This window comes from Hoplias malabaricus, chromosome 4, assembly GCF_029633855.1.
Source record: "Hoplias malabaricus isolate fHopMal1 chromosome 4, fHopMal1.hap1, whole genome shotgun sequence".
Classification (NCBI taxonomy): domain Eukaryota; kingdom Metazoa; phylum Chordata; class Actinopteri; order Characiformes; family Erythrinidae; genus Hoplias; species Hoplias malabaricus.
The window spans coordinates 7,693,062-7,764,959 of NC_089803.1; the positions used below are offsets into that span (position 1 = coordinate 7,693,062).

The 71,898-nt window shown below is 41.9% G+C and overlaps 2 protein-coding genes and 1 long non-coding RNA gene across 7 annotated transcripts; 1 reads left to right on the top strand and 2 right to left on the bottom strand.

The window, feature by feature from the left end:
- The first annotated feature begins 1,492 nt into the window (after positions 1-1,492).
- On the top strand, positions 1,493-13,857 carry LOC136695428 (H-2 class I histocompatibility antigen, alpha chain-like). Its single transcript, XM_066669496.1, has 9 exons — positions 1,493-1,713; positions 7,622-7,888; positions 9,548-9,826; positions 10,002-10,286; positions 10,920-11,036; positions 11,245-11,283; positions 11,574-11,651; positions 11,918-12,015; positions 13,253-13,857. The coding sequence occupies exons 1-8, from the start codon at positions 1,653-1,655 to the stop codon at positions 11,989-11,991; spliced, it is 1,200 nt and encodes a 399-aa protein (XP_066525593.1). The 5' UTR covers positions 1,493-1,652; the 3' UTR covers positions 11,992-12,015; positions 13,253-13,857.
- A 5,148-nt stretch (positions 13,858-19,005) lies between these two features.
- On the bottom strand, positions 19,006-22,310 carry LOC136693954 (uncharacterized). The gene is made up of 3 exons (XR_010802135.1): positions 22,177-22,310; positions 21,766-21,844; positions 19,006-21,123 (listed from the first exon to the last, which is right to left on the bottom strand). It is a non-coding gene; the product is annotated as an uncharacterized lncRNA (long non-coding RNA).
- Positions 22,311-23,596: 1,286 nt separating this feature from the next.
- Positions 23,597-50,461, bottom strand: LOC136694844 (zinc-alpha-2-glycoprotein-like). Of its 5 annotated transcripts, XM_066668697.1 has the most exons (13): positions 50,184-50,461; positions 39,871-40,137; positions 38,093-38,389; positions 34,668-34,952; positions 33,733-33,840; positions 33,535-33,578; positions 33,423-33,455; positions 33,052-33,149; positions 32,571-32,615; positions 30,449-30,591; positions 30,187-30,337; positions 27,449-27,634; positions 23,597-24,129 (listed from the first exon to the last, which is right to left on the bottom strand). In XM_066668697.1, exons 1-6 carry the CDS (start codon positions 50,239-50,241, stop codon positions 33,535-33,537), a joined length of 1,059 nt encoding a protein of 352 aa, XP_066524794.1. In that variant the 5' UTR covers positions 50,242-50,461; the 3' UTR covers positions 23,597-24,129; positions 27,449-27,634; positions 30,187-30,337; positions 30,449-30,591; positions 32,571-32,615; positions 33,052-33,149; positions 33,423-33,455. The 5 variants fall into 5 exon arrangements, with proteins under 5 accessions (XP_066524794.1, XP_066524797.1, XP_066524795.1 ...); XM_066668700.1 differs by having other exon boundaries at positions 30,187-30,591; positions 38,093-38,377; XM_066668698.1 differs by lacking the exon at positions 30,449-30,591.
- Between the last annotated feature and the right edge of the window lie 21,437 nt (positions 50,462-71,898).

The following is a 71,898-nucleotide window of genomic DNA, read 5'->3' on the forward strand; positions in this document are numbered from 1 at the left end:
GTCCAGGAGGCATCCGAACCAGATGCCCGAACCACCTCAACTGGCTCCTCTCAACGTGGGGGAGCAGCGGCTCCACTCCGAGTCTCTCCCGGATGTCCGAGCTCCTAACCCTGTCTCTAAGGGAGAGTCCAGACATCCTGCGGAGAAAACTCATTTCAGCCACTTGTATCCGCGATCTCGTTCTTTCGGTCACTACCCAAAGCTCGTGACCATAGGTGAGGGTTGGGACGTAGATTGAACGGTAAATCGAGAGCTTTGATTTTCTGCTCAGCTCTCTCTTCACAACAACGGACCGGTACAGAGCCCGCATTACTGCTGACGCTGCACTGATCCGCCTGTCAATCTCACGCTCCATCTTTCCCTCACTCGTGAACAAGACCCCGAGGTATTTAAACTCCTCCACTTGAGGCAGGATCTCACTTCCAACCTGGAGAGAGCACTCCACCCTTTTCCGGCTGAGTACCATGGACTCAGACTTGGAGGTGCTGATCCTCATCCCTACCGCTTCACACTCGGCTGCAAACTGGTCCAGCAAGAGCTGGAGGTCCCGGCTCGATGAAGCCAACAAGACCACATCATCTGCAAAAAGCAGACATGGAATCCTGAGACCACCAAACCGGACACCCTCCGCCACTTGGCTACGCCGAGAAATTCTGTCCATAAAAATTGTGAACAGAACCAGTGACAAGGGGCAGCCCTGACGGAGTCCAACTCTGATTGGAAACCAGTCGGACTTACTGCCAGCCATACGAATCAGACTCCTGCTCTGTTTGTACAGGGACTGGATAGCTCGTAACAAAGAGCCCAGTACCCCATACTTCCTGAGCACCCTCCACAGAATACCCCGAGGGACACGGTCGAATGCCTTCTCCAGATCCACAAAACACATGTAGACTGGTTGAGCAAACTCCCATGCACCCTCCAGGATCCTAGCGAGGGTAAAGAGCTGGTCCTGTGTTACACGACCGGGGCGGAATCCGCATTGTTCCTCCTGGATCCGAGGTTCAACTATCAGTCGAGTTTATTTAGTAAACCACCTGATTTATGGAACCTACAGGTTCAGAACCTACCTATTAATCAATCCTGTTGTTCACAAAAATTGTTTGAATGACACTGTAGAAGAGTCTCTTTTGATTCCGTATATAATCACGTTTGTAAAGGACATCATTCAGAGAACCCTCTGTAACATCTTTATTTTTAAGAGTGTGTATTGGACAGGAGATGTGTTTCTCCTCCTATGTCTATAAAGGAATACAGTATAAAGTACCCCCACGTCCAACACACTGTCCCCACGGGGCAACAGTGTTTCACTAGTGCTGGTTTACCTCTGCTGAAACACTGCACTGTTCCTCTAGTACATGTTTACCTCTGCTGAAATACCGCACTGTATCCTGTTTCCTGTTAGACCCTGCGCAGGGTGCGGGGCTCTGCTCAATGTTTCTAAAGTCCTTTGTTGTTTACAAGGTGGTGTCACGTGCGTTTATGAGCTCTTTAAACAGAGAACAGTGAAGAGAAGGACTAGACTTCTGAGCGTTTTTAATGCATTAGTCTAATACTGACATTGTTAAGGAGTGAGAGTTGTGCATTTCTAAGATTTTTGTGACAAACAGACCTTAAATGTGAAGAAACTCTGGACCAGTGACCAGTTCACGATGGGAGCAGCTGGACTTTGGGTTTTTGTGCTGTTTGGAGTTCTGCACCTTTCTCTCGGAGGTGAGTTATTCTCCAAAGTTAAAGTTAACGTGAGAAGTAGGTTAAATTAATACATTAACACAGAGAGAGAGAGAAAAAGAGAGAGAGAGAGAGAGAGAGGTTCATTTAAACCTTGATGTATTTAAACCCAAATCCCTGAAGAGCTGTGAAAAAGTTTGTGGCTAAATATTCAGATTATATAGAGGTTATGTTCACATTAATTTAAATAAAATGAATTGGCAACAGAAAGCAACATCTGAGACCAAGCTTTTCTTGTTCAGCTTCAACTCACTCTCTGTATCTGAGATTGTTACTACATCTGGAAAACCGATTCAGTGTCTCTTGTTTTACTGCAATAAACACGAGCTGATCAGCACATAAACACATAAAGAGCTTTGTCTTAAGTTTCTTCTTGTCATTGTTGCGGTCAGAGATTCAGGTTTCCATTGTCTGAGGTAACAGCTTCCTGCTGTAGTTAAAGTGACTGTATATTTCTGAACTGACAGCATCTTCAAACCTAATGGACCAGTACCGTTCAGAGTTTATTTTCTTACACATCCACAAGGTGACCTCTCAGACTGACACCTGGATCAGACTGACACCTGGATCAGACTGACTGCTGGCTCATTCTGAAACATGAACTCCTGTCTTGATTTAATCTCTGACCGCGTCAGAGAAAGTGAAAGTAACAAAAATGATGCATTTACAATGTTAAAGGCTGAATTTAAAGTGCTGCGCCAGTAAAAATATTAAACATTGTAAGAACATAAAATACAGCAACACTTTAAATTACAGCCTGTTTTTTACTGGGTAAGTCCAGAGTAAGGACCTGTTGAGTAAGCCGTAAGATACAATAAGTCCTGAGTAAGTAAAGGGTATGACACTAGAAATATGTGGTTATTGCTGGTATCTTACAAACATTTTACAAATAAGACACTTAACTACATTCTGAATCCATTGTAATCCCAAGCATAATCATAGATTATTAAATGAAATTAAAAGTATTACAGTTTATACAAATGACTGTTACTGTCACTTTTTATAAATAAGGAATGCAGCTACTATTTTGAATTCACTGTGTTTCTGAACGTAATTATAAATCCTTTAACAATATTTACAGAGCACCTACAGAGAAGGACATGGTCAGCTACTTTCATTACAGGCAGCAGCAGAGTTTCATGGTGCTGTCACGCCTTCGTCCTGTCAGTCTATTGTCCCCGCCATGTGCTTTATTTGCACATGGCTATGTTTTGTTTATATCCTTGTCTCCGCCCTCGTCCCGCCTCCTCGTCCGTGTCATGTGTCAGCCCGTCCTCGTTATCTGTCCAGGTGTGTCTCGTTTGTGTCTGTATTTAAGCCCTCTTGTGTCATGTCCTGTTTGTTGTACATTTCTCATTTCTCATTTATCCTATGTCTAGTCGGTCGTGTTTCCTGGTCTGTCCGTCTGTCTCCAGTTTCTCCGTGTTTGTTTCCCTAGTCGTTGTTTCGTGTCTCTCTCGTTACTTCGTTTACTCTTTAGTCTGTCAGTCCCGTTTGCCCTGTTTAGCTCCCCTTGTTTAGTGTAGCCTGCTTGGCTCCCTGTTTGTTTTCGTTTTGTTAAAGTCTCTTTGTTTTGTTTTGTTGTTTTCCTTTATTAAAGGTACCGTGTTTTAGCGAGTGCGTCCGCCTCCCTCAATCCGCACCCCGTCCCTGACAGAATGTACGACCACCAGGACGCAGCTAGCACGGACTATTACCTTAAGGGGTGTGCCGTTCGCCGGACTCCATTCCGCACAGGCCCCAAAGATCCTGTGGGGGAGGCTTTGAAAGCGGCTTCGGAATGGAGTCGCCGGCTCCAGCTCCTGCCTGGCGCTGTTCCGGATCCTTTAGCGGAGGAGTCGACTCGGGAATCGAGTAGTTGCGCCAGCAGGAGTCGAAAGAGTCGGCGGAAGAACCGTGCTGGAGTTCCCCCCTCGCTGGAGGATTACCCCCTCAGGTCCGGGGAAATTTTTGGGGGGGCGTTAAGGGTAGGGGCTGTTAGCCTCACCTCCGGAGCTATGAGGTCTGAGGCTAACATGGGCGCACCTCGAGGTGATCTAATGGGTGCGCCTGTGAAACCCCCTAAACCCTTTACAGCTCCAGCGCGAGCCCGGCGAGCAGCACAGACTCCTGTCTTAGTTAACGCGGCGCCTTCAGCCGCGCCTGTCCTCGAGAGCGCGGCGCGCGCCTCTCCAGTCTTCGTGGACGACGTCGCAGATTCATCTGCCTCCGTGGACGACGTCGCACGTTCTCCTGTCTTCGTGAGCGCGACGCGCGCCTCTCCAGTCTCCGTGGACGTCGTCGCAGGCCCCCCTGCCTCCTTGGACGTCGTCGCAGGCCCCCCTGCCTCCTTGGACGTCGTCGCAGGCCCCCCTGCCTCCTTGGATGTCGTCGCAGGCCCCCCTGCCTCCTTGGACGACGTCGCAGGTTCCCCTGCCTCCGTGGACGACGTCGCAGGGCTTCCTGTCTCGGTGATGGCGGCACCCGCCGCTCCTGTCTCGGTGATGGCGGCACCCGCCGCTCCAGTCCCCGCGATGGCGGCACCCGCCGCTCCAGTCCCCGCGATGGCGGCACCCGCCGCTCCAGTCCCCGCGATGGCGGCACCCGCCGCTCCAGTCCCCGCGATGGCGGCACCCGCCGCTCCAGTCCCCGCGATGGCGGCACCCGCCGCTCCAGTCCCCGCGATGGCGGCACCCGCCGCTCCAGTCCCCGTGACTGCGGCGGCACCCGCCGCTCCAGTCCCCGTGACTGCGGCGGCACCCGCCGCTCCAGTCCCCGTGACTGCGGCGGCACCCGCCGCTCCAGTCCCCGTGACTGCGGCGGCACCCGCCGCTCCAGTCCCCGTGACTGCGGCGGCACCCGCCGCTCCAGTCCCCGTGACTGCGGCGGCACCCGCCGCTCCTGTCCCCGTGACTGCGGCGGCACCCGCCGCTCCTGTCCCCGTGACTGCGGCGGCACCCGCCGCTCCTGTCCCCGTGACTGCGGCGGCACCCGCCGCTCCTGTCCCCGTGACTGTGGCTACGGCCTCTCCTGTCCCCGTGACTGTGGCTACGGCCTCTCCTGTCCCCGTGACTGTGGCTACGGCCTCTCCTGTCCATGTCCGTAGGTCGGCCCGAAGGACTTCAGGGCCGATCCCCAGAACTGTGCCCAGGCTGGTTCCTCAGACTGCCACACAGACATTAGCCAGTCCTGGGCACCGCCCTGTTGTTTTGGTTCCCTTGTCTGTCCCTGTCATGGTTCCCGTTTCTGTCCTTGTCCCAGTACCCGTGTCAGCCTTTGTCTCTGTCCCTGTACCTGTTACTGTATTCATGTCTGTCCCCGTAAACGTCTTGGTCCCTGTTCCCCTACCAAGTCCAGTCCAGTCTCCTGTCCTCTCATGTCCAGTCCCCTGTTAGTCCTGTCCAGTCCCCGTTTCAACCCTCTGTCTTGTCTCATGTCCAGTCCCCTGTCAGCCCTGTCCAGTCTATGTTTCAACCCCCGGTTCAGTCCCCTGTTAGTCATGTCCAGTCTTCGTATCCGTCCAATGTCCAGTCACCCGTCTTGTCTCCGGTCCAGTCTGTTTCAAATCCCTGTCCAGTCTCAAGTCCCGTCTCCGGTCCAGTCTCTGTTTCAACCCTCTGTCTTGTCTCCTGTCCAGTCCCCTGTTAGTCCTGTCCAGTCCCCGTTTCAACCCTCTGTCTTGTCTCCTGTCCAGTCCCCTGTTAGTCCTGTCCAGTCCCCGTTTCAACCCTCTGTCTTGTCTCACGTCCAGTTCCCGTATCCGTCCAATGTCCAGTCACCTGTCTTGTCTCCGGTCCAGTTTCCCTTCCAATCCCCTGTCCAGTCTTCAGTCCCGTCTCCGTTCCAGTCTAGTGTCATGTCACCTGTCCTGTCTTCTGTCCAGTCACGTACCCCTGTCCAGTCTAACATTCCTATCCTGTCCAGTGTCTTGTCACCAGTCTCTGCTCCCGTCCAGTCCCAGCACCAAGTCATGTCACCTGTCCTGTCTTCTGTCCAGTCACGTACCCCTATCCAGTCTAACGTTCCTATCCTGTCCAGTGTCTTGTCACCAGTCTCTGCTCCCGTCCAGTCCCAGCACCAAGTTCTGTCACCTGTCCCGTCTTCTGTCCAGTCCCTGTTTCCATCCAGTGTCATGTCCAATGTCAAAAACCCTGTCAAGTCCCATGTGTCCACTCCTGTCCTGTCCAGTCCGTTCTCGTCTCTTGCTGCCCCCCTTTGTCAGTCTCCTGTCATGTCCCATGTCCCGTCTCGTATATTCGGTCCTGTCGTGTCCCCAGCTCCTGTGTTTGTTCCCGTCCTGTCCTGAGTCCTGTCACCCGTTGGTTTGTTGTCCTGTCTTGTTTTCCGTGCCCTCTCCAGTGCCAGCTCCTGGGGGGTTTAGGAGTACGCGCCCGGGAGTTGCGCGTTCTTGGGGGGGGCATCTGTCACGCCTTCGTCCTGTCAGTCTATTGTCCCCGCCATGTGCTTTATTTGCACATGGCTATGTTTTGTTTATATCCTTGTCTCCGCCCTCGTCCCGCCTCCTCGTCCGTGTCATGTGTCAGCCCGTCCTCGTTATCTGTCCAGGTGTGTCTCGTTTGTGTCTGTATTTAAGCCCTCTTGTGTCACGTCCTGTTTGTCGTACATTTCTCATTTCTCATTTATCCTATGTCTAGTCGGTCGTGTTTCCTGGTCTGTCCGTCTGTCTCCAGTTTCTCCGTGTTTGTTTCCCTAGTCGTTGTTTCGTGTCTCTCTCGTTACTTCGTTTACTCTTTAGTCTGTCAGTCCCGTTTGCCCTGTTTAGCTCCCCTTGTTTAGTGTAGCCTGCTTGGCTCCCTGTTTGTTTTCGTTTTGTTAAAGTCTCTTTGTTTTGTTTTGTTGTTTTCCTTTATTAAAGGTACCGTGTTTTAGCGAGTGCGTCCGCCTCCCTCAATCCGCACCCCGTCCCTGACAGGTGCTTTGTACTCATTAGATTCAGGACGTGATTTACCACAGTAATCATCATCACATACTTAGAGATATTTACACCTTTTGTCTATATGTACTGAGGCATTATATGATCATAGAGGACTAAAGAACTGGGCGTTTCACTTTTGCTCTTCTTTGTTTATTTGTAAATGTTTGTAAGATACTCAGTAATAACCAGATATTTCTAGTGTCATACCCTTTACTTACTCAGTACTTATTGTATCTTACAGTTTGCAGGTCCTTACACTGTACTTACCCAGTAATTAGTGGGCTGTAATTTAAAGTGTTTCCCAAAAAAATTATCTGGATGTTAAGCTTGCAATGGAGCATGGTAAAACCCCACTCCAGTCTCTCTGCTTGGGTGTCCCCACTGAAAGAGTGCCTGTGGAAACTGCTATGTTCTAGTGATGATGGATTAGTTCACTAAATGTCCCAAGGCAAATGCAGTCCCTGCCCAGATTGTAGCCACCATAGCCGAGCGTTTTTCTGCAGATGCAGTGTGCTGGAGGAGCTCCAGAGTGATCAGGGATTCTGCTTTGAGCCACCTGCCCCTAGTCCTTCTAGTGTGTCTAGACCTGGTCTTCTGGCCACTTCAGGCTGTGTTGTGGCTACTGGCATGAGGTCCTCACCGATTTGGCCACCGCCTCCTTTGTTAGTTCTTGACACAAGCTTCTTAGGTCATTATTAAAGAGTCCTTAAAAGGCAGTATGGCTGAGCTCACCTGCTCTTACACTGGACACACTCTACTCCTGCCTTTCTGACCAGTTCCAACTTTTGCAGAAATGTGCTTTGAATGTGTGTATATATTGAAATTCATGTTCAGAGCTCTTATCACAGTGAAATTGTTAGAGTATAGGACTGATGACTGTCTTTAGAGATTTTATGTCAGTGAATCTAATTAACACCTCTCTGTTTTGTAATAAAATCAATGCTTAATATCATTGTATTTCTTTGGTTCCCACAGATAAACACACTCTATTTTACCTCTTCACGGCCCAGTCAAACCACTCTGTGAACAACATCTACCAGTTCAGTGCAGAGACTCTGCTGGACGACACACAGGTAGACTCCTACAGCAGTCAGGACGGTATCAGGACTCCTAAACAGAGCTGGGTGAAGGAGATAGAGGAGAGTGTGTGGAAAGATGGGACTGAGAAGCTGACGTACGATGGGAAACTCTTAAACAAGTTCCTTGTCACTCAGATGAAGTTCTCTGGCCATGATCCGTCAGGTGAGGAACTGCTGCTGTTCTCCTTTTTAAAGATGTATGTCCGCCTCTCAGAGGAAGAAGAGTCTGTAGATTTACACACACTGCTCTGATTAGAGCTCTTCATTTCTTCATCTTCATCTCAGTCACAGAATGAACACAACACACTCCATCAGCCCACAGTCGACTAACAGTGGTCTCTCCTCCTGGAGACTGTCATCATCTTCACTGGGGATTTACTCAGAACAGACCCCTCCTCAGATTCAGTCTCAAAACAGTTAGTGTAAGATTAGTGTTAGTGTTCCGTGGTAGTTCCAAAATGATCAGCATCTTCCTCCCAATCCATTTCAGGGTCAGAGGGGTAACAGGCCAATTAAAGAATCCCAGGCATCCCCCCTCAAACTTCCTGGGGGATTCCCAGGTATTCATAGGCCAGCCAAGAGATATAAACCTTCCAGCTTTCTGTGGGACTACCCTGGTGCCTTCTTCCAGTTGACCATGCCTGGTACACATCCAGAAGCAGGCATACAGCAGGCATCTTTATCAGATACCTGAAAAACTTCAGCTGGCTCCTCTCACTGTGAAAGAACAGGGGTTATACTCAGACCAAATCAATGCTTAATTAAACAGGGGTTATACTCAGACCACCTCCCGTATCACTGAGCTCCTCACCCAGTCACACAGCCTGTGCCCAGATACCCACCTGAGGAAACTGATTTTGGGCACTTGTATCCACCATCTCATTCTTATGATCATTGCCCAAAAAGCTCATGATTGAGACTCATAAGTGCGAGTGGGTGTGTAGATCAACAGGTAAATTAAGAGCTTTAGGTTATGGCTCAGCTCCCTCTTCACCACAATGGTCAAGTACAGTGACTGCATCACTGCAGATGCTGCACCAAACTTACAGGATGATTGGGCTTTAAATAACTGTGGGATGTACGACAGGATTCATAGATTGAGAAGAAGTGGTAAAGTGCAGTGAATGTCTTATGTGATGTGTGGAAAATGGGTCACAAATCAGTTGTTCATGATTGATACAAAGAATTTATTTCATTTTGGTGCCAAAGTCAGTGTGAAGAAAGGTAGCTGAATTTGCAGGTGTAAGGAAGTGCATGGTCACACGAGTTGATCAGGAGCAGCAAACTCCCCAGTCTACAGGAAATTCTCCTCAGAATTGAGGCTGGACTACAGGGACCCCTGAGGGCCTCTTGCATGCCACTCTGGTCTGTAAGTTCATGGTATGCTGTTCCCTGCTGTATGTTTTTTCAGAAATTAGGACCTACATTGACTTCAAGAAGCTGTTTTTACCTGGATGTGAAATACACTGGTGGTCCCTAACTATCAGTCTCTTCTTCAGTTCTGGGAAGGATGTCCTGTAGACTGGGATTTTTAAAATGATTCAGTCAACTTCAGAAGCAAATTCAGATTACCAAAAAATATCTTTCATTTTCAAAGAGAATATTCAGTTTATTATTGAATCTGTGTTTTTGTTCATGCAACTTCATGTTCAAGAAAAGTGGGGAAGATAAGTATTTATGTATTTTACCCAGAGTCTGTGAGACTGTTTGTGCTGCATCCAATTTTGGAAGGGTGAGAAATTTCGGTGTGCGCGCGCACAAGTAAATGTCTGATGTTGAGTGTCTGATGAATCCTGATGAACTCTGTGTCTGTTCTTCACAGATAATCATGTTCTACAGTGGAGATTCGGCTGTGAGGGGGAAAAGCTTTCTGACGGATCAGTTTCAACTTTAAACTGCATTAATCAATTTGCCTACGATGGAGAAGATTTAATCTCTTATGACTGGACCTTGAAGAAGTGGACAGTCTCAGCTGGTCAAGACACTGAACTGGAGAAAAGGTGGAATTCTGAAAATGGAAATCCTCTTCTAATGATATGTGTTGACTCTTTGAACTGGCTGAAGATTTATTTACTCCACAGCCCTACTGAAACCAAGCCAAGTGAGTATTTGTTTTTAGTTTTTTTTTTACTTGTCTACATCTAAAAGTGTGAATCTCAGAACAGGTAACTTCTTCATGATCAGAGGGATGTGTGGTAAAAGGGGAAGTGATGGAAAATCTGAATTCTGAATTCTGAGTGAAACACATTGTGTGTTTACACTGTTCCCCTCTGCAGCTGCTCCAGATGTGTATGTGTTTGTGAAGAGATCTCAGACTGAGTCCAGCAGACTGACCCTGACCTGCCTGGCCACGGGCTTCTACCCCAAAGACCTGAAGATGAGACTGAGGAGATCCAACACTTCACTCCCTGACCATCTACTAACATCCTCAGGAGTCAGACCCAATGGTGATGGAACCTACCAGCTGAGGAAGAGTGTGGACGTCCAGGAGGAAGATGCAGCAGGATACGACTGTTATGTGGAACACAGCTCCTTCCAGGAACCAGTAATTAAACCCTGGGGTAAATATATCTGTGTTTGATTATCAACAAACACTGAAGAGTAGAGAATCCTCCATTAGACTCAGAATATCCCACTTGTCTTACAGTAGTTACAGTTCTTACAGGGGTTTATTTTAATCCAGAAACACTGAAGTGTAGAGAGTCCTCCATTAGACTCAGAATATCCCACTGTTCTTACAGTAGTTACAGTTCTTACAGGGGTTTATTTTAATCCAGAAACACTGAAGAGTAGAGACTCCTCCATTAGACTCAGAATATCCCACTGTTCTTACAGTAGTTACAGTTCTTACAGGGGTTTATTTTAATCCAGAAACACTGAAGAGTAGAGAGAGTCCTCCACTAGACTCAGAATATCCCACTGTTCTTACAGTAGTTACAGTTCTTACAGGGGTTTATTTTAATCCAGAAACACTGAAGAGTAGAGTCCTCCATTTGACTCAGAATATCCCACTGTTCTTACAGTAATTACAGTTGTTACAGGGGTTTATTTTAATCCAGAAACACTGAAGAGTAGAGAGTCCTCCATTAGACTCAGAATATCCCACTGTTCTTACAGTAGTTACAGTTCTTACAGGGGTTTATTTTAACCCAGAAACATAGTCTGATCCTTCTTCCTCATTTGTCTGTTTACAGATGGGGAACACTCTTCAGGTGATGTCGGTGTGATTACTGGAGCCCTGGTTGTGGTGTGGTTGGTGGTGATGGCTGTGTTTTGGCTCATCATGTTCCTTAAAAAGAAGAGGATAAACAGTGAGTGTAGAGTGTTTAAAAGCTTTCAAGCAAGAAAAATTGACTACCACATGTTTAGTATTATAATCATTCAATATGTATATAATATCTCCTGTGTATTATGATAATTGTTATTTTTTTATTTGTTATACATATATATATATATATATATATATTATTAAACATTTTACAAATTATTATTTTTTCTTTTTTAAACCTGTAATTAAAGGAAGTGCAAGAACTCCTCCCCCGTCTCCTCAGTCCATAGGTGAGTGTCATTGTCTGTTCATTCTCCTGATCCTCATCTGAACACAGAGATTTCTCCACTTCTCCAAGTTGTTGTTTGTGATCTATTTCTTCATCTCCCTCAAAGTGCTGGAGATCCACTCCAGCCTGAGCTTCCTCAGCAATCAGAGTCCTTCACATTCACACTGAGACTGTGCTGAACATGTTTAGAGTCAGTGAAGGGTTAATGAGTGAATGTGGAACCAGTCAATCAGGACACAGCAGATGTTACTGCACATCTGTACTCAACTCTTTATCAATCATTCTTTACAGATGTGAAGATTCCTCTGAGGTTTGTGGAAAACAGTGACAGATTTCTCCAGATTCCTGATTCACTGATGAAACTAAACGGTGAGTTGAGTTATAGTTTGTTTCTCCTCTGAGCTCTGAGTGAACTCTACAAAGTGTAAAGTCCTTGTTTCAGCTCCAGCTTCATTTTTGAGTGTAATACAACAGTGTTAACGTAACAGTTTATTAGTGAAGCTGTTTTTCTCTGTTCTCTGTGAAATGAAATAAAACTGAACCCAGTTTAAACATTGTTTCTGGAACAGAGCACTGATTATTAATAACTCTAGCCCTGTAGATATTTTTACTTCAGTCGTCTCGCCTTCTTTCAGGTTCCAGTGTTGAGAAGAAACCTGATGAATACACAGTGATGTGTGAGAATGAAGAGCAGGGAGATATAGATTGAGGAACAGCCACAGAACAGATGATGGTAATTGTTCATAAACCTGAAAATACAGATCTACAGTAGAAACACTACACTATAAAGTACTTTCTGAAAGGGGAGGAAAGGTGGACTGAACAGAAATGAATATATTTACATTCACTGTAACTTTAATATTTGAGTGTTTACTGCTGTGTGAAAAGTTAAACTGTGATTAAATTACTTAGTTTTACATTGATGCGATTTTTTTTTAGAAACTAATGACAGTAAAAAAGGGGATTATGTCTCAGTCACACAGCTCAGGTTTGAGCTCCGCTCCGGGTGACTGTCTGTGAGGAGTGTGGTGTGTTCTCCCTGTGTCTGCGTGGGTTTCCTCCGGGTGACTGTCTTTGATGAGTGTGGTGTGTTCTCCCTGTGTCTGCGTGGGTTTCCTCCGGGTGACTGTCTGTGAGGAGTGTGGTGTGTTCTCCCTGTGTCTGTGTGGGTTTCCTCCGGGTGACTGTCTGTGAGGAGTGTGGTGTGTTCTCCCTGTGTCTGCGTGGGTTTCCTCCGGGTGACTGTCTGTGAGGAGTGTGGTGTGTTCTCCCTGTGTCTGCGTGGGTTTCCTCCGGGCGACTGTCTGTGATGAGTGTGGTGTGTTCTCCCTGTGTCTGCGTGGGTTTCCTCTGGTTTCCATCCACCCAAGTGTGTCACCCTGTGAGCAACAGGCTCCCCCTCCAGGGTGTGTCTCTGCCTTAGACCCAGTGATTCTGGCTAGACTCCAGACCCACTGCCTCCCTGAACTGGATAAGAGTCACAGACAATGAATGAATGTACTTTAGAAACCTTCAATAATCAGGTTGTTTCAGGAGATTTTTCTTAAGAATATAATGCTGTTTCATGTCTAACTCAGTAGATACATCACAGAGATGTTTAAGATTGTTGATGCACACTGACAGACTTTGTCAGACACACACCTCATAGGTGCAGAATTAATGATCACAACTCATTGGTATTAGTAATGCGAGGGTGGAGCCAGACAAACCCCTCAAGATTCTCTCATGTAATTAAGTGATCATTAACACTTTAATGATTAAAGACGTCTTTCGTATGAAAGTCGGAATAACTGAAGTTAACTGAACACAGTCTGCAGTATGAGTACCCTGAGCTTTCTAAGTATGTCTGTGTCTGTGTCTGTGTGCATGTGTGTTTGTGTGTGTGTACTGAGAAACCATGTCTACAGTGCAGTTACTTCTGCATTTTGAATGCCCAGCAGTAATGGTCTACCAAATATTATGAATTTCAGATTTTTCAGGACCCAGTCAGCGAAGATGGGTTTGTGTCACAGCAATAATGAAGTAAAGTTGTTCATGGTAGTGTCAGCTTTTCCAGTGCACCTGGCAGTGATAAGAGCACCGTGGCCAATGCAACAGGAAAGAAGCTGCGAATTTTCTGCCGTAAAGAAGAGATAAAGATTGAAGATGTGTTGACAAAAGCAGATTCCAGTGACACCAAGAGATTCAAACCTAATGCAGGCTTCGGCTTCATCGACCTGCCACCAAAGGAGCACCTGGAATGTCCCTGCTTGGAGGAAGGTTTCGCCAGTGTATTGGCTGCAGACACCATTGATGTTGACACGTATGTTGACACCATTGCTCTGAATTAAGAAGTACCCCATGGTGCCTGCTGCATTGTGACCGCCAAGAATGAGATCAAGTTCAGAAAGAGTGTTGGAGGGGTTTGGATCGATGAAGACGTCAAAGACCACCGCCCCCAGTGATCCAGAGTCTGGAAGCTGAGATCTCAGTAGGGCTGAGAGAATGATTCTCTGTGCCCTGTTTGATTTTACTTTAAATATAATCTTCTGCAGTTGGCTCTGCATTTACAAACATGTTCATCATTACATCACTTCATCAGTTGTTGAATATGTTCAGTAAACTTCAATGTGATGGATTGATTGTGTTCATAAATAAACAGATGAATAAAATACTGCAGCTTTGCTTCGACTGTTGTTTTACTGCACTGTACATTTCACATTTTCATGTAGAAAAACTGATGAAACTCACTTGTGAAATGTATGCAACAAAATGTAGCACAGAACACACAACATCCTTGAAATGTGAAATGAGTCACAGCATGATTCAAATACTATAAAGACAACATACCATCGCTTCATTAAGAGATACATTAGTTATGTTTAATTTAAAAGGAATCTCGTTAAACCAGGATTTCGGAAAATGTTACAGGAGATGGAGAATTAAAAAGAGTAACACTGCCTTTTAATGTTCTTTATTAAAGCCACTAAGAGGGATGTTGTGAACAAGAATAAGTGGGAAGGCAGAATTTGGGGCATGGTATGTGACGACAACGGCCACAGGTCCCATCTTGTAAGTCCCAAACCACAGAAAAACAACAAAATGCACAACCCGCCCACAACCACCCACCCCTACAACACCAAAACTACACAAAACTCACTGTGCCCGCTGTCAGCTCCCCTGTTAGTCCCAGCCCTGACCGGACTCCAGCCACCAGTACAATAATAAAACTAACAACACACACATTTTCTCACTAAATGCAATGATGACAGTGGACAGTACATTCATTACATTGTATAGGTTTCATCGTGGTGGTGGTGTAGCCACAATTTATGACCCTACCATTGACACAACACAAAAATCTAGTTATGATACTAAATCCTTTGAAGTACTTACTCTTAAAGTCACTGCACCAAAAAGGCAGCACTCGTTTATGCTCATCACAATCTATCGTCCTCCTGGCCCTTATACAGAATTTCTTTGTGAATTTGCTGATTTTCTCTCAAGTGTAGTTATCGTATCAGAAAAGGCCTTCATTGTTGGTGATTTCAATATTCACTTTGAGAAGGACCATGATCCACTTAAAATTGCATTTGAATCAATTTTGGATGCGCTAGGGTTCACTCAGAATGTTACTGGGCCCACTCATCAATGCAAACACACATTGGACCTAGTGTTAACACGGGGCATTGAGATAAATAATCTATTCAATCTCTCGCTTCATGAGACCATCTCTGATCACCATCTAATCACATATGAAATCGAGCTCATTACAAACAACCTCCAACACTTATTGTGTACAAACCTAGATAGTGTTGCACCAGTCAAGACCAAACAATTTAGAGAGAAAAGGCTTGCTCCATGGTACAGTGACAGCACGCGTGCCTTAAAACTGGCTGCTCGTAACCGAGACACACAAAACTAGAATGTTTCCGAATTGCATGGCAGTACAGCCTCACCGACTACAAACATGCCTGATCTAAAGCCAAATCACAGTACATCTCTTCCCTTATAGAAAACAACAAAGACAACCCTATATTCCTTTTTAGCACTGTATCACATCTAATTGGAAACAAAAAGGAAATCAACCCAATTGTCCCCTCTGATTTCTGTAGCAATGACTTTATGAGGTTTTTTAATGATAAAATTGATTGCATTCGCCTCAAAATCCAAAATCAGTCCAAAGTCACATCCACTTTTGTTGATGAACCCCCCGCCAGCTCTGAGGTGCACTTAGACTACTTCAATTCTGTCGATGAAAATGACTTGCTTAGTTTAATTAGCTCATCTAAATCAACTTCATGCTTACTGGATCCTGTACCAACACAATTGGATCCTGTACAGCACAGAAATGGCTCTAACAAGAGTAACTAATGACTTACTCCTTTCACATGATAAGGGCTATATCTCTATTCTGGTGCTGCTTGACCTTAGTGCAGCGTTTGATACCATAGATCATGTGATGCTTCTTGATAGGCTGGAAAATCTGGTAGGAATAAAAGGATCTGCCCTCTCTTAGTTCAGATCTTATTTATCTGACCGTTATCAATTTGTTTATCTGAATAATAAATCCTCTGATCATACTTTAGTTAAATATGGTGTTCCACAAGGATCAGTGCTTGGCCCTGTATTGTTCACACTCTACATGCTGCCACTGGGTCGACTAATCCGTAAGCATGGGATTCAATTCCACTGTTACGCTGATGACACACAACTGTATATATCAGCCAAACATAATGATGTTGCTTGTCTACGTAAAATAACAGAATGTCTAACTGAAATTAAAGACTGGATGATGCAAAATTTTCTCATGTTAAATTCTGATAAAACTGAAGTCTTGTTACTAGGTACAGACACTCAGAAACATTCAACATACTGCTATTAATCTTGATATTTCAACAGTAAAACACAATGCCATCATTAAAAACTTAGGGGTAGCCTTTGATTCGACTCTCATATTTGATACCCACATATCCAATACAGTCAAAACCGCCTTCTTCCACCTACGCAATATTGCCAAAATTCAGCATATTTTATCCTTAAAAGATGCAGAGAAACTAGTGCATGCTTTTATAACTTCACGTCTAGACTACTGCAATGCGCTCCTGGCAGGGAGCTCGTGCAAAGCGTTACACAAGCTTCAGTTAGTTCAAAATGCAGCAGCCAGGGTGCTCACTAGAGCTAGAAAATTCGAACATATCACCCCAGTTCTTTCGTCCCTACACTGGCTACCTGTAAAATTTCGCATTGACTATAAAATACTCCTCTTAGCTTATAAATCTCTAAATGGTTTAGGCCCACAGTATCGTAATGAACTTCTCACACCTTATCGCCCGTCACGTACACTTCGTTCACAGGATGCCCATCTACTCTTTGTTCCTCGCATTAAGAAAAACACAGCAGGAGGAAGAGCCTTTTCTCACAAAGCTCCTCAACTCTGGAATAGCCTTCGGGTTACTGTTCGGGGCTCAGACACACTCTCAATCTTTAAATCGAGGTTAAAAACCTACCTTTTCAAATAAGCTTTTGGTTAATCACTCACTTTCAGGTTACTCCTTCTCTATTAGTGTTCAAGCTGGTTTTCATATTATCACTGTTCTGTATTAACCCTGTCATATCACCATAGCTACAGCATTTTTAGTTAGCTCTCTAGTAACCGCCAACACGCTGTCTGTCACTGGGTTCTCTTGCCTGACCCGTGGAAGCTTTTTTCGCAGGACAATTTTGCCTGTTCTTTACCATGACCCTACTAACCTCTGTATTTTTATTTGTTCACTTTGTCTGGTTTTCTTTCTCCCGTCTCTCTCATGCTTTGAGATGTCCTGCTGCTCTCCAGGTGTTGCCCTGATTCAGCTCCTGTGTATCCTGTTCAAGATCCTGGCCTTGTCTCATCTACACTATCATGCTTGGCCATGCTGTTTTATCTCAGATTAACTCTGCACCTAATATTAACTCACACAGAATCACTGATCCCCTTCTCCTTCATCAGACTCATACATCACTAATATGCTACATTCACATTACTATAACCCCTTCATCTGTCATCATTTCACTTTTACTTCTGTTCTGTTCTCTGTTGTGTCTCCGGTGTCGACCCGAGGGGGATGGGTTCCCCGTATGAGTCTTGGTTCCTTCCAAGGTTTCTTCCTAGTGTGCTGAGGGAGTTTTTCCTTGCCACTGTTGCCCCTGGCTTGCTCATAGGAGGCTTGGACCCGGATCTCTGTAAAGTTGCTTTGTGACGACTTTTTGTTGTGAAAAGCGCTATATAAATAAAATATGATTGATTGATTGAAGGACCCTGGAGCTGTGACTGAGACACTACCTGCTGCACCAACATGCTCCCGGCCACTGAATTCATTTCACTATAATAGTGCACTATATAGTGAGTAATGTAGTGAGTACATAGTGATGTTTTTTGTGCCCTGCCTCTGGTGACATCAAATCATCTTTTCTAAATCATCTTTTCTAAACTTACCCATATGACACACACAACTCATTGTGTGATTATGACTACACAGGGATTAAAGGGAAAAATAATTAGTTTTTCACAGTCTCAGGCCACACACAACCATTTCTGCTGTTCTCCAAAGCAGCCATCGAGTTTTAACCTAAACTTTATTTCAATACTTTAGGACCAATAGTGTTTTAGGGGAAGAATATGCTGCTGTTGGCCTTTGTGACTTTAATACTGTTTTTATACTAAGAAATAAAAGTGACAATTAATCAGCTGTTTCCATAGACTTTAAGTGCATACATTTATATTAAATATTACACATTACACAAGAACACAATGTTTGAAAGCACTGCTAAGCACCCCCCCCCCAGAGCCTGGAGCTTTGACACATGTTTCAGGGATGTTGGCTCTGACTCCAGATGTGGAGGATGAGGCTGGAGGGACAGTCTACCAGAAATCTACATTATCTCTTGGACATTTTACAGTTTACGAAATAATGATTGAGTTCTGTGAGTTGTTCTTTAAAGAAATAAGCCATTTTAGGTTTTTAAAACTTGATTAAAACACATTTGAAAAATAACTGTCCCCAGTCGAATCTGACAAAACATTAAAACACTCCTAAAAGTAATTATTTTAAATTGATATCTTTGATATCTAACAAAAATGGATTAAAACCATGGAATTATTAATAAATTCCACAAATAAAATAGTAAAATTGTTTCTGTCAGGTCCCACCACGTTTACATTAAACACTACATAAAACATGTGCAATTATTGTGAATTCTGCTCAAATACTCCAAAATTAATAAAGTTAATGTGAGGTTATCATTGTAGAATAATGTTTATTATTGTTATTATAGACTGTTAATATTTCTCTATAGAGCATTAATGTGCTAATGTGGCTAATGGTAGCTAGTAGTCCACTGTTGGAATGATGTGATTTACATAAAGTCAATCAGGGGAATTTAGCTGGAGTTTTCCTCGTTAAAAGAGTAATTTGAGAATTACAGCAGTGTAGGTTTTATCTTAATCTTCTCATTGTCTAAAAGTTGAATTTTTCACAGATTTTTCATCAACTGATGAAATAAAATGACTTACTTCTCCTTTAAGAACATGTACCATTGTACAGTAAACATTTACAATTTCTTTCAGTAAACATCAGAGCAGAGCCAATAATAATCAGAGCTGTGTGATGTTGATATAAATGTGTTTTATTTTCAATACAAATATTTACACTCAAATTATAAAAATTTAAATTATAAAAATTAAAAAATATCATTTGTAACAGCATTGAAAACACCCTCCAAGGACTTTACATATCTTCTGGTCACTTAGAAAACCATAGAAAAAGTGCCTCCTTTTTAGTACATTAACATACACACAGTCTTTAAGAGAGATGATGGAGATTCACATTTCAGAATGAAAAGAAACAAACAAAGGTGTGAGTGTAGGTTCTAACCCAGTGGTTCTCAAACTGTGGTCTGTGTTTCACTGGTGGTACATGAAGCAACAAGAGGTGATCCACCACATGACCTCGAAAATGGTACTATGTAATTAAGGAATTTACTCATAACTGAAAATCTAATGTGTTCTGTGTAGATTACATAATGTTTCACAGTTTTCATAATTATACTCCAGTGAAATTGGTTTGTGTTAAAAAATACAACATGATACGCATACACCGTAGTTGATTACGTCTGTGAGAGAATGGGGGACAGCTATTTTTTCCAGTTTTTTTAGAAATCTGGGTAAAGAAAGCCAGTTTCAGACGTTTACTGGATTTAAGCAAACACTAGAGACCTTTACAAAAAGGACAAAATGGAATCGAGAAATGAGCTGAGACCAAGCCCGAGAAATACTCCAGAGCTCATAGGTTAAATCCAGAGGCTAAAAATATAAAGAAACAAAGTGAGAATTCAAGACAAAATAGAAGAAATTGCTCTGCTGAAGGAAAACAACATGGCCTTTCTTCACATCATTAGAGTCCTAAAACTTTGTTTAACACAGTGATGTGCTTCCTTCACCTTACGATACAAGCGCAGAGAGCCGCTATGACCTGCTCCCAGCGCTGCGCTGTTTTCCCCTGTAGCCTTTAACATATAACTATATAACTATAACATATAACATTATATTGGGCAGCATGGTGGAACAGCAGTTACACAGCTCCAGGGGCCTGGAGGTTGTGGGTTCGATTCCCACTCTGGGTGGCTGTCTGTGAGGAGTGTGGTGTATTCTCCCTGTGTCTGCGTGGGTTTCCTCCGGGTGACTGTTTGTGAGGAGTGTGGTGTGTTCTCCCTGTGTCTGCGTGGGTTTCCTCCGGGTGACTGTCTGTGAGGAGTGTGGTGTGTTCTCTCTGTGTCTGCGTGGGTTTCCTCCGGGTGACTGTCTGTGAGGAGTGTGGTGTGTTCTCTCTGTGTCTGCGTGGGTTTCCTCCGGGTGCTCCGGTTTCCTCCCATGCTCCAAAAACACACGTTGGTAGGTGGATTGGCGACTCAAAAGTGTCCATAGGCGTGTGTGTGTGTTGCCCTGTGAAGGACTGGCTCCCCCTCCAGGGTGTGTTCCTGCCTTACTACCAGTAATTCAGGGTAGGCTCCGGACCCACCATGACCCTGAACTGTTCCAGATAATTAATTAATTAAAGGCATACTTTTTATTTCTTTCAAAATGCTTATTTCCCATAAATTGTATATTTTCTCATGAACATATAATTGCTTTTATATAATTGCAATTTTAGTGAATATTTTAGATAATTCTGTGTAAAACATGCAAAGTTCAAGTAAAAAAAACCAAACAAACAAACAGAAGAAATGCAAAAATACAAGGCAGACTTTGTTTTATGCCCTGCACCTGTCCCCAGAACAGAGGAAGAACCAGGGGTTTCTGTGATGAGACTCATAGGCACTACCTGGAGGTTTTTGTTTGATAACGGTTGATACCTGATCTAAAACGTTTGAGAACCACCGTTCTAACCAATGAGGATGATGCTCTGTCATCACGTGTTTCTGGGCTCGAGCGGGTAGGTCACAAATCAGTTAGCCTCAGACACAACAGCGTCTGGCTCTGAAAAATTCAGCTGCCTCACACTCGTGAAATTATCTACACGTTATCTACAGTCCCCACAGCACCAGGTCCTGTCCAACAAGCCCCACTTCCTCCACTGACTCTTCTTCACTGTTCGACACTGTCTCTACACTGACACCTAGTGACACAGAATGTACATGTTGTGTGAATCACAAAGTACATTTACACTTTGGGAGAATCTCTTTATATATTGTCATTGTCCAAACAAAATCATGTATCTCCATGGTTGTCAGGGCTGGCCCCGCCTCTTCTGAGTCTTTCTTGTTTCTATGTGGGATGTGTCTGAAGCAGGGGGCAGTTGCCGTGATGCCTTGCTGTTTTCTGTGCCTGAGAAGACAGTATTTTGACTTTAAGGTGTTTGTAACTGAGTCACATTAGAGACAGGACACAAGTTCATCTAAAGTGCTCATCAAAATAATTACAACACTGAAGATAATAGAGTACTGACACACACGCGCACACACACACACACACACACACACTTACACACACACACAGAGTACATGGACATGTCAGAGTGTCTCCCAACTCAGGAGCCTGGACACACTACAGAACACTACAGCTATAATCTCTAACTCTACACCTACACTGTAAGGCAGGTGTGTGTGTGTGTGTGTGTGTGTACTACAGTAACGTTGTTCTGACTAGTTACTGAACACAGAATTAAACCTGTTTTCTTATCTTCCAGATTAGTGTCTAACAGCAGCACTTTTACTGTCATTAGTCTCTAACACAGAGATCTGTGAAGTTCATCAACTCAACACTAATCACCTGCTCCAGAGTCTGAGGGAAATCACTGTCCTGACTTTTCTAAGTGAAGTGAACCCCTCCCAGGTTAAAGAGCAGTGAATAAACTCAAACTGTTGAAGGTCAGTGTGTGTGAATCACACCGTTCCCGTCCGGTCCACTTTCTGAAAGTTAGTTTAGAGTTTAGTGTGTGTCTGTATCTTCAGGTGAATAAACACTTACATCATCAGATCATTCCTCTTTCAGGGGGTTATCCTCCAGTTTTGTGATTTTTCATCAGTTCTACGTCTAAAACTGGAACCTAAAAAACAAAACATTGGTTATAAAAACAAAACAAAACCAGAGTATATCATTCATTTAGAATCAGATGTTTCCCTCTCTCCACTCGTCTATTTATAAACTCTGAGGTCTAAACTAAACCACATTTTCTCAAAGACACTGCAGACACTGTCACACATTTTATACTGCCATTAAAAATGAAAATCCCTTGATTGCTGAGGAAGCTCAGGCTGGAGTGGATCTCCAGCACTTTGAGGGAGATGAAGAAATAGATCACAAACAACAACTTGGAGAACTGGAGAAATCTCTGTGTTCAGATGAGGATCAGGAGAATGAACAGACAGTGACACTCACCTATGGACAGAGGAGACGGGGGGAGTTTCTGCTTTTCCTGAGTTACCAAAAGAAAGAGTAAATTAGCTTTTGTAAAATATGTAAAAACAACTATAAGGGAAATAAAATAGTAAAATATTTATGTATAAATAAAATATAACCATATTAAATGGTTATCAGACTGGGGTGGATTTCCTGCACATTCTGTAATAGATTAAGAAAATTACATAAAATTACCTACATTATTTTCCTAGTTATAATCTTACATTATAAATGTATTTTGGTTTAAAATTGCATGAGTCGACTCCATTTCTATCAAAAAGATAAAACCGTTGTCTTCCTCTCAGTCCTGTGACGTTGGGCACATTTTGCTATGAAAAATGTCATTATTGCTGAAACAACATAAAGCCTTAACAAACCAAATAATGAAAATATTACAGTGTTTCAGTGTTTAATGATCTGAACTATGTCTTTTGGGAGATTTTGTATAAATATAAACACATTATTTTTGAGCCCCCTCCAGGGTGTATTTTCGCCTTGCGCCCAATGATTCCAGGTAGGCTCTGAACCCACCGCGACCCTGAACTGGATAAGGGTTACAGATAATGAATGAATGAATGAACATTATTGTTGAACAGTGAACTTACACAATATATATACATACACTATATATGCATATATATTCAATTCAATGTTCAATTATGTTGATTGTCTCAGGTTTATAATGTGTAAATAGAGAAGTGAATATAAATAAATTAATAATGAATGTGTGTTTGACCTGGAGGTTGTGGGTTCGATTCCCGCTCCGGGTGACTGTCTGTGAGGAGTTGTTGTGTTCTCCCTGTGTCCACGTGGGTTTCCTCCGGGTGCTCCGGTTTCCTCCAACAGTCCAAAAACACATGTTGATAGGTGGATTGGCGACTCCAAAGTGACCGTAGGTGTGAGTGTGTGAGTGAATGTGTGTGTTGCCCTGTGAAGGACTGGCACCCCCTCCAGGGTGTATTCCCGCCTTGCGGCCAATGATTCCAGGTAGGCTCTGGACCCACCGTGACCCTGAATTGGAAAAGCGGTTACAGATAACAAATGAATGAATGAATGAATGAATGTGTGTTTGCGCAAATTCAGCATGTTTTCAGAAAGAGGAGGATCTGGAAATACCATTCCACTATGGGTTTGTGCTGATCCTGTGTTGTTGAGGCAGTATGTCATTAATGTCCTATGTCCGTCATTTATGAATGTGAATAAGTTATTGCCCCAGTGTGTGTCACACCCATAGGGTGAGAGGATAGTGATGATTGTTTAATATACAATTATTAAATGCTTTAGAACATTTTATGAAGTTAAACAATTATATGAATGTTTACAAATTTTAAGGTATTAAACACTTTTAATTTAAAACACAGAATCTTTTATTGTAAATAATAAACTTCCAGTTGCCATGGGAATCAGCTCTTCACACACGTAACCATAGTTCAGCGCTCAGTTCACATGTTATTGTCACAAGTGGGTTGACTGATGGAGGCGGACGCAAACACAATAACACAGCAGACTTTATTTTAAGAAAATAAAACAAACAGAGATACTCACACAGAAAATACTCAGACAGAGACCTAGACAGAGATACTTTTTTTTTAAAAACACCTTTTGTTTTATTGAATTTTGCATAAACATACACAGAACAGACATATCCAACCCTCTCCTGATCCATTTAGACATTTAGAACATTCTCAAGAAAAAGAAAAAAATGTGTATGACAAATACATAAAAAAAGAAACAGGGGGAGGAGGGTGGACTTCTGTTATATTTCTCTCATTCTTGAGATTCTTTAAGGTGATGAAGTATGGGTTATCTCCACTGAAATAAACTTATACATTTCCGTTAGCCAATTTTTGAAAGAAGGAGCTGAAGATGATTTCCAGTGTAGCAGGATCAATTTTGGAGATACCATCATGGTGGCCATCACTATACGTTGAACTGTATATGAAAACATAAACAAAGTAGAACAGCCACATATTATGAGAATAGGATCTGGCTCCAAGGGAATTTCAAGAACATTGGGAAGCCATTTAAAAACATTATTCCAGAAGGGATGTAAAGTTGGGCATGTAATAAAAAATTGAGTCAGAGTGCCTCTTTCTATTGAACACGTATCACATAATATCTGGCAGGAAATATCTTGTGTAGTTTAGTTTTAGTATAGTGTAATCAATGCAATATTTTGAATTAGTCTATAATGTGAGATTATAGACCAGTCTGATATTCTGGTGAGACTTTTTTTTCCCATATATCCTTAGGTATTTCACAACCTATTTCTTTAACCCAGGCTTCCCTAAGAGAATTTAGTCCCTAAGGGCTACATTTTAGAAATGAGATACAACGTAATATTTGTTGTTTGGACAGTGGGTCTGAGTTAAAGAAGCAGAATAAAACATGATCTGGTGGTTTTGATGTTAAATCAGAGAGGACAGACTTGGTGTAATGCCTCAACTGTAAACAGTAGAAAAAATGTGTCCGTGGTATATTGTATTTTTCTTTCAGGGCCTTAAATGACATAAAACAACCATATTTATATAAGTCTCCTAAAGAGGTTAAACCTTGGTTTTCAAGATTAAGAAAAATTTTTAATTGGTTGAATATGATAGATGTATGTATGGAAGTTGGTGGGGCCTTTGTAGCAAGCTTAATTTGATCTAGTATTTTCAAAGAATTTTTGATTATATAGTTATTGTTTATGATAATTTTACCAGATGATAGTTTTGTGTATAGAAACATTGGTAAAGAGGTCAGGGGAGAAAAACTGGCCTCAACCTTGACCCATAACGGGGTGTGCTCAGAAACAAATCCAGAGCAAGAGCCCAGCTGTCAGAATGAAATGGCTCTAGCATTGGCTGCCCAATAGTAGTGCTTGAAATTAGGTAAGTTCAAGGTGCCATCTGTAGCGCTTTTTTTTTTTTTTGACATGAGCGGAGTCTGAAAGAGGATATAGAAGTAACAATTAGCCAGAAAAAGGGAAGATAGAAACTTCTGGTTGAAAGTTTTTGTGAGTGGCATAAATTCGCACTTGTTCCAATTAATTGTGTAGCCTGAGAATCGTCCAAACAGATTTATATAATCCAATAGCTTGGGAACGGAAGTAGTAGGATTGGAAATAGATAATAAAAGATCATCCGCATATAAAATAACCAAGTTCTCTAGACCATTTATTTTAATTATTATTGGAAAGAGATAATAAAAGATCATCCGCATATAAAATATCCAAGTTCTCTAGACCATTTATTATAAATATTTCTGAAATATGATTTGCTAGATGATTAGACAAAACTTGAAATAATTTTTTGGTCAAGGTTGAGCAAAGTAATAGGTCTATGTGAGGCAGGGTCAGTATTAACTTTTCCTTTCTTTAATATTAGAGAAATGTTTGCCTTGGAAAATGAGCCAGGGTATTTGTTATTAGCAACTGAGTAACTGAACATCCTGAGTAAAAGGGGAGTAAAGTTTTGCAAAACTCACATCCATGTGGTTCAGTGGTTTGCCTAATGGAAAGCTAGCTATTGCATCTTGAATTTCAGATAAATTATTTGGTAAGTCTAGAGCTTCTCTGGCTGAGTCAGAGAGCTTAGGTATAGCAAGATTATTGAAAAAAAAAAGAGTCTAAATCAAATTCTGAGGCTGTAAATCTTGATGTATATAGATCTGAATAATAGTCTCTAAATCTATTGATGATCTCTTGGTGTTTTGTAATCAATTGCCCTGAAGTTCACTGAATTATATTAATTGTTTGATTGGCCCTGATCTCCTGAACTTCTCTAGCTACGAGCCCTTCTGGTTTTTCACCAAGTTCAAAATACTTCCTTTTGAGTTTAAGATGGAGGTTTTTGACTCCCTGGCTGAGAATATTATTGTATTCAAATGTTTATTGCAAAATTTGGTTGTAAACTTCAGTAGAGGGAGAGAGTTTATTAGTTTTTATTAGTTATTATAGTATTTTCAACTTCGATAAGATGTTTATTTAATTCTTTCTTTTCCGAGGCTTCAAATACTAATATATGACCTCTGGTTACTGCTTTAAAAGTTTCACAGAGAACTGTGTATGAAACATCCTTTGTATTTGTAAAAATTAACAAATCTTAACATTCATATATTTGATAAAGATATAAACTGAAAGAAGGCTGGGGTAAAATTTCCAATTGTACATAGGTTTATTAATTATCCTACATAATGTGAGGGTGACCTGGCTATGGTCAGAGATTAGAATGTGATGATATACAGTAGAATCAACCCTTGGGATTAGCTCTGATGAGACCAAGAAATAATAAATCCGAGAAAAGGATTAATGTACATAAGGGTAAAATGAAAAATCTTTACAATTTGGATGTTGTAGTCTCCAGAGGTCTACTAAGTTTGCAAATTTGAGCAAAGAGTTCAAGATCTGAGTGAAATTTAGAGCGGTTGGTGGATAACCTATCAAAGTGCGGGTTTAAATATCAATTAAAATCTCAGCCAATAATAATGTTATCTGATGAGGTGAATGGGATGATATTAAAGAGATTGCGAAAAAAGTCAGGGTTGTCATAGTCAGGGCCATAGATATTGACTAGTGTTAAGGGATAGGAATTGGTATTTCCAGATATAATAATATATCGCCCTTGTGGGTCTACTACCATGTTTTTTGGTTGAAATGAAATGTTTTTCCTAAAACGAATCGCTACTCCACAGGCTTTTGAGGAAAATGTAGTTTGGAAAGTTTGAGATATCCACTGTGTTCTCAGTCTGGCTTGATGGGAAAAATTTTCCTGTAGAAAGATTAAATCTGAAAGTGGAGAGATGCATGAAGCCACCCAGAAAGAAGGATGGGTAAGAAAATTCCTGTTGAATCCTTCACCTCAACACTAAGGTTGCTGTGGCCGTTTATGATCCGATCAGCTACCAGCTCTCCTTAACAACTACGGTTACTCACTGAGCCCAGCCCATGAGTATCCAAACCACCCACTGTATAACTAGCTCTTCACAGGGGTCTTCAGGTAGGCACGTCCTCTCGTTGGTTTTTCACTGAATTAAGCACACAACACCTCCAGAAGGGTCAACATTGAAGTCTGGTATCCCAGACCCACCCCCATCCAAGCCAGTTTTACAGTCATTCCTTACCCTTAACCATCATCAACTTCACAGCTGTCCTTAGTTTCTGGCCCCTGATGCCAAACTGCACAAGTAGGGATATAGCCGATTTGGCTACAAATCCCCTAACATCTATCTCCACCAGTCTTGCATGTGCCTGCTACCCATGTTCCCTCACCTCAGCCGCCAAGTCTGTGTACTTCAGCTTCTTCCTTTTGAAGGCTTCATCTGCTGCATCCTCAAATGGAACCGTTAACTCTATGCAATAAACTATCTGTAGACTTTCAGAATAGAGCACCATGTCTGGCCTCAGTGCTTTTTTCCTACGTCCACCAGCAACTTCCAATCTCGTGCTTCACCCCATCTACGAGGACGGGTAAGAAAAGGGAAAAAAGAGAGGGAAGGGAGAAAAAAAATCTAGAGTTTTGATATTCTTGAGATACAGTAACTAAACACATTATATTATACACCCACCCACACCCACCCACACCCAAACTCAAAACAGACCTATTTCCACACTGGAAATGTCTAAGTATACCCATATGTTAGGAAAGCAACAGCTATAGAAAAACCTGATTCTACACTAAAATGTAATGCAGTGAGGGGGAGGTCTTCAAGACCAAGAAACATACAGTTATGTAGAAGGAAAAAAAAAAAAAATATATATATATATATATATATATATATATATATATATATTTATTTATTTATTTATTTATTTTTTCAATGGGAAGAGGGTCATGTGACACATCAAACTTATTGGGAATCTCACAAGATAAACAATGGTGTGCTTAGTTGTAATGTAACTTTATTCTTTCTTGAGTTATTTACAAGTTTCTCTTTGTTTACAGCCATTGACATGTCTCAGAGATTAACACATGAGGAGCGGATAGAAATTGTGTTGATATCTGGTGAACACAGTAACCGGGTCATTACAGCAGATTTCAATGCAAGACACTCTACAAGACCACCCATCTGCTACACTGCTTGCCAAGTTTTGTGAAATTGGTTCATTGTTGGATTTACCAAAATGTGGACACATGAAAACTGTCACTAATGAAGAAACATCAGTGGCTGTCCTAGCTTCATTCAGCAAGAGCCCACAGCGTAGCATTCGCTGCATGTCACTGGAGAGTGGCATTAGTCGAACATCCCTTCGGTGGATATTAACTACTCACAAATGGCACCCTTACAAACTACAGCTGCTACAGCATCTCAACGAGGATTGGTGCACTGAATTTGCGGAATGGGCAAAACAAAAAAACAGGACCCTCAGTTTACACAGAAGATTTTGTTCAGTGATGAGGCAAACAGTTAGATGAATGGTGAAGTTGACAAACAAAACCACCGCTATCGGTCTGACACTAACCCACATTGGATAGATCCCTACAAGACTGTTGGAACAAAAAAAACTGATGGTATGGTGTGGTATATGAGGTACAAAGAGTGGGGTCATTCTTCATCAATGGAAACCTCAAGACCACTGGATATGCGAAACTGCTACATGATGATGTGTTTCCCTCTTTATGCACTGAAGCTGGCACGTTCCCTGAGTTTTTCCAGCAATATGGTACACCACCACATTATGGGTGTCAGGTCCGAGCATTTCTAGATGAACAGTTTCCTGGAAAGTGGATTGGTCATCGTGGGCCAGTTGAATGGCCAAGGTCTCCCGATCTGACCCTTTTAGACTTTTATCTTTTGGGTCATCTGAAGGCAATTTTCTATGCTGTGAAGATATGAGATGTGCAGCAACTGATACTATGGATACTGGTAGCCTGTGCTAGCATTTCTCCTTGACTTTGACTTTATTGATCCCACATCGGGGAAATTCACTTGTTACAGCAGCACACAATCTTAAGCACTGGGCAAGAAGTGGGAAAAAAAACAGTAACACAATAAAACAATGGAGAAAAGACTTAAAAACTTACAAATACACAAACATATAAACCCATACAACACATACAGAGATCAGGGGATTAAGTTATTAATTAATTAATTAATTAACATTCTGCGGTGTTGCTATCAGTGTGTGAAGATTGGGAGAAGGTGGTTGCATTGACAATCCAACACAATGGGCAGCACCTTGAGCACATTTTATAAGTGGTCAGAAACTTATAATAAAAAAAGAAAATAATAAAGAATAAATTTACGTTAAAACCTTTCTTCATAAGTGACAGTTTTCATGCTTCCACATTTTGGCAAATAAACTCTGAACCAGTTTCATGAAACTTGGCAAGCAGTTTGCTAACTGTAGCATGGGAGATGTGTGGTCTCGTAGGGTGTCTTGTATTGAAATCTGCTGCAATGACCCGGTTACTGCGTTCACCAGACATCAACACAATTTCTATCCGCTCCTCATGTGTTAACCTCTGCAACATGTCAATGGCTGTAAACAAAGAAAAACTTGTAAATAACTCATGAAAGAATAAAGTTACCTTAAAACCAAGCACACCACTGTTTTACTTGTGAAATTCCCAATAGGTTTGATGTGTCACATGACCCTCTTTCCATTGAAAAAAACATACAAAAAATAAATAAATAAATGTTGGATCCAAAATGACCGACTTCAAAATGGCCACCACGGTCACCACCCATCTTGAAAAGTTTTCCCCTCCCATATAATAATGTGCCACAAACAGGAAGTTAATATCACCAACCATTCCCATTTTATTAATGTGAATCCATATAAATGGCCCACCCTGTATATACCGGGGTTGGACAATGAAACTGAAACACCTGTCATTTTAGTGTGGGAGGTTTCATGGCTAAATTGGAGCAGCCTGGTGGCCAATCTTCATTAACTGCACATTGCACCAGTAAGAGCAGGGTGTGAAGGTTCAAGTAACAGAGGGTAAGAACATAGTTTTGCTCAAAATATTGCAATGCACAAAACATTATGGGTTTATGACCTACCAGAGTTCAAAAGAGGACAAATTGTTGGTGCACGTCTTGCTGGCACATCTGTGACCAAGACAGCAAGTCTTTGTGATGTATCAAGAGCCACGCTATCCAGGGTAATGTCAGCACACCACCAAGAAGGGTGAAACACATCCAACAGGATTACCTGTGGACGCAAGAGGAAGGTGTCTGAAACGGATGTTCGGCTGCTGACCCGGATTGTATCCAAAAACATAAAACCATGGCTGCCCAAATCACGGCAGAATTAAATGTGCACCTCAACTCTCCTGTTTCCACCAGAACTGTCCGTCGGGAGCTCCACAGGGTCAATATACACGGCCGGGCTTCTATAGCCAAACCTTAGGTCACATGCCAATGCTAAATGTCGGTTTCAATGTTGCAAGGAGCGCAAATCTTGGGCTGTGGACAATGTGAAACATGTATTGTTCTCTGATGAGTCCACCTTCCTACATCCACCAGCAACTTCCGATTTCATGCTTCATCCCATCCCATCCATCCATTATCTGTATTTTAGGGTAGCGGGGGGTCCAGAGCCTACCTGGAATCATCGGGTGCAAGGCGGGAATACACCCTGGAGGGGACGCCAGTCCCTCACTCACACACACGGACATTTTCGAGTCGCCAATCCACCTGCAATGTGTGTTTTTGGACTGTGGGAGGAAACCGGAGCACCCGGAGGAAACCCACGCGGACACGGGGAGAACACACCAACTCCTCACAGACAGTCACCCGGAGCGGGAATCGAACCCACAACCTCCAGGTCCCTGGAGCTCTGTGACTGCGACACTACCTGCTGCGCCACCGTGCCGCCCTATGCTTCACCCCATCTACCAAAATTTGTAGCATGTTCTCAAAAACATTCCCCCTTCACGCACAAAGCTAACTATTTTATCACTACAGCTACTCGTCAGTGCATTAAACTCTAGCTGTTTGCTGTCCAACAAACATGCTAAAACCCTTAGCACCTGAATTTGTCTCCATGTATACCTCCCCTGTGACAAACTAAGCTTACAAGCAAATAGAATATGCTTCAGTATGCCAAACCCTGTACATAATCCACAACTAGGATCTTCACCTACCCACTGTCCAAGATTTTGCGGTGTTGGAAGGACGTTGTAAGTTGCTCCTGGCAAAATTAAATGTGACTTGCCTCCATCACTCACAACTCTTGCCAGGAAAACTTCCACTTCTCTAGATTCTTCCATTGAAGCCACTGGCCTTGTTTTGCCTGTTACGCTGCTGTTGCGCATCATACCTCCTCTTCCTGATCATGAATAAATCTAGTCTTCATTTGCCTTCTCTCTGGTGATGTGGTCTTACTACACACTTTCTACGAATCACCTGACATCTCTTAGTTCTAATGATCTCCTGGCTACCTGCACTGCAATTCATGGGTTCCACTTCCTTCCTAAATACTAGTTCTCTGGACTGGAATTCTACAGAGAATCTATATAGTATTTCTAAGAGGAAACATAAGATCTGATTGGTGCTCTAGACCTTTACGCAAGGGAACTAAGAATCTGAGCGTGGTGTGAGTGCACAAGGGGAGAATGTTAGGAGACCAGGTTTAGGGCTGTGTGGAGGGAGCACAGGCTGGATTCTCTATACATGCTCAGTCACCAATGAGGGGAGAAACCAACCCTTGTCCACACCTGTCTTGAATGTTAATGTGTCTGGGAGCGTGAATGTTGTTAGTTTCATACCTCTTGCAGCCCTCCGCTCACAGCCCAAATTTGTGCAAGTGCAGCAGTGTCAGCATTTACACAACACCTAACCCAAGGCTGAATTAATTATTGTTAATCAATCACATAATATACACTGTACATTTCAAATGATGAATAAAAATGCAACAAACACTGCCCTGGCCTATATCTATTAGGAGTCACTAATATTAATAACAAAATTTCCTCCCACAAAAAGTCCAAAAACACACATTGGTAGATGGATTTCGATGGACTCAAAAGTGTCCTTAGGTGTGAGTGTGTGAGTGAATGTGTGAGTGTGTGTTGCCCTGTGAAGGACTGGCGCCCCCTCCAGGGTGTATTCCCGCCTTGCGCCCAATGATTCCAGGTAGACTCTGGACCCACTGCGACCCTGAACTGGATAAGCGATTACAGATAATGAATGAATGAATGAATGAATGAATGAATGAATGAAACAAACAGGAACCAAAACAAAAACAGAGCATTTTGCTAACTGAGCACATTGTAGGGAAATAGACATACAACAGCATAGGACAGTACAAGACAGGGCAAGGGCATGAAATCCAGCAACAATTATACTCCTATGCATTGTTGTATTTCACTGTGACGAAGAAAAAAGTAAAAAAAAAGTACATTTAATTAATTTCGCAGGTTTTAAATAAGGATTATGGTTACCTGAGTCAGGAACAGGGTTATGATCACCAGCCTTAGTCCTCAACCCTAAAGTAGAAAAGAAAAACAAACAAACAAACAAAAAAAAAAGATCAAAATAAAGAATGATCAGGACACAGAGAATAAAAGAGCTGCATTTGCTGAGGATAAGAAATGAAACCCAGCTGTTTATTAATCACTGCTCTGTTCCAGAAACAACTATGTCGCCCAGTTTCTAAACTTACATTTTAGTATTTAACAATACTCTTGTTTACTGTCATTGGGTTCTAAAACAAACCTCTGTTTAGTTTATCAGTGTAAACCTTAGTAAATTAATCAGTTTAACATTTCACAGAGCAGTAAACACTCAAACATTAAAGTGATAGTGAATGTAAATGTGATCATTTCTGTTCAGTCCATGTGTCCTCCCTTTTCAGAAAGTACTTTACAGTGTAGTGAGTTTTTACTCTATATATGTATTATTTGCAGGTTTATTAACACTTACCATCATTTGTTCTGTAGTGGTTCATCAAATTTTATATTCCTCCTCTTATTTCTCACGCATTGTTGTGTTTTCATCAGGACTTTTCTCAGCACTGGAACCTGAAAGAAGGCGAGATGACTGTAGTAAAAATATCTACAGGGCTAGAGTTAGTAATAATCAGTGCTCTGTTCCAGAAACAATGTTGAGAGTTTAAACTGGGTTCAGTTTTATTTCATTTCACAGAGAACAGAGAAAAACAGCTTCACTAATAAACTGTTACGTTAACACTGTTGTATTACGCTCAAAAATGAAGCTGGAGCTGAAACAAGAACTTTACACTTTGTAGAGTTCACTCAGAGCTCAGAGGAGAAACAAACTATAACTCAACTCACCATTTACCACGTGCTGTGGAGGGGTCTCCTCACCTGCAAATAAAGATTGATAAAGAGTTGAGTACAGGTGGGCAGTAACATCTGCTGAGAATGAACAGACAGTGATACTCACCTATGGACTGAGGAGAGGTGTGGGGGCGGCGGGGGTTCTTGCTCCTTGAGTAATAGATTAAAAAGGACATTATTATTTTTTTGTAGCTATAATTATATTTTAGAAATTAATTAAAATAGTTGTCTATGCCTTAAGTATATAATATTTTATTGTTTTAAACTCTGTACAGGATCTTTATAGAAAATAATCTACACTCACTCTTTATCTTCTTCTTTATAAAGACAATGAGGAGCACAACCAGAGCCATCATTCCAGTCACTGCTCCAATAAACACAACCACACCTGAAAGGTCAGTGCGTTTCCCTTCTGTAAACAAAAGTGAGGAAGGACAGTCAGCGACAGATCTGGATAAAAATAAACCCCCTTTAATAACCCCTGTAAGAACTAAACAAATCTATTAAAACCCATCTCTTAACCACTCTCGACCTGTTTATCAGAAATAAGGAAATGAATGAATTACAATGAATTACAATTTTCTCATGTTAAATAGCAACAAGACTGAACTCTTGCTAATCGTTTCCAAATAAATTCTCAAAAAAGTTGATTCCCTCTTTCTCTCCATTGATAATTCAAGTGTATCTCCTCCTTCCCTGGTTCGTAATCTGGGTGTCATCCTCAACTCAACTCTTTCACTTAGTGCTCACAACAGTTCTATAATCAAAATGTCTTATTTTCATCTGCGTATTACTGCCAAAATCAGGTCATCTCTATCTGAATCTGCTGCTGAGTCTTCATCTCCACCTGTTTAGACTACTGCAACTCTCTTCTCTTTGGCATCAGCTCTTCCTCTGTCCACAGACTTCAGATTGTTCAGAACTCCACTGCCTGCCTTCTCACTCGCACTCGCTCTCACCAACACATCACACCTGTTCTTCAACATCTTGACTGGCTTCCCATAAAGTACAGTATTCAATTCAAAATACTTTTTCTCACTTAAAAGCTCTAAATAACTTTGCTCCTTCACACCTGTCTGCTCTTCTCCATCCCTACAAACCCATGCGCGAACTCAAAAACCCCTGTAAGAAACCCCTGTAAGAACTGTAACTACTGTAAGAACAGTGGGATATTCTGAGTCTAATGGAGTACTCTCTACTCTTCAGTGTTAGTGGATAATCAAACACAGATATATTTACCCCAGGGTTTAATCATTGATCCATTGAAGGTGCTGTGTTCCACAGAACAGTCATATCCTGCTGCATCTTCCTCCTGGACGTCCACACTCTTCCTCAGCTGGTAGGTTCCATCACCATTGGGTCTGACTCCTGAGGATGTTAGTAGATGATCAGGGAGTGAAGTGGTGAATCTCCTCACTCTCATCTTCAGGTCTTTGGGGTAGAAGCCCGTGGCCAGGCAGGTCAGGGTCAGTCTGCTGGACTCAGTCTGAGATTTCTTCACAAACACATACACATCTGGAACAGCTGCAGAGAAGAACAGTGTAAACACACAATGTGTTTCTGTCAGAATTCAGATTTATAAAAACAGCTGGTGTTCTTCCAGAAGCAGCACATCCTCCTCTGATCATGAAGAAGTCACCTGATCTCTCACACACACTTTTACACACATATAGGGACTATGACATATTATGGTCTGGCTATAATCTTTAACAACACACTCAGAATTACTGAACTTGTTTTCTCATCACCAAAATCTTTTGAGAATCTTGCGGTCCAAACACCTGGCTCTATTACTGCACTCCTCGTCCATCGCCCTCCCAAATCCAATTCTTCCTTTTTCTCTGAACTATCTGAGCTACTCACTGTCACCAACTCTTCTTCCTCTCGGCTGTTGTTACTAGGTGACTTCAGTATACATATTAACACTCCTGACATCAGGTTTGTGACTGACTCTTTATCACTCTTTGACTGCTTTTTCCTCACTCAACATGTAGACTTCCCTACTAATGACAAAGGCCACACACTTGACCTAGTCTGTTCTTCGGTCTTGGTTCATAACCTTCATTCTCTTCTGTTTCCACTCTCTGACCATAAGCTCCTTCTATTCTCTGTCCCTATAAATGTAAATCACCAGTCAGCTAAAAGGATTATCTCCTTCCATAATATTACATCTGTTAATCTCTGTTCCCATACTCTGTCTATCAATATGAGCTTTCCTGTTCTCACTGCTCCATCCTCTTCTGAGGTACATACCACAATGCTTAATTTGGCTTTTTTAGTGTGCCTTAATTCAACTGCCCCTGTGAAAACCAAAACGTTTTCCTTCACCACTTCTGCTCCCTGGTTCACCACTGACCTGCACACTATGAAACAAGCCTGACATCAGCTTTAAAGGCTGTAAATATATAAAAAAAATTAACGATGCATGCAGATGTTTATATGCAATTCTAGGTATCTCTCTGGTCTTATTAATAGGCCTAATACTAACCCCCATAGTCTCTTCTCAGCAATCTCTAAACTTTTTAAAACTCCTTGAATCACTGTGGCACCCTCCTTTGAACCCTGTAACTACTCTTTGCGCTTCTTCGAAGATAAAATCTCCAATATTTATAACTCTCTTACAATCACCTCATCTAAATCCACCTTTCCACACTGTTCTATGTCCACATCCTGTTTTTCTGATTTCAACCCTGTTACTCCTTCTCTCATCAGTGATAACATTACCCATTCAAAAAGGACCACCTGCTCCCTCGACCCTCTCCCTACCCCACTAACGAAAGCTTGCATGTCTGCTTTAGTCCCTCATTTGACCTCTATTATTAACCAGTCACTGTTTTCTGGCTATGTCCCCTCAGTTTACAAATTAGCTGCAGTTACACCTCCTTAAAAAAACAGGTTTTGACCCAGCAAATCTAAATAATTACTGCCCAATCTTCCATTCTTTTATATAGTCCTTGTGCGTATCGTAGCCACCCAGCTAACAGCATACCTATAATCCAACAACCTACTTGATTCATTTTAGTCTGGTTTTCGCCCTCTCCACAGTACCGAAACTGCTTTTGTTAAGGTTATCAATGACCTGCTGGTGGCTGCAGATACAGGAGCCCTAAGTATTCTGGTCCTCCTTGATTTAAGTGCTGCCTTCAACAAGGTAAATCATGCCATCCTCCTTTCAAGACTGGGTGAGCTGGGTGTCACTGGTTCCGCCCTTGACTGGTTTTTTATCTTACCTAACGGATCGAAAAACAATTAGTCACACTTTCTGGACATAGTTCCACCATTTCCACCACCACACACTTCTACACTTACATTTGATTACCATGTTAGTTACATTATAAAAACCTCCTTCTTTCACCTTCGCAAAAATTGCAAAAATCCATCTGTCTCTTTTCCAGTCTGCTGCTAAATGTCTCATCCATGCATTCATCTCCAGCCGTCTCGATCACTGTAACTCACTTCTCCATGGCATCAGCTCCTCACTCCAGATGGTCCAGAATTCTGCTCCTCATCCACACACAGTCCCACCACCACATCACCCCAGTTCTCCAAAACCTCCACTGGCTCCCAGTTAAATATCATATTCAATTCAGAATTCTTCTCACTTACAAAACTCTCAATAACCTAGCTTCCTCAGACCTTATCAGACCTTCTTCAACTTTACACACCTAAGCACATTCTCAGACCTTCTTCAGCTGGTTTACTCAACATTCTTCAACCTGTGCAGTCTTGGAGACCAAGCCTTTTCCATTTATGCCTCTGGACCTCCCTCCTTTCAGAAATTCAACATTCTCCTTCTCTGTCACTATTCAAATCCAATCTTAAAACACACCTGTTTGCTGCTGCATTTAATCTCTCTGTTTCTTGAAGCCTATAACTAGCTGACTCAGGTTGTTTTACTCTTGTTCTTGTTTTGTAGCATTATGTGTTATTTGTTCCTTTCATATTGTTTGATTGTCGGATATGCTTGTTTTTAAGCGTTCTTCCCATTGTAAACAGCATCTTTGGGGAAATGAAAAGTGATTTAAATGCCATATATTATTATTATTATTATTTTTTATATTAATTGGAAGGACTGGTGCCCCCTCCAGGGTGTATTCCCGCCTTGCGCCCAATGATTCCAAGTAGGCTCTGGACCCACCGCGACCCTGAACTGGATAAGGGATACAGATAATGAATGAATGAATGAATGAATGATTTTATTTTTTTTATTATTTTGAAGGTTTTAAAGCATCTTTTGACAGACAAGAAGACTGCAGAATAATACTTTCCAGCTTGTTTATAGTGAACGCCAGAATGAACAGAGAGTCACAATGTGAACTGAATAACTGCATTATATCATTGAGTGGAAAATAAGATCTTTGATTTCAGCAAAAAGAAACACGTTTTAACACACAAGGAGAAGGCAGAAAACCACTTTCCAGGTTGTTTCTAGTGAAAGTCAGAATGGACTGAGAATCTTGAATAACTGTATTAGAATATTAAAAGACCTTCCTCAGTGTGTGTAGCTCCAGAGAAAACAACAAACCAACAGAGTGTAAATTAAATATTTGCAAATATCCAAAATAATAATTAAAAGTATAATGAATAATTCTAGTAAAATATCAGTGTTAATGAGAAGGTTAGAGGCTTCTAACTCAGAAAATTGAAAATATACAAATGCTCACTTGGTTTGGTTTCAGAAGAGTACTGTAAATAGATCTCCAGCCACTCCACACAGTCAACAGATTTCAGACTCAGAGCTTTCTGTAAATTCTCATTTTCATCTTTCCACTTCTTCTGCAGTTCACTGCTCTGAGCAGCTGAGACTGTCCACTTCTGTGAGGTCCAGTCATGAGAGATTAAATCTTCTCCATCATAGGCAATTTCATTAATGCAGTTTAAAGTTGAAACTGATTCATCAGGAAGCTTTTCTCCCTCACAGCCGTTTCTCCACTGAAGAATGTGACGCTCTGAAACAGGGACTGAGGTTACAAGGAATCATCATGAGACACAGTCAGCACTGTATATTTTCTTGAATAAAAGCCTCATATTTGAAATAAAGACATTTAGAAAAGTTAGGATATGCATTTGGGTCCTGATATGTCACCAAAAGTGAACATTTTCCTGAGATGTGAGGGTGATTTCTGAAATCATGTCCTGACATTTCACATAAACACACACCCAAAACCCAAAACATCTCCCTGACCACAAAGCTACAGACAGAGTCAGTGTTAATGTAGCGAAAACACATAAACATCTAAAATAGAGCCATGTGCAATTTACTTAAATTCAGCAAGAATTCAGACTTTTTACAGACGACTAAAGGAGGAGCAGAAGATACAGTAATGAAGTCCATGTGTGTCTCCTCACTCCGGACACAACTGAACATGTCTCTCAGAGTCAAAAGTGTCCCCATCTTCTCTGCAGCTCTCAGAGTTTACACTGGGTCTCAGTCCTTCTGTGTTTGATCTGTAACAGACCTCTGTCCTCACTGAGCACATTGTGGAGGATCACTGTCCAGTCTCACTGTGTTTAATTTAATCAGCTCTCTAGTTCTCCAAGGGTAAATTTGGAAATTACTTTCTGTCAGTTCCAAGAAGATTCTGGCAAAACATCAGGCAACACAGGAGGGGAAATTATATCTGAGACCATGGTAGAGCGGTCTCTCCAGGTTGAAAGTGAGCTCCTGCCTCAAGTGGAAGAGTTCAAGATCTTGTTCACGAGTGAGGGAATGATGAAGCAGGAGGTTGACAGGCGAATCGGTGCAGCATCTACAGTAATGCAGACTATACTAGTCTGTTGTGGTGAAGAGGAAGCTGAGCCGAAAAACCGAAGCTCTCGATTTACCGTTCGATCTACGTGCCAGCAGTCACCAATGGTCAAGAGATTTGGTATTGGTTGAAAGTATTTCCCCACAGGGTGTCTGGACTCTCCCTTAAAGATAGGGCTAGGAGTTGGGACATCTGGGAGTGACTCCGGAGACCAGTTGAGGTGGTTCAGGCATCTAGTCCGGATGCCTCCCTGGTGAGGTGTTTCAGGCATGTCCAACATGGAGGAGACCCCGGGGAAGACCCAGAAAATGATGTGTCTCAACTGGCCAAGCACCAACATTTTAATCTGATTAATCCCATTTAAAAAAATTTTCCCTTTTAAATCCAAGGCTACATTTATTACTACTACATTCCACAAAACTCTCCTGACTCTGACCCTTAATCTACACTGTAACTCACTTCAGGGCTGAATCTGAGTGAATCCCCAGTGAAGATGATGACAGTCTCCAGGAGGAGAGACCACTGTTAGTTGACTGTGGGCTGATGAAGTGTGTTGTGTTTATTCTGTGACTGAGATGAAGATGAAGAAATGAAGAGCTCTAATCAGAGCAGTGTGTGTAAATCTACAGACTCTTCTTCCTCTGAGAGGAGGACATACATCTTTAAAAAGGAGAACAGCAGCAGTTTCTCACCTGATGGATCATGGCCAGAGAAATTCATCTGTGTGTCCAGGAAGTTGTGTAAAAGATCACCATCATTCTTCAGTTTCTCAGTTCCAGCTTTCCACTCCCTCTCCTCTATCTCCTTCATCCAGCTCTGTTTAGGAGTCCTGATACCGTCCCGACTGCTGTAGGAGTCGATCTGTGTGTCGTTCAGCAAAGTCACTGCACTGAACTGGTATATGTCATCTACAGAGAGGTCTGACTGGATGGTGAAGAGGTAAAACAGATAATGTTTCCCTGTAAAAAAAAAATAAATACAAAACTATTAGCAAATTTATATGCCATATATTAAATATAGAAGTAAATTAATTTTAAACTTTTATAAAGCACTTTTAATATGTAACATACTTTACTTCTTCAGCCAAATGAAATAAATGATTAATTCACAGCACTTGAAAATGAAGTGAAGTTCGGGTGAACACTGTGGTGAACGGTGTTAGAGCAGTAGTGATGGACAGAGCTGAAGGAGACTCTAGTAAACCACTGTAGTGTTGAGTGGAGCTGAACACGGTGGTGAACGGTGTTAGAGCAGTAGTGATGGACACAGCTGAAGGAGACTCTAGTAAAACACTGTAGTGTTGAGTGGAGCTGAACACGGTGGTGAACAGTGTTAGAGCAGTAGTGATGGACACGGCTGAAGGAGACTCTAGTAAAACACTGTAGTGTTGAGTGCAGCTGAACACGGTGGTGAACGGTGTTAGAGCAGTAGTGATGGACACGGCTGAAGGAGACTCTAGTAAAACACTGTAGTGTGGAGTGGAGCTGAACACGGTGGTGAACGGTGTTAGAGCAGTAGTGATGGACACAGCTGAAGGAGACTAGTAAAACACTGTAGTGTTGAGTGGAGCTGAACACGGTGGTGAACAGTGTTAGAGCAGTAGTGATGGACAAAGCTGAAGGAGACTCTAGTAAAACACTGTAGTGTGGAGTGGAGTTGAACACGGTGGTGAACGGTGTTAGAGCAGTAGTGATGGACACAGCTGAAGGAGACCCTTGTAAAACACTGTAGTGTTGAGTGGAGCTGAACACGGTGGTGAACGGTGTTAGAGCAGTAGTGATGGACACAGCTGAAGGAGACTCTAGTAAAACACTGTAGTGTTGAGTGGAGCTGAACACAGTGGTGAACGGTGTTAGAGCAGTAGTGATGGACAAAGCTGAAGGAGACCCTTGTAAAACACTGTAGTGTTGAGTGGAGCTGAACACGGTGGTGAACAGTGTTAGAGCAGTAGTGATGGACAAAGCTGAAGGAGACTCTAGTAAAACACTGTAGTGTGGAGTGGAGTTGAACACGGTGGTGAACGGTGTTAGAGCAGTAGTGATGGACAAAGCTGAAGGAGACCCTTGTAAAACACTGTAGTGTTGAGTGGAGCTGAAGACGGTGGTGAACGGTGTTAGAGCAGTAGTGATGGACTCAGCTGAAGGAGACTCTAGTAAAACACTGTAGTGTTGAGTGGAGCTGAACACGGTGGTGAACGGTGTTAGAGCAGTAGTGATGGACACAGCTGAAGGAGACTCTAGTAAAACACTGTAGTGTTGAGTGGAGCTGAACACGGTGGTGAACGGTGTTAGAGCAGTAGTGATGGACAGAGCTGAAGGAGACTCTAGTAAAACACTGTAGTGTTGAGTGGAGCTGAACACGGTGGTGAACGGTGTTAGAGCAGTAGTGATGGACACAGCTGAAGGAGACTCTAGTAAAACACTGTAGTGTGGAGTGGAGCTGAACACGGTGGTGAACGGTGTTAGAGCAGTAGTGATGGACACAGCTGAAGGAGACTCTAGTAAAACACTGTAGTGTTGAGTGGAGCTGAACACGGTGGTGAACGGTGTTAGAGCAGTAGTGATGGACACAGCTGAAGGAGACTCTAGTAAAACACTGTAGTGTTGAGTGGAGCTGAACACGGTGGTGAACGGTGTTAGAGCAGTAGTGATGGACACAGCTGAAGGAGACTCTAGTAAAACACTGTAGTGTTGAGTGGAGCTGAACACGGTGGTGAACGGTGTTAGAGCAGTAGTGATGGACACGGCTGAAGGAGACACTAGTAAAACACTGTAGTGTTGAGTGGAGCTGAACACGGTGGTGAACGGTGTTAGAGCAGTAGTGATGGACACGGCTGAAGGAGACACTAGTAAAACACTGTAGTGTTGAGTGGAGCTGAACACGGTGGTGAACGGTGTTAGAGCAGTAGTGATGGACACAGCTGAAGGAGACTCTAGTAAAACACTGTAGTGTGGAGTGGAGTTGAACACGGTGGTGAACGGTGTTAGAGCAGTAGTGATGGACACAGCTGAAGGAGACTCTAGTAAAACACTGTAGTGTTGAGTGGAGCTGAACACGGTGGTGAACGGTGTTAGAGCAGTAGTGATGGACACAGCTGAAGGAGACTCTAGTAAAACACTGTAGTGTTGAGTGGAGCTGAACACGGTGGTGAACGGTGTTAGAGCAGTAGTGATGGACTCAGCTGAAGGAGGCTCTAGTAAAACACTGTAGTGTTGAGTGGAGCTGAACACGGTGGTGAACGGTGTTAGAGCAGTAGTGATGGACACAGCTGAAGGAGACTCTAGTAAAACACTGTAGTGTTGAGTGGAGCTGAACACAGTGGTGAACGGTGTTAGAGCAGTAGTGATGGACACAGCTGAAGGAGACTCTAGTAAAACACTGTAGTGTTGAGTGGAGCTGAACACGGTGGTGAACGGTGTTAGAGCAGTAGTGATGGACACAGCTGAAGGAGACACTAGTAAAACACTGTAGTGTTGAGTGGAGCTGAACACGGTGGTGAACGGTTTTAGAGCAGTAGTGATGGACACAGCTGAAGGAGACTCTAGTAAAACACTGTAGTGTGGAGTGGAGTTGAACACGGTGGTGAACGGTGTTAGAGCAGTAGTGATGGACACAGCTGAAGGAGACTCTAGTAAAACACTGTAGTGTTGAGTGGAGCTGAACACGGTGGTGAACGGTGTTAGAGCAGTAGTGATGGACACAGCTGAAGGAGACTCTAGTAAAACACTGTAGTGTTGAGTGGAGCTGAACACGGTGGTGAACGGTGTTAGAGCAGTAGTGATGGACACAGCTGAAGGAGACACTAGTAAAACACTGTAGTGTTGAGTGGAGCTGAACACGGTGGTGAACGGTGTTAGAGCAGTAGTGATGGACACAGCTGAAGGAGACTCTAGTAAAACACTGTAGTGTGGAGTGGAGTTGAACACGGTGGTGAACGGTGTTAGAGCAGTAGTGATGGACACAGCTGAAGGAGACTCTAGTAAAACACTGTAGTGTTGAGTGGAGCTGAACACGGTGGTGAACGGTGTTAGAGCAGTAGTGATGGACACAGCTGAAGGAGACTCTAGTAAAACACTGTAGTGTTGAGTGGAGCTGAACACGGTGGTGAACGGTGTTAGAGCAGTAGTGATGGACTCAGCTGAAGGAGGCTCTAGTAAAACACTGTAGTGTTGAGTGGAGCTGAACACGGTGGTGAACGGTGTTAGAGCAGTAGTGATGGACACAGCTGAAGGAGACTCTAGTAAAACACTGTAGTGTTGAGTGGAGCTGAACACAGTGGTGAACGGTGTTAGAGCAGTAGTGATGGACACAGCTGAAGGAGACTCTAGTAAAACACTGTAGTGTTGAGTGGAGCTGAACACAGTGGTGAACAGTGTTAGAGCAGTAGCAGGATATAGATGAAGTGAAATCTGAAAAAGTACATTCCAATTATGCTCTCAACTCTCCAAAATCTAGAACACTAAGATGCTTGTGCCCCTTTTGCTCACGCTTTGCCATCATTGTGTACACTAGGCCTTAGGGCTTAGGGCAGTAAAATAGAACAGGTCGTGTTACTGAGATGATCATAAACAGTAAAATATAGTGAATGTAAATTTAGACATTGGCCAATGTACTGTAATGAAAACAGATAGTGTTAGTTTGTGTAATGTCGACATAAAAAGCAGAGCACTTGTGACCGTTTTAACACATTATATGCTTCAAATAAATTAACAACAATAAATGGCAATAAATAACAACAAATAAATGGCTATCAGATAAAATTACAAAATTACAAAAGTCCCATCTGTTAAATTTGAAATGTGTTCAGTACAGTTATGTGCATGTGCTGTAAAGTAGAGTATAGTTTAAGGCCTTAATATTTAAATACAGTGTTACATGCCACTTACTTCCATTTAGTAAACATCTGCACTTGCAGAAATATCTTGGGCAAGTTTGAAAAAGATTTGCACATGTGTAAAAATATTTTGTACATAACATTTTTTAGTGAATAAGTGAAGAATAACAGTGAGGTTTACCAAGACTGAGATACAAACACACACACACACACACACACACACACTTCCACACAAACTTCTTGTAACACTGATGTTACAAGCATGAATTTTATCTCTGTTTATATGCCGGAGCTGATTAGCCAATCAGCTTGCACTGATTGTGCAATGAGCAGATTGTACCAAAAAAATAAATAAAAATGTGTCGTTATTCGGGCACATTTTGGTTTTAGTGAAGATGACATTGAACTAAAAGAAGCCAAATGCAAGTATTGCAGAAAAAACAATGGTAACACCAATCTATTTCAAAACTCTAGACAGAAAGCATACTTTGCTATCACTAAAATATTTTTCCCAAACTGCAGTGCCCAATATGTTCAATTTCAGAGAATTTTCTATATGTACATTAAAACTAAAATGTGACCCTATACATAAATTATACAGTTTCATTTCAAGTGATGCGTGCTTTGATTACAGTTAATATTCAATTAATAATCATAAACAGTTCATCTGTGGAGGACTTGGTGTGTTCTCCCTGTGTCTGCGTGGGTTTCCTCCGGGTGACTGTCTGTGAGGAGTGTGGTGTGTTCTCTCTGTGTCTGCGTGGGTTTCCTCCGGGTGCTCCAGTTTCCTCCCACAGTCCAAAAACACACGTTGGTAGGTGGATTGGCGACTCAAAAGTGTCCGTAGGTGTGAGTGAATGTGTGTGAGTGCGTTGCCCTGTGAAGGACTGGCGCCCCCTCCAGGGTGTATTCCCGCCTTACGCCCAATGATTCCAGGTAGGCTCTGGACCCCCGTGACCCTGAGCTGGATAAGGGTTACAGATAGTGAATGAATGAATGAATGAGTTCATCTGTGTGTTTCCATCAGTTATTTTAAAATCATAGACATACACTGTTTCATTAGAAAATATATCTTAGATTTAATATTTTAGCACAGTCTGCGTTAGTAAACTTAGAAAAACAAAAAAAACAATAACTGTTCATTAACCGTAATCAAGGAGAAATGTCCTGTTAATCGTGATACTCATTGAGGTCATATCTCCCAACCCTATTTACCTTCATAAACTGTTTTAAAGCATTTAATAATTGTATATTAAACAATCATCACTATCCTCTCACCCTATGGGTTTGACACACACTGGGGCAATAACTCATTCACATTCATAAATGATGGACATAGGACATTAATGACACACTGCCTCAACAACACAGGATCAGCACAAACCCCGAGTGGAATGGTATTTCCAGACCCTCCTCTTTCTGAAATCATGCTGAATGTGCGCAAACACACATCCATTTACACATTATTGATTAATATATTTATATCTAATTCTATACGTATTTATATAACAACCCACAGACTTTAAACGTCATTGAACATGGAATTGAACAAAAATCTCAATTAAAAAATGGCAATATTTGGGGAATTCCTAAGGAGGGTGCTTCGCATGGTGCACGGTGTGTCTAGCGCCTCTTTCCATTGAGGACATTGAAGATGTATACCTATTGGGATTTATGAGCTGTTTGCTGATTGGATTAGGCTGTGCCCTGGTTTATCAGAAAATTAAAAGAGTTGAGTCAGTTGTAAACAGACCAAGGAAACCCCTCGTCTGAACTGCGGGCTCAAGGACACATGTCGGGCGGCACCATGGCTTAGTGGTTAGCACGTTCGCCTCCCAGCGCTGGGATCTTGGCTTCAAGTCCCATCTGGGTGGAGTTTCCATGTTCTCCCTGTGTCTGCGTGGGTTTCCTCAGGGGTCTCCGGTTTCCTCCCACAGTCCAAAAACATGGAGGGTAGGTGAATTGGCTTCTGTCTATTAACTGTCCTGGTGTGTGAGTGAATGAGTGTGTATGTGAATGAATGTGTGTATGTGTGAGTGAATGTGTCTGTGCCCAGATATGGATTGGCGCTCTGTCCTGGGTGAAATCCTAGTGCCCGATGCAGTCCTCCAGGTGGACGGTGGTTCCTGGTCAAGAGTATGCAGTGCGCGTTTGGCTGCCGCTTCTCGCCAGTGTGTGTGTGGATTGAGCGTTCTGAGCAGTATGAATTGTAAAGCATCCTTGGGTGTCTAGAAAGGCGCTATATAAGTGTAACAATAGATAGTGACTGCTACTACATTCTTGGACTTTCTCACAGACTGAACCTTGCCCCCTCGTGCAACTTCATTCATTCATTATCTGTAACCCTTATCCAGTTCAGGGTCGCGGTGGGTCCAGATCCTACCCAGAATCACTGGGCACAAGGCAGGAATACACCCTGGAGGGGGCACCAGTCCTTGTGTCCCTGGAGTCCCTTGAGTCCAATGTCCCTGGAGCTGTGTGACTGTGACACTACCTGCTAATCTGAAGTGAAAGAATCTTATTGGTCTGAGAGTCTAAAAGAGAGTCTCATCCTAATCACATTATCAGAAGTAATATTACTTTTATCTAAAATGTCTCAAAACAGAGCTGTAAGTTCCCAGTGTTTCAGCACTGACCTGCTGCTCTCAGCGTGGCTGCAAAACAACCCCCTGTAGCAGGAAGTTACAGCCCCCTAAAACAGGTCTAACAACAGCCATGGTACAGTGAAGTAAAATGACCTTTATTAGTCCATAAACACTATATATATAATCAGTTCAGAATTTATAGTGGTGTGTATGAATTATGAAGTGAGTTTACAGAAATGCTGAAGTAAACGACGCACATCATCATCTTTTCTGCTAAGGATTAGAGGTTGTCATTTAAACACAACGACACCAAAATAGAATAATTATTTACACTGGATCTAATTCCAGAGCCCCTTAGATATTTTACATAATTCCTGTAAAGTTTGGTAAAGCTCCTATCTGTGTGGCAGCCTCCCCAGACAGGGACTTTAAGCGTTTTAAACTTGCGCTTATATAAATAAATAAAGAACAATATGCAGGTTTACAGTTAGAAAAGAACTGAAATAAACTTCAAATATTCATTCATTCATTCATTATCTGTAACCCTTATCCAATTCAGGGTCGTGGTGGGTCCAGAGCCTACCTGGAATCACTGGGCGCAAGGTGGGAATACACCCTGGAGGGGGCGCCAGTCCTTCACAGGGTGACACAGACACACACACACACACATTCACACCTATGGACACTTTTGAGTCGCCAATCCACCTACCAACGTGTGTTTTTGGACTGCAGGAGGAAACCGGAGCACCCGGAGACACGGGAAGAACACACCACACTCCTCACAGACAGTCACCCGGAGGAAACCCACGCTGACACAGAGAGAACACACCACACTCCTCACAGACAGTCACCCGGAGGAAACCCACACAGACACAGGGAGAACACACCAACTCCTCACAGACAGTCACCCGGAGGAAACCCACGCTGACACAGAGAGAACACACCACACTCCTCACAGACAGTCACCCGGAGGAAACCCACGCAGACACAGAGAGAACACACCAACTCCTCACAGACAGTCACCCGGAGCGGGAATCAAACCCACAACCTCCAGGTCCCTGGAGCTGTGTGACTGTGACACTACCTGCTGCACCACCGTGCCGCCATACTTCAAATATACAACAAAAAATTAGAAAAGATGATGTTGTACACCGTTTAATTCAATACTGCAGTACACTCACTTCATAATCTTTATGTACACAGTGTGATAAACATCAGAGTTTTGGCAAATGGCCAACTGGTTGCTATGGAACCCCCAGTGAAGGAATGAGTTATTGTGAGCACAGGAATTAGAGAAAACATGTGCACAAATAACTAATTCTGTCACTGAAATTAACTAAAACATGTGCACAAATTATAAATTCCCTTGGTGTAATTAACAAAAATGTGTGCATGAACTGTAAATCGTTAATTATAATGTTTTTTCCGTACTAAATGCAGACAGTCTGTACGATTGTTTTTGTTTTAAATTGAATGATTTGACAAGTATTGATGGGTAAAAATGTAAACAAACATGTATATTCTTTCACCTCAAGGAAGAGAGGAGGCTTAAAACTGAATATTCACACATCTCAGAACAGTTAAAATACAAGAAAAATGTTATTTGAAATTTGAGTTCAAAATAAAAATGTGTACGGCCTATAACTTCTTATGAAATTATTTGATGCCTCTTTTTTGATACAATCTATTAAATTAATAACATTTAAATTGTTTTAGTAATAACATAATATAAAATTAAAAATTTACACCAAAGCAATTGCAGGAATACATTGAATAGGAAACACCAGAACCTCCCGCAGGCGTTCTTTCATCTGTGAGGGGACAAATGGACAGTGGGTTTGCCCCTGATATCAAGAAGACGGCGGACCACTGCTGTTCCACTGAGGACAAAGTTGGAGGTCCACTAGTGTTTTACACGGCGTTTTCTGGGCGGACCACTGGTGATTAAACAGAATTTTTGACAAAATGCCACATTTTAGCACTTTTCCATTCACAGTCCAATTTACAGTTTTTTTCCTTCATTAGGTTCTTTTTGTTAATCTTTATAAATAAGATTAGTAAATAATTTAAATCCAGCACTGTGTCAACATTTTCATCATTAATCATTTTATATCAGTCTTATACTCATTATTATATCTCTCAGAGTTGTTGGTAATATTTGTATTAGTGTGTTTTCCAGAATAAAAGTCTCTGTGAGTGTAAAATCTGTGTGAGGAGATTATAAATGAGTTCTATCCTGTACAGGACAGTAATCTGAGTGGTCCGATGGTGGGGGTGCCAGCCTTTTTATACCAGTGGACCGATATATGCTCGCTGTCTGGGGCCTTGTGAGTGGATCCTACAAAATAACGTCCAGAGGACGTTAGCAGTGTTGGTTCTGGGGACGTCCTGGGACCTTTTATTGTTAGCTGGGATCTAGTGTTTAAGGCGAGCTGTGTATCGTCTCTGTGTTTCCCCGCGGCTGTGTGCATGAGGTCAGAGCACGTGCAGCCCATGCTTGTAAACAATGTTTTGAATCATTGATTTGAATCTTAACTCGATTCATGAACCGATTCATTCAATGAGTACATGTAGTGAGTGTATATGGAGTGACTGAAAAGCACCCAGCTACTGCAGCAAGGAGAAGAGTTGTTCTTGCACTATGTCGTTAACATACACATTTAATGGCACTTTGTTGTTGTTGTTATAGCACACTAAAGGTGTTATTGTTGTTGTTTCTTAACACGTTTATTATTGTACCCGTTACTGCACCTTCACTGCTTTGTTAACTGATAAATAAAGAGTAAATAAAGGTCGTTGCCCTGTTTAATGACATACTGCCTAAACAACAGCGTCAACACAAATCCACAGTGAAACGATCTTTCCAGACCCCACTCTTTCTGAGAACACGCAGAAACATGCAGAAATTAAAAACCTGAGACATTAAACCTGTTCAACAATATAATATAATGTTTATACAAAATCTCCCAGTAGACATTGTTCAGAACATTAAACATGGACATGTTTCATCGTCTGTTTCGTTAAGATTTTATGTTGTTTCAGCATTATCGCCATACACCAGTAGGTGGCAGTAAAGCATTGTTTATTCACATATACACAAAATATTTGTATGTGAATCAAATGTTTTTACAATGTGCAAATTATATCTAAGTGTGTGCAAACCTTTTTCAAACTTGTTCAGAATATTTCTGCAGATGCTCATTTTATTACACATTCACAAACTGGTTTCACAAACACACAAAAGGTGATATACAACTACAGGCTGTGAAATTATTTCTGAAAACCATTTTACAAGCTCAATATTAATGAGTCTCTTTTGATCCCGAACACAAAACTCTGAATGGTAATGGTACGTTTGGTTTTGAGGAGATGAACACACGATGAACACTCGCTGTACATAAACAGGAAGCGCTGACCGCAGCAAAAACAAGAAGCAGAAAACCCAACGAGAAGCCTTTTATCTGAAATGCTGACGGGGTCCTGTTTATTGCTGTAAAACGAGGGACACTCACTCGGTTTTCCACATGCAGTAAAACTGTCTCAGACAAAGAGCTGCGCGTTAACTTTAACTTTGGAGAAAACTCACCTCCGAGAGCTGGAAGAACTCCAAACAGCACAAAAACACAAAGTTCAGCGTCTCTCATCGTCAACTTGTCACTGATCCAGAGTTTACTTCACATTTTGCTGACGATGGTCTTTAAAGTCCGTGTCCAATCTGTTTAAAACAATCTCAGGAATGCGCAACTCTCACTCCTTAAAAATCCCTTTATTAGACTAATGCATTAAAAATTGTCAGGATGTTTCAGTCTATTCTTTATTTAGTTAAGACCTTTCGGCCCGACCTTAACTGTTCGCTGTTTCAAAACAAACTCACGTGACACGAATGTGTTTGTAAACACTGTGCAGAGAGAGAAGCCCCGCCCCACCGCAGAGCGCCACAGGAAACAGTGCGGTATTTCAGCAGAGATAAACATGTACTAGAGGAACAGTGCAGTATTTCAGCAGAGATAAACATGTACTAGAGGAACAGTGCAGTATTTCAGCAGAGATAAACACGTACTAGAGGAACAGTGCAGTATTTCGGCAGAGATAAACATGTACTAGAGGAACAGTGCAGTATTTCAGCAGAGATAAACATGTACTAGAGAAACAGTGCAGTATTTCAGCAGACATAAACATGTACTAGAGGAACAGTGCAGTATTTCAGCAGACATAAACATGTACTAGAGGAACAGTGCAGTATTTCAGCAGAGATAAACACGTACTAGAGGAACAGTGCAGTATTTCGGCAGAGATAAACATGTACTAGAGGAACAGTGCAGTATTTCAGCAGACATAAACATGTACTAGAGGAACAGTGCAGTATTTCAGCAGAGATAAACACGTACTAGAGGAACAGTGCAGTATTTCGGCAGAGATAAACATGTACTAGAGGAACAGTGCAGTATTTCAGCAGAGATAAACATGTACTAGAGAAACAGTGCAGTATTTCAGCAGACATAAACATGTACTAGAGGAACAGTGCAGTATTTCAGCAGAGATAAACATGTACTAGAGGAACAGTGCAGTATTTCAGCAGAGATAAACACGTACTAGAGGAACAGTGCAGTATTTCGGCAGAGATAAACATGTACTAGAGGAACAGTGCAGTATTTCAGCAGAGATAAACATGTACTAGAGAAACAGTGCAGTATTTCAGCAGACATAAACATGTACTAGAGGAACAGTGCAGTATTTCAGCAGAGATAAACACGTACTAGAGGAACAGTGCAGTATTTCAGCAGAGATAAACATGTACTAGAGAAACGGTGCTGTATTTCAGCAGACATAAACATGTACTAGAGAAACAGTGCAGTATTTCAGCAGAGATAAACATGTACTAGAGAAACAGTGCAGTATTTCAGCAGAGATAAACATGTACTAGAGAAACAGTGCAGTATTTCAGCAGACATAAACATGTACTAGAGGAACAGTGCAGTATTTCAGCAGAGATAAACATGTACTAGAGGAACAGTGCAGTATTTCAGCAGAGATAAACATGTACTAGAGGAACAGTGCAGTATTTCAGCAGAGATAAACATGTACTAGAGAAACAGTGCAGTATTTCAGCAGACATAAACATGTACTAGAGGAACAGTGCAGTATTTCAGCAGAGATAAACACGTACTAGAGAAACAGTGCAGTATTTCAGCAGAGATAAACATGTACTAGAGGAACAGTGCAGTATTTCAGCAGAGATAAACATGTACTAGAGAAACAGTGCAGTATTTCAGCAGACATAAACATGTACTAGAGGAACAGTGCAGTATTTCAGCAGAGATAAACATGTACTAGAGGAACAGTGCAGTATTTCAGCAGAGATAAACATGTACTAGAGGAACAGTGCAGTATTTCAGCAGAGATAAACATGTACTAGAGAAACAGTGCAGTATTTCAGCAGAGATAAACACGTACTAGAGAAACAGTGCGGTATTACAGCAGAGATAAACACGTACTAGAGAAACAGTGCAGTATTTCAGAAGAGATAAACACGTACTAGAGGAACAGTGCAGTATTTCAGCAGAGATAAACACGTACTAGAGAAACAGTGCAGTATTTCAGCAGAGATAAACATGTACTAGAGAAACAGTGCAGTATTTCAGCAGAGATAAACATATACTAGAGGAACAGTGCAGTATTTCAGCAGAGATAAACACGTACTAGAGAAACAGTGCAGTATAAACACGTACTAGAGAAACAGTGCAGTATTTCAGCAGAGATAAACATGTACTAGAGGAACAGTGCAGTATTTCAGCAGAGATAAACATGTACTAGAGAAACAGTGCAGTATTTCAGCAGAGATAAACGTGTACTAGAGAAACAGTGCAGTATTTCAGCAGAGATAAACACGTACTAGAGAAACAGTGCAGTATTTCAGCAGAGATAAACATGTACTAGAGAAACAGTGCAGTATTTCAGCAGAGATAAACACGTACTAGAGAAACAGTGCAGTATTTCAGCAGAGATAAACATGTCCTAGAGAAACAGTGCAGTATTTCAGCAGAGATAAACACGTACTAGAGAAACAGTGCAGTATTTCAGCAGAGATAAACATGTACTAGAGAAACAGTGCAGTATTTCAGCAGAGATAAACACGTACTAGAGGAATAGTGCAGTATTTCAGCAGAGATAAACATGTACTAGAGGAACAGTGCAGTATTTCAGCAGAGATAAACATGTACTAGAGAAACAGTGCAGTATTTCAGCAGAGATAAACATGTACTAGAGAAACAGTGCAGTATTTCAGCAGAGATAAACACGTACTAGAGAAACAGTGCAGTATTTCAGCAGAGATAAACATGTACTAGAGAAACAGTGCAGTATTTCAGCAGAGATAAACATGTACTAGAGAAACAGTGCAGTATTTCAGCAGAGATAAACACGTACTAGAGAAACAGTGCAGTATTTCAGCAGAGATAAACATGTCCTAGAGAAACAGTGCAGTATTTCAGCAGAGATAAACACGTACTAGAGTACTAGAGAGAGAGAGAGCGAGAGAGAGAGGAGTACTTTAAAAACGTATTCATTTACTCTTAAAAATGTAATTGTATTATAATCCCAAGGATATTAAAGAAACATTCTGCTTAATGTTAGTTTGGGATTACTTTTTTTTTTACACTTTTTTCTCAGTTGCCTTTTAGTCATATTTAGTACAAACAGCACCACGTTTTTTATGTCAATGAACATGTCAGTTACATCAGAATGACAAGAACTTGTGTCGTTGATTATGAGCAGGACAGTCAAAATCTTTAGCCACATTGTCAGTGTAAATGTTATTTCTGAATGTTTTTGATGACAGTGAAAATGCACAAGGCTGCATTTGTACTGTGAGGTGCATATAAACAATACCAAGTTTCATCACTGTGTGTGGGAGATTTACTGAGAGACTGGACCAGATTCACGTTCATGCTCATTTGACAGTTGTCCCACCCCCAGCTGAAATACAGATTCTGATTGGTTCTCACCGTGTTTAACTGTGCTGTGGAGCCCAACTCTCTGTAGGTCAGTATCAGCTCGGTTTAAAGAGTGAATTTAAAATTAAATCAAATCAAATTTATTTATATAGCGCCTTTTACAACTGATGTTGTCACAAAGCAGCTTCACATAGTTAATATCAGTATCAAATTTCTTTTAATAAGCGTCTGGACTTTAATGGTCTCTATTGAGAACATGTATTGTGAGTTTATTTGGAGGGTTAGTATTAAAACATTTATTATGTTTGGCACTATAATGTAATGTAGATACTTCATCAACATTTGTAACACTTTATTTATGTGTTTTTAATGTACATGTAATCTGTTGTTAACTGTAACAGATTGTATTGACTGTTTTTTTAAATTCTCAGTAGATAACGCTGTTAAATGTGCACCGTTTCTACAGAGCACTGTCTCTAGTTACAGCCTCAGTGAGCCGCTCTTCAGGAAGCAGTTCAGCGGCACCAGCGTCCAATAGAAACTCAGCGTTTATACCTGTCATCTGTTTCTAGGCAGATAACACTGTCTGAGGTTGCTGTTGAGCCCTTCTGACCACAACGATAAGCCTGCAGTTAAACGGAGTAGTTTACAGTGTTACACGCTGAACAAAGTTTTATCCAAATGCATCAGGGTCAACCACAGTGTCACCAGTTTATGTTTCTTTACTTAAAAACTAGTACCCTTAATTTAGAAAAAAAATATTGCATTATTAGAAAGGAAATTATAATCTTTGGGAATTTATAAAATAGCACTTACACTGGAAAAAGAATGGCAAGAAAGCAGCAGGCTGCAAATATCATCTAATTCATCTAAAGCATGTGTTCGATATTCGGTAGGAAGGGTTAGGAGACTGGAGTTTATTTACACCTACACAGGATCATTTAGGAGTACAGCCGGGTGATTGCAGTCTACCACAGGATGATCTGAAGTGTGGAGACTGGAGGTTCAGAAAAGCATGGGCACATCCTGGTCATCAGTTTGTCACCAGTTCAATCTATAGTCAGTTAATTACCCAGTCCAGTCTGTGGCTGTTACCAGTCCAGTCTGTTCCCAATCCAGTCTAACACAGGCCTTATACATTGGAGAAATGTGGCTAGGGAATTGGAGGAAAAGAGGAGTTTGAGGAGGGGTAAGGGGGATGATGAAGATGATCAAAGAAAAAAGGAGAAAATAAGATAGTATTTAAGGGTAAGAAGAGGTGTGAGAGGAGGGACACAATGTGAGGGGGGAATGATTGGGGGTAATGGGTTTATGAGGAGGATAACAAAAGGACACTCAAATGTGCAAAAAGACCTTATAGTTTCTCTCACTTGTTAGCTCATTTAAACTACTCCACTTTAAAAGAATCAACATAGTATATTTCACATGGGTCAAAAGAGACATTTCATGAGACAGAAGACCCTCAAAACTAATTTATGCTTCTGTGTGAAATCTATGTCATAGACAACGCAATGACTCCAACCCTACGCCATAGTGTGACGCAGATCTCTCCAGAAATGTAACTAGGCGTCCTGTTGATGCAGACAGACATCAATGACTGACTGGTCTGTAGATGGACATACATGGATGAAGTTAAACTGAGGAAGTCCTGAAAAATGAACTCCTCCATTACGGAGACTGCAGACAGCAGCAATTTCACCACCAGAGATTTCCTCAGACATAGTGTGGATTTCACAGCACTTCCAACAGATTATGAAACAGAATTAAGTCTACAGTTAAAAATATTTAATTATATTGCACATTGGGCAGCACGGTGGTGCAGCAGGTAGTGTCGCAGTCACACATCTCCAAGTTGGGGGTTCGAGTCTCGCTCCGGGTGACTGTCTGTGAGGAGTGTGGTGTGTTCTCCCTGTGTCTGTGTGGGTTTCCTCTGGGTGACTGTCTGTGAGGAGAGTCATGTATTCTCCCTGTGTCTGCATGGGTTTCCTCCGGGTGACTCTCTGTGAGGAGTGTGGTGTGTTCTCCCTGTGTCTGCGTGGGTTTCCTCCGGGTGACTGTCTGTGAGGAGTGTGGTGTGTTCTCCCTGTGTCTGCGTGGGTTTCTTCCATGTGACTGTCTGTGAGGAGTGTGGTGTGTTCTCCCTGTGTTTGTGTGGGTTTCTTCCGGGTGACTGTCTGTGAGGAGTGTGGTGTGTTCTCTCTGTGTCTGCATGGGTTTCCACCGGGTCACTGTCTGAGAGGAGTGTGGTGTGTTCTCCCTGTGTCTGAGTGGGTTTCCTCCGGGTGACTGTCTGAGAGGAGTGTGGTGTGTTCTTCCTGTGTCTGCGTGAGTTTCCTCCAGGTGACTGTCTGTGAGGAGTGTGGTGTGTTCTCCCTGTGTCTGCGTGGGTTTCCTCCGGGTGACTGTCTGAGAGGAGTGTGGTGTGTTCTCCCTGTGTCTGCGTGGGTTTCCTCCGGGTGACTGTCTGTGAGGAGTGTGGTGTGTTCTCCCTATGTCTATGTGGGTTTCCTCCGGGTGAATGTCTGTGAAGAGTGTGGTGTGTTCTCCATGTGTCTGTGTGGGTTTCTTCCACGTGACTGTCTGTGAGGAGTGTGGTGTGTTCTCCCTGTGTCTGCGTGGGTTTCCTCCAAGTGACTGTCTGTGAGGAGTTTGGTGTGTTCTCCCTGTGTCTGCGTGGGTTTCTTCCATGTGACTGTTTGTGAGGAGTGTGGTGTGTTCTCCCTGTGTCTGCGTGGGTTTCCTCCGGATGACTGTCTGTGAGGAGTGTGGTGTCTTCTCCCTATGTCTATGTGGGTTTCCTCTGGGTGAATGTCTGTGAGGAGTGTGGTGTGTTCTCCCTGTATCTGTGTGGGTTTCTTCCACGTGACTGTCTGTGAGGAGTGTGGTCTGTTCTCCATGTGTCTGCGTGGATTTCCTCCAGGTGACTGTCTGTGAGGAGTGTGGTGTGTTCTCCCTGTATCTGCATGGGTTTCCTGCGGGTGACTGTTTGTGAGGAGTGTGGTGTGTTCTCCCCGTGTCTGCGTGGGTTTCTTCCACGTGACTGTCTGTGAGGAGTGTGGTGTGTTCGCCCTGTGTCTGCGTGGGTTTCTTCCACGTGACTGTCTGTGAGGAGTGTGGTGTGTTCTCCATGTGTCTGCATGAGTTCCCTCCGGGAGACTGTCTGTGAGTAGTGTGGTGTGTTCTCCCTGTGTCTGCATGGGTTTCCTCCAGGTGACTGTCTGTGAGGAGTGTGGTGTGTTCTCCCTGTGTCTGCATGAGTTCCCTCCGGGAGACTGTCTGTGAGGAGTGTGGTGTGTTCTCCCTGTGTCTGCATGAGTTCCCTCCGGGAGACTGTCTGTGAGTAGTGTGGTGTATTCTCCCTGTGTCTGCGTGGGTTTCTTCCATGTGACTGTCTGTGAGGTGTGTGGTGTGTTCTCCCTGTGTCTGTGTGGGTTTCTTCCACGTGACTGTCTGTGAGGAGTGTGGTGTGTTCTCTCTGTGTCTGTGTGGGTTTCCTCCGGGTGACTGTCTGTGAGGATTGTGGTGTGTTCTCCCTGTGTCTGCGTGGGTTTCTTCCACGTGACTGTCTGTGAGGAGTGTGGTGTGTTCTCCCTGTGTCTGTGTGGGTTTCCTCCGGGTGACTGTCTGTGAGGAGTGTGGTGTGTTCTCCCTGTGTCTGTGTGGGTTTCTTCCACGTGACTGTCTGTGAGGAGTGTGGTTTGTTCTCCATGTGTCTGCGTGGGTTTCCTCCAGGTGACTGTCTGTGAGGAGTGTGGTGTGTTCTCCCTGTGTCTGCATGAGTTCCCTCCGGGAGACTGTCTGTGTGTAGTGATGTGTGTTCTCCCTGTGTCTGCGTGGGTTTCTTCCATGTGACTGTCTGTGAGGAGTATGGTGTGTTCACTTTGTGTCTGCGTGGGTTTCCTCCGGGTGCTCCGGTTTCCTCCCACAGTCCAAAAATACACGTTGCAGGTGGATTGGCGACTCAAAAGTGTCCGTAAGTGTGAGCGTGTGAGTGACTGTGTGTGTGTGTCTGTGTTGCCCTGTGAAGGACTGGCGCCCCCTCCAGGGTGTATTCCCGCCTTGCGCCCAATGATTCCAGTTAGGCTCTGGACCCACCGCGACCCTGAACTGGATAAGCACTTACAGATAATGAATGAATGAATGAATGACTACTAAGCTAGTTTCTATTATGTTAATTATGGATGGAATTTTATACAGAGGTTTAATTAATTAATCACCTGTTCTCACTCAGGAGACTGAAATATAATTCCACAATACAAAATATTGTGAAGGGACCAGAGAATCCCATATTAATTCAGCAACTTTGGCACCGGGGCAAAATAAGAGTGAAAAGCTTATAGAAAGTTTATGGTTGGATCTTGGTGGTAAAAATTGTTCATTGGTCCTCACTTTATTCCAAACTTCATGAGAGAATTTTCCAATTCAAACTGAATTGCACTGTGATTATTTCAGACCACATATTTTATGTATGTCAGGACGCATTTTGTACATTCTACAACAACACGACTTTGTAGACACAGTGTGTGTGTGTTTGACCAGCCTGTAGATCAGATCTCTCTCCCGTATGTTTGTGACAGTAAACACAGACTGTTGAGAAACTGTATCAGGACAGAAACAGCAATTTTAGGATTAGGATTTTAGAAAACAAAAAATAAAAAAAGCTCCATTTGTAAAATATTTTCACAATAATAAACCAAAAAGTTACTTATATATTATTGTAATTCAACCCGCTGTTATGTCTCAAACTCATAAAATAGGCTAATATCTCAACAAATCACCATCAACATTTGAATTACTACTTTGCACAAACATACAAGTAGCATGTGCTGTATAGGATCATTATACATCACTATACATTTCAGTGGGTAATCACTTTGTACAATTCAGTGTACACCTTAAATCCATTTTAAAATGGATTTTCCATTGTAAATCCATTCACAAAAAAGCATAAATATTAATAATATTCTTTATTTACCTCATACAATCCTGATGCACACACATTATACACACACTTCCCACTCCCTTAATGGATGGCAGTTTGGTGTCCTAAGAGGCACTTTTCATTAGTTGTAAATATGTATATAATGAAATACAAAAAAAAAATGCCTACCTTATACTTCCACTGTCTACATTATTATAAACACCTATCCTGTATGCCCACTTACTGGTCACTACCGTTGTACACTATAGTGTATTGTTGGTTACATTTCATCAGACAGCAGCTGATTTCTTTACACCATGTATACTTACTGCCCTATATATTAGTAACATCTACAAGGCTAGTGTACAGTTAGATACTGAATATCTTATTTTTCCATGCAGTTTATTATAGCCATCCCTTAAACCTTCGGCAGTAAATTTCTGATAATAAAGTCACTGGATATTTTGTGTGGTAAACCACTCTCAGCCCACAAGTGACCTTGCAACACTGCTGTGCCTGACACATTCACATCAGCATCTTGTGATGGGAAAATTCAGATTAACACTAATGAGTAATGGTTAATAATAACTAATGACATAATATATATAGGTTTTGATTAATCTTGATTAATTCTTACTAAATTATGTAGGTCTTAGTGCTTGAAGGGACTTATTGCATTGTGTTGTGTTACGGTGACCTGTGGGAGGAAGGCGCTGAACAGATTAGAAGGAAGGCAGTCAACAACTGAAGGACATCTCTCACCATTTTTCCTCAGAGTAATAAAATAGGAGATAATGAGGCACCAATAAGGGAATGTTTGGGTTGATGGAACGAGACATGATGTAATAATGGTGTACGTGACTGGGGTCCGATATATGGCTTGGATTTGTTCAATAAACTCGAGAGATAAGAGAGAATTTTTGACTGCGTGTCTTATTCCTCTCTTCTCCCCAAATAATTATTTGAGCATTGATCTTCCTTCCTGGTGATACTAAAAAGAGTGAGATTAATTTAAAATTTCCCATAACAATTTGGGGGCTCGTTGTCCGGGATATCTCATGTGTCTGGTGTCTTCCGAGAGGGAAAAAAAGGTGGATTGAAAAGAGCAAATCCAGTTATCCACCAGAAGCCTCCAGAGTGGGGAGGTGGCTCCGTTCTGGGTCCACCGGCACCGCTGATATTGAACTTGGCATGGGACGCCAGGAGGGAACACCGATTGACCTGCGGTAAGGTGTTGATGATTTTGTGTTTCCAGAGCTGACGAGCTCCTAGGGCAGGACATTCTATTGAGTAAGGTGCCTTTAGAAAGAGTCCACTAGAGAGGAACATGCAGGTGACGTCAGGTTTGTTTCTATGGGAGAAACAAGAGCAGCTTCTTTGAGAGAAACAGAAAAAAAAAAGTTTAATCAACCTGGGGTTGGTATAATAATAATAATAAAAAAATTATATATATAAATATATACATATAAGGGTTTTTTCTTTCAATTTTGATTAAATAATTCAATTAACTTGGGATTTATTTAAAAATACAATTATGGGGTGTTGTTACAGCAAAACGGCAAAGAACCAGGCTGAGGAAAAAGATAATCCCAAGCAGTGTGAGGCAGATGTGAGAATGGGTTAAACTGGGGTTTCCTGAGGGAGGAAGTTCCAGTCCAAATCAGTTGGAACGGTTGGCAGATGAGTTAATACATAAAGAACAGGAGACTGAAATACTCAGACAGAATATTCAGCTTAGCTAGTGTGGGTGTTGTAAAAAACTTCCAGAGCCGTTTGTAGCGGACCGGCAGGCGCTACAAATGTGGAAGGGAGAAGCAGATAAAAGAATTCAGAAAAAGAACAGAAATTCAAGGAAGAGAGAAGTTAATGAGGATGTTAAACCAAATGTTTGTGCTGATTCACCAATATCTGTCACGTCCTGTGTTTGTTTTCTTTCTGTTTATTCTTCCTCTCTCCGCCCTAGTCCCGCCTTAGCTCCGCCCTCTCATCAGTCTCCTTTGTAGTCCTGCCCTCTCGTTATTGTCCCCAGGTGTTCCTTGTATATATAGTCTCTTTGTTTCAGTGTTCCCTTGTCGGTTCTTGTGTGTAGATGTGTTTCTTTGTCTGCTCTCTTACACATTACCACCAGTTCACAGTTATGTTCCTGTCCGAGTTATGTTCCTCTGAGTTCTAGTTTGTTTTCTTGCCTCCCTGCTCCTGTTTGTTTTCTGTTTGTTGTGTTTGCCTTGGTTTTGTTTTAATAAATCTTCCTTGCGTGTACGTCCACCTCCTCATCCTCCTTCAACTGTGACAATTTCTAACAATTGTGTAAGTATTTGTGCTTTTCTTTCATGTGCACCTGTGCCTGTTCTGGCCCCTCCACCCCCTCCTGAGTATGGCCTATATCTGAAGATCAACTGGGACCTGGACGTGAATCCACATTGCCCAGCGCAGGCCTCAGCACCTCCTCCGCATTCACCTGCACTCCCTCCACCCGCAGTGACACAACCAACCGTTCAACAACAGCTGCAGACTCCGCTAAGGGACCCTCCCATCCAGGCAGCGCGAGAGATAAGAGCGAAGGAGGATGAGACTCACCACTGTTCCCAGGGCCACTGTTCCCAGGCCCTCCCTCTCCAGACATGCTTGAGAGAATCACAAAGCCGAGTGTAAAGCCCAAAGCCAGAAAAAAGTAGATCGCGCCACTAAGCATGAAACTCCACTTCAGGAACAACGACGAGGAGGACGGGATTCCCGGCCTAGTCGAGGCCATGAACCAGTTTAGCATGCCAAGGCTTGAAGTTCTTGAAGTTCTTGAAGTCAGAAGGCTTGGGTGAAACCATCGGACAGGTGTTCAGACCATGGACTTTTGCTGAGATCAAAGAGGTGGCCGCTTCTCTCCCTGAGGTCACTGATGGAGGAGAGGAATTCTGCAAAACCTTAAAACAATTCTGTGAGACTTTCCGTCCGAGCCTGCACGAGCTGGGAAGAGTGCTGGCCGTCCAAATGGAAGTTGGCTGGACGAGAGTGCAAGGAGATCTCATGACTGGAGTGGACATTCAACCCAACAGGGCAGAGTTGGGTCAGGCGTATCTCACCAAATTTGATGCATTGTGCGGACGCATCAAAGGGAGGTATCCGCTCCAACTTTACCCACGAAGAATTGCAGAGTACAAATAACAACCAGGTGAATCCGCGTGGTCCTTCCTTTCCCGCCTTCTGGAGGTGACAAGGAAATATGGAGGCGGCGGACCACCAACGGAGGACTGGGAGACTGCGAACATAACCGCCTGGGGAACGCCAGCTGAAATACCACTTTGTGTGCAGGTTACGCCCAGATCTACGCGCCTGTGTCGAAACCAACTGTTTAGATGTGGACGTGGGCTGATTGAAAGAGGTGGAAAAGTATGCAGAAAAATTCCTGAACACCAAGAGAAAAACGGCGAGAAAAGGAGGAGCGCAAACTGGTTGATGTGCAGGGTGTTTCATCTGTGGAAGCCCTGATCACTTCATAAGAGACTGTCCCAACAGACACGGAGACCGGAGACAAGCCCCGCAAGCAATGGAGCCTTCTGACTGAGAGGAGTGCCAGGACGAACACCAGAATAGGTAAGTGACCTCAGCATAAGGGGTGTTTGGCCAAAGTTACAGATGTAGTAACAGAGCCTTTAGGATGCTCCGTGCAGACAGAGGAACAAATGCATTTTTGTTTTCTAAGTTTCGCCCAATTAATCTCCTGAGCAGGGAGTCAGGGATTTAATGTGTAAATTGAGTATTTAATATATAGTCTATGTGGGCATCGAGGTCTGTGTGGAGGATACAGTGGTGTATGTCATGGTGAAGCAGACACGTGGCTTGCTGTTATACATATGAGTGGAAGCTGGGAAAGCTTGGCTTTATCAGCAGATTTACTGTCCACTGTTAAGTCTAAATTCCTGCAATCCACTGACCTCCTTACAGACTGGGTCGATGTCATATCAGTAGAGGAACTTCATCGCACTGTGCACATGCATGAAGGGCCTGATGAAGATTTTTTGATAAAGGATTTGATAGGTTTTATGTGAAAAGCTAAATCTTGTGTATCTCTAGTGGGAACATTGTCACTCTGTGGCTCAGATCATCCTCTCACCCTCACAAAAGCAATTGTTTAAACTGTTTGTTCAAAAGAGAAGTATATTTTTGCATTCTGAGCCTCATAAATCACTGTCTAAACTTCTTGAGGATGGGTGGAGAGATCTGGGTCCATGGCAGTGCAAGTGCACCTCCTTGAATGATTAGCGGGATCATGGAGGAGGTGTGCAAAAATAAAAGATGGTGAAAGATTCTGAAGTGTTCCGCGTCTAATACACAGCTGTGGTTTCTGTTTTCTCAGTTGACATGAACACACACAAACCTCCTGAGAATCTGGCTGCAGTCCCAGACTGCTGATATGCAAAGTGCAAATAAAGTTGGGGGGAGTTAATCCTAAAAGGGACTGTCAACCGAAAAAGCCGCTCAAGCGCATCACCCATGACACTTGTGGAAAAAACCATGTTGGCTGTTGTGTCTCTGCATGAGTGTTTGTGTTCTGGCAGGTTGCCAGCGTCATTCTCAGCTCAAGCAGCTGAATCGGTGGCTCTCTCAGAAGCATGCAAACAGCCTGAGGGTAAGACTGAATATTTGGCCAGACTCAAATATGCATATTCCTTTGTGTTTGATTTTGAATGATATGGTCCCACAGGAATTTTCCTGACATCCACAGGGAAACACATTGCACATCACACATTTTGCAGATGAAGCAGCAAAGAGAAAAAAAAGAAATGATGCAATGTTTTCTCTTTTTCAGGAATCCTGTGTTCAGGAGCCCCACCCTCTCACACACAGAACTAACCTCGCAGGCCTCAGAGGCAGAGCGTTCTGCTTGGTGCAAAGCAGGCTGTGTTTTCAAGGACGGAATGTGGCAAGCTTTAGATCGTAGGCCTTGCCTAACCTCTGCTTATTTTCCCTATTTTGCAAAATTGTCTCATGGGAGAGATCATGCATCCAAAGGGGCTATGGTATCTGCAGTACAGCAACTCTGGTACACAAGAGGGTTCACTATTTGTGCACAAATGTTTTGTGAAAAATGTCTCATATGCACCCAGCACAATGCTCGATGCATTAAAATAACACCAGGGGCACATCCTCCACCCAATGAGCCATTTGAACATTTGCAGATGGATTTCATTGAACTCAACCAGTGCGAGGGGAAAAGGTATTGTCTGGTGGTAGTGGATATGTTTTCTAAATGGGTTGAATGCTTCCCTCCCAGCAAACAAGACGCTCAGGCAGTGGCCAAAGTTCTGATTCAGCACATTATTCCTCGTTGGGGTATTCCTCAACCCATTGGGAGTGACAATGGGCCAGCGTTTATTAGCACAGCACTCACTCAGCTAGAAGAGACATTGGGCATTGGTGTGAAATTACACTGTGCATATCATCCACAGAGTGCAGGAGCAGTCGAGAGAGAGAATACAACAATCAAAAGCAAGCTTCAGAAATGTGTAGAAACAGGGCTCAATTGGGTGCAGGCGTTACCACTGGTTTTGATGTATATACGTACACGAGCCAGAACCAAAACTGGTTTAACACCTTTTGAAATTTTGTTTAGATCCACCAGGCCACGTGGACGACGTGGGACTCTTGGAAGACCACATGTTGTCCTATTGTAAGAAATTACTAACAATCATGCGTTCTGTTCACTCACAGGCAGCAGCAGCTTCACCTAAACGGTTGGAGGGGAAGTTACACTCCTTGAAACGGGTTGGGGCCCTTCCAAGTCCTGCTGAACTGTTAATCTTTATCTTTTGGTTGATGTTATTGGCACCAGCATTGACTGGGTCATTTCCAGGTTCAGGCTATCCCAGCGATGCCATACAGTCAGGTATAAACCTTTGGCATCGAAAAGGTAAATATGCTGTTACTACAGCCACAAATTCATCATGTTATGTCTGTATGGGGCTCGGGACATTCCAATTATCATGCCGTTTCCTTACAATGCTTCCTCTTGTGACAAATACATGAGAGAAATGCATCCAGATCCATTAAAGATAGAATGCACACTGCAGGGGAATAAAAGTAAAATGTGGATGAAGGATGAAGACATCCTACATCAGTCAATAAAGGGGGGGCTATAGGTGTCCTAGAGATTGTGCTCTAGCAGCTGGCTCAAAAACATCCAATTATTCAGTTATACATCGTGAATGTCACATGTTCGGTGATCACTGCTGCACTTTCATTCCTAACCACACAGCAGCAAACGGGTCATTCACTGAGGCAATGAAGGAGTTAACAACTTTCACGGAGGAGTTGTATGGATTTTCAGGTGTAAATAATGACTGGATGACATGGTTTGATTCCTATTTTGGCAAATGGGGAGCATTGGGGCTGAAACTGACTGTCGCTGTGATCATTTCTCTATTAGTGATAGCACTAATCGGATGTTGTATTATTCCCTGTATCAGAAGTCTGATTATCAGAATTATTGAGCGTTCTGTTGGTGTGTAATTCAGTATGATGAGTGCAGACGTGTACATGGAGCTTGACCCTGCAGCCTCTGGTCGTGAAAGAAATCCGCTGGATGAGATGCCTCTTGAAATGCCCCCGCAATCTTTACATTAAACTCACTTTTCATTTATTAATGCTGATTTCGAGTTGATTTTATAGATTTAAATGATCATTTGATTTAATCATTTGACATGTAATCATTAAATGTTTTTTTTAATGCATGAGCTAGACTGAAAGCTTAGCTAGTCTATGGTTGATGTTATCTTTTGCATTTTCTTTTAGCAACATTATGATTAAAGTTCAAATGCATTGATGTTTTTAAATCATAAAAAGGGAGGAATGTGATGGAAAAATGCAGATTAACACTAATGAGTAATGGTTAATAATAACTAATGACAGAATATATTCAGGGAGTAATGGTTTTGATTAATCTTGATTAATTCTTACTAAATTATGTAGGCCTTAGTGCTTGAAGGGACTTATTGCATTGTGTGGTTACTGTGACCTGTGGGAGGAAGGCGCTGAACAGATTAGAAGGAAGGCAGTCAACAACTGAAGGGCATCTCTCACCATTTTTCCTCACAGTAATAAAATAGGAGATAATGAGGCACCAATAAGGGAATCCAGGGGTTCATGGAAAGAGGGAATTGTCCCACTGTCACGTGATCAATGGAAACACCTTGGGTGAATGTGACAGTCGATATAACATTTATTGTATTTAATCGTTTCTGTTGTGTTCATAAGTGTTAGACAAATGAATGATAATCGAATTAATGACAAGACTGGGGAACCAGGAGTGACACTAGAGTCTTTTCACTTCAAATGTTTTAAGCATGAATCTTGTTACAAAAACGATAATAGGACTTTAGAGCCGTAATATGTCATGGTACTTTTACATTCTATACTTAAGTACATTTGAAGGTAAATACTTTTGTATTTTTACTTAAGTAGAGATCAGTGGTGGATGCTGGTCTTTCAAGGAGGGGAAGCTCAATTTCGGCCTACATCATAAAATGTGTCGGTTTATTTATACGTAAATTCTACCCTCCGTTCCTTTTTAAGAAAATGATCTGTGACCCTGTCGTACCAACAAGGCGTCTTTTCCAGGGACTTGACTAGTGTCCTCTCAATGGCCAGCAGAGCTAGGCTTAAACGGCCTTGGCCCATGTGAAGTGTCCCCCTGTGCTCCCACGGATCTTTACACCAAAGGATCGCTGATTCGCTCATTTCGCTGTCAATCAAAAAGGGATTTAGCCTCAGACAGATCATCCAATCATCATGCAGAAGCTGAGCGTCCGGGCCAGCCGAGGCCAGCCCACTGCCCCATAGACCCCCAGAGACGCTGAGCGTCCGATGGGCGGGACAAAGCCCAGCATTTATCCAATGACTCGCATCGTTTCCCTGCACTTCGCTGCTTCTCCATTGAACTCTGTGGACGCTCAGCGTCCTCACTGTTTAAATCACTGTGAAGCTGCGGGAATGATTGAGAGGAAAGCCGCGTCTTTACCAGTGATAAGAAGCTGATTCTGAACAAAAGTTAATCACGCTGTAGTGCATATTTATTCAATGACATGTACACATAACAGTATATGTTTGATCACCTATTTTTTGACATTTTAGGGGAAGCTGAGCTTCCCTTGCAGTCTTAGAGCAATCGCCTCTGGTACAGATCTAAAATAATAACTTTTACTGTAGTAATATTTCACCATGAGTATCTTTACTTTTACTCAAGTACATGGTTTATATACTTCTTCCACCACTAGTGGCCCTTATATAAATACATGTTTAACCAATCACAACAAGCCTATACACTAATTTTTACCGCAGATTTCCCCAGATTCCTCCTTGCATAGTTAAGTTTTAATATTTTCAGAAAGTTATAAGGTTGTATGTACCTGGTCAAACAAGCACCAAACATGGTCATAGAGGTAATAAATTTCATCACACCACAAAAAAGATTACTGTTGTAAATTACTCCACATGAAAGGATTTTGGCTGGAATGTGTTTGGCTATGAAACATCATACGTCTAACAGAGTTAACAGTGTATTGTGATCAGTTCAGAATCAGTGTGTTAAACACTTTTTCAGTATTTGTTATTAGTGCATACTGTTTCAGGTTTTCAACGTTTTCCTTTGATGAAAGGCACAGACATGGTCTTGGTACTGTAATGTAAGTTTTGTTTTTAAGAGTGGGAACTGTGGATACATCTTTCACTTTCACAATTATCATCTGTAAGACTGCTTAAAACCACTTAAAACACTTGCTCGCTGTATATTCTACTTGCCTGATTAGTGTGTCACATGTTTCTTCTACATTTGTGAGAATTGGAATTATTATTATTGGTGTTGTTGTTGCTGTTTTACACTGGCGCATTCCAATCCACTTTTGGATTTGAATTTTACATGTATGTAGTGGCTCAAATGCAGTTACAAACTCTGTTACATCTGTGAGTAATGTTTTACAAGCTCAAAATCTTTTTGACCCTTTGTTGACTCCATAGAAATATATCACACGTTTAAATTGTAATAATAACAATAACACCAGCATCCCAGTTTACCACATGTCTCTCTGTTCCTGAGCCCCTGGATGGATTTACAGCCTTTATCTAAGGGGAAAGGGGTAAGTACTTAAAGCTGTACTAAACAAGTTAGTTTCAACTGAGACTGTGTCTGAGCCCGGAACATTAACTGGAAGATTATTCCAGAGTTGGGGGCTCTATATGAAAAAGGTCTTTCCACTGGCTGAAGACTTCTGAATTCTTGAACTAGTAGAAAGCCTGAGTCCTGTGACGTATGCAGAAGTGATGGCTCATAATTGGAAATGAGCTCTTGCTGGTATTCAGGGGCAAGTCCACGCAGGGCTAAATAAAGTGCTGTGCAAAACAATTTAGGAAAATGATAATATTTGATTTAAAATGCTATGTATCTGGCCAGTAAACACTGACTCATAATAAACAAACAACAACAAGAACAAAATAAATCAATAAAATAAAATGAGTGCTAAAGTCCCCATGGCACAGGCAGACCAAGGGCATCATGGGGCAACCTGCAAGCCAAAAAATAAATAGTCCTTATAACATGTCTAAATTTATTTCAAACATAAGATTTACCTAAGTTTTTGTGTTCTGTGTCTGTGTATGTGGGCCTGCTTGACAGTGTGCTTCATCTGAACTCATTGCACGTCCTGACTTGTTAACATGCTCTCACTTTCTTAATAACTGTGTACTTATTCACTAAACTGGAATTCTGCTGAAACCCTGTGGGATCTCACTAGAAATACCATTCCTGGCAAAAGGTGTGAGAGATGTTTCTTTCATTAGTTCTATAGCACCACCAGGACGCAGGCAGGACGCTCCTAAAAACAGTCCCAGTTTTCCACATTGCTATCAGCAGTTTTGGAAAACCTTGACATATTTTAGTACAAATTCTCTCAAATTCCTTCTATGCCAGGGGTGTCAAACTAGATCCACGGAGGGTCGTGTGGGTACAGGTTTTCTTTCCAACCACGCAGAAACCACACCTCATTCCACCTGTTTTTAATCATTGGATCTAATCAATAGATCTTGACTTTCAGTAGTGTGGGGCTTTTGCGTGGTTGGAAATAAAACCTGCACCCACACGACCCTCCGTGGATCTAGTTTGACACCCCTGTTCTAGGCTATTTATCAGATTCCCTTGATATTTAGTAGGGACATACTTCAGATGTATCTGATCATAAATTACAAAGAAATAGTGGACACTTCAAAAGAGGGTGTAGAGAGGCAGTGGAATGGCTTGAGACCCCACAATTAAACAGGAAATGGATATCTCTCTGAGATGCTTGGGGTTTTGAGAGGCTTACGATGGATAAAATCTTATGAAACTTTACACACATATTTGTTCTATGACATCATTTAATTTAGTCTTGTCTCTATTACCGTCTGTATTTATTGCCCATGTTTATTTTGATTCTGTCCTTGTTTAAATAAAATTCCTTGCGTTTACGTCAATCTCCTTGTCCTCCCTGCGCAGCCAACAACTGAATTTAGTTCAGTGTACAATTATGGAGAAATGTTAATGAAAACCTTTGTCTTAAACACATTTAAACATGGACATTTGATTTTTATTTGAATATTGAGAGATGAGGTTGAGCTAACACACAAAAATGAATGTTCTGTTTATAAAATGTTGAAAAAAATTGAGAGACAAATTTGAGGAAACACATAAAACAATATTCTGTTTATAAAATGTTCATAAAACATTTTTCACATTATATTTCACAACATATATCGTATATCACCATTCAAATAAAATATATTGAGATATGATTTTTTGTCTATTTCGTCCAGCCCTACTGATGACTGAAGGATGTTATTTTTTTGTTTTTTTGTTTCATTCAGTGTGTTTACATGTTTTGTAATTTGCACAAAGTACTAGACGTACAGAGGCACACACAGGAGGAAGCACTTTGGTGAAGTCTGCTTCACAGGAAACTGACTTTAAAGAACAAATCAACTGTTTGCTATCTTCGCTCTGTATGTTTTCTGTTTACAGTTTAACAGCACAGCTATGAGACTTTAGTTATGCAGGAAAATAACATTTTTTTAAAGGAGCATTATTATTTAATATATGCCAATAGCTCATTTTTGAGCAATGTCTCATGGACATCTACAGGTGAATGTTAATAAAAGTTCCTGTGTAGCTTTGGGAAATGTAGCTTTGACTCAGAGGTGCATTTTTTGTTATTATCTCATGAGATGAAAAATATTGAGATATATATCGTATATCGCCACTCAGCTAAAAAATATCAAGATATTATTTTTGGTCCATATCGCCTATCTCTGCCCTAAATCCACCACGGTCCTGAACTGGATAAGACTATGAATTGGTAAGTTATGTGGGGCAACTATAAAGCAAGTGTGGGCGAAGGTGTCAGTTATGAAGGGGTTGTAATTTGGCAAACTCACATTATTGTGAGTTTAATAGAAGGCAACCCATAGTGTCCAAGCATTTGGGCTCCATCTTCGAGTCAAAATGAGTCCAGTGATAAGGCTGCTATTGTTTGCTTTTTTTTGGTGGGAACAATGAATCTTGTTTGTTTTATGGTTTGAAGGTGACATACATGATTCTAATGAAAAACACTTTATAAAATTCAGGAGATGTTTCCTCACCATTTGCTGCTCTCCAGTCTAATTTGTTTACAAATCCCCAGCCTCAGTAATTGAGTAAAAATATTAACAAAAAAAAAAAAAAACTAGCAGTCTCAGTCTGGTATGCTAGGCTTTCTCTCTGTCATTCTTTTAGACAATGGAGACACTCCAAACATTCAAAAGCACAGACCATGATTAGGATGTTGCTGCTCCATTAATATTAACTTTATTTTTGCTGTTTAAGATCACTTAAAGTGGAAATACCTCTAATTTCAGGAGATGGTTAACTGCATTCCCGAAAGTGCTAAAAAACTAAACAGCTCGAGTTGCAAATGAGTTTTAGTGGTAACTGAAAGTGAATAAAAATGTACTCTAAATTTACTCTAATAAAAATGTACTCTTTTTTAATCTACAGCCACTTACAAACAACTGTAATGGCTTGTGATTAACAGGACAGGAGCTGACAAGACTGAGAGCAGATTCCTGGAAATAAACAGGAAGGAAGAACAAAACTCAGACTCAGGATTGGAACCCAAGCCACTGTATTATTGGGCCAGCACGCTGTCACTACACTAAGACTACAGTTGAAAAACCTGGCGGTACAGTGCCTTAAGGAAAATCTTGAAAATGTGTGGGGAACAGATGAGTTATTATAAAACCCACCGTTTTTGGGTTTTGACAGGAAAAGAATAAAGGATGTCAGGGGAAAGCTGACTATTCAAGGAGGAAGGGAAAATAACAAATAACTTTTTGTTTTTTTAATGGAACAACTTTAAATAATAGTAGAAACTTGAAAAGGCTTGAGAAGAGTAAAGATAGGGGGGAGTGTAGGAACTCTCAATCCTCTACCAAAATTACCAGATGTTTCTTATAGTTCAGAATGAGACAAATATCCAACATGTTTCTGTGTTGCTTTGCCTATGAGAGCTGTCTTCAGGTGTTGATCATCAAGTCTGATTGGGTCAAGAGATTGCCTGCTGCCTCTCCCTTGTGGCTGGAGGTTGGAGCTCTGAAGCCTGCCCTTAAAACAACGGTAATTTCTCTCCTCAAACACACCATTCCACCTTAAAAGATGCCGTTTCAGAACGTAAACAATTGTAGACCTCCCCTTTACATAAATTACACATTATATATAATAATTTCAATTACATAATTACTCTAATTCAGCTGAAATTCCCTGGAAGGATACTTTCCCATAAAAAAGTTAGGTTAAGGAGGTGAATAATTATTCAGATGAAGTCTGAGGTGGAGCATATCTTGCTATAAAAAAAAAGTCTCTCACTCATCCAAAGCAACACTTTCTCAACTTCAGAAACCAGACCAGACCACACCAGATCAAGGGTGTCTTAAGGTGGTCTTCACGTCATTCCTGAAGGTAATTTTACTGAACTTTTTAATGTGGTGTCACGTGTAGGTGGGTGTTTAAAAGGATGCCCTGTGGTGCTAAGGATTAAAGATAAGATAATCTTTTAATAATTTCAGAGCAAGGGCATTTAGAGTGTTACAGCAGAAGAGGGACTGAAAGGGACCTAACAGTAGAAAAAAAATGCACTAAAAAACAATAGAAAAAATGCACTAAATATTAAATATTTCTTAAATATTTAATTCTAAAATTGCACAGGAAAAAATTGCATCACACATGTTACAGTATATTGCACATTGGTACTATACAGAAAATGTTACATTTGGAATTCTGTAAATTTCTTGTGTGTTTGGAATGTTTGTGATTATTTGATTTCTTTTGCCAAAATTAGTTTTTATCTTAATTTATCTTTGAACTTTTTTACATGTAT

Excerpts from the sequence above, each read along its gene's own strand:
- LOC136695428 (XM_066669496.1), top strand. The coding sequence starts at position 1,653 with ATGGGAGCAGCTGGACTTTGGGTTTTTGTGCTGTTTGGAGTTCTGCAC. Across the intron at positions 1,714-7,621 it reads TCTGCACCTTTCTCTCGGAG|ATAAACACACTCTATTTTAC; the intron begins GTGAGTTATTCT and ends TGGTTCCCACAG. Across the intron at positions 9,827-10,001 it reads CCCTACTGAAACCAAGCCAA|CTGCTCCAGATGTGTATGTG; the intron begins GTGAGTATTTGT and ends TCCCCTCTGCAG.
- LOC136694844 (XM_066668698.1), bottom strand. The coding sequence starts at position 50,241 with ATGAGAGACGCTGAACTTTGTGTTTTTGTGCTGTTTGGAGTTCTTCCA. Across the intron at positions 38,390-39,870 it reads CTCTGGCCATGATCCATCAG|TCCCTGTTTCAGAGCGTCAC; the intron begins GTGAGAAACTGC and ends TTGTAACCTCAG. Across the intron at positions 33,579-33,732 it reads TATAAAGAAGAAGATAAAGA|GAGCAAGAACCCCCGCCGCC; the intron begins GTGAGTGTAGAT and ends CTATTACTCAAG.